The sequence below is a fragment of the Xenopus laevis genome, chromosome 1S (assembly GCF_017654675.1).
Source record: "Xenopus laevis strain J_2021 chromosome 1S, Xenopus_laevis_v10.1, whole genome shotgun sequence".
Taxonomy (NCBI): domain Eukaryota; kingdom Metazoa; phylum Chordata; class Amphibia; order Anura; family Pipidae; genus Xenopus; species Xenopus laevis.
The window spans coordinates 471,511-543,599 of NC_054372.1; the positions used below are offsets into that span (position 1 = coordinate 471,511).

The window sequence follows — 72,089 nt, forward strand, 5'->3', positions numbered from 1 at the left end:
CTCGATGGACATGTGTCTTTTTTCAACCTTACTTACTATGTTACTATGTTACTATGTTACTATGTTACTATGTTACTATGTTACTATGTTACTATGTTACTATGTTACTATGTTACTATGTTACTATGTATTAGACATTCCAAGATCACATGATGTTAAATAGCCTGGAGCTCACATGACACATTATAACGAGGTACATGGAGAGAACATAAGTGTAAGTGTCCCATTATTATTGTTACAGAAATATTACTGGTCCTTTTGATGCTACGTGAATATAGTTACAATTGATAATCATGGAAAGTAAATGGCCATTTATGTAAGTTGACGTGTTGGACATTATACGGACAGAGTTACATGAGATAAACACGGGTGGACATGTAACATGTAAATGGATATTTCTGTAACAATAATGGGACACTTACACATGTTCTTTCCATGTACTTTGTTATAATGTGAGTGGAGAGTCACAATGAGTGTTGTCTATTGGATGGAAATTGTATGAGGAGACCCTAGAGAACAGGCCACAAGACGTGCAGCCAATTACTAAAGTCGGCAGAAAAACGTAAGTGCGGCCTCATCTGTGTTATGTAATATGTCTGTGGGGGGACATTTCTCATTGCTCTCACTGTATCATGTCCTCTGTGGTTCAGTTTCCCATTGCTCTCACTGTATAATGTGCTGGATGTGCCATTTCTTATTGCTCTCACTTTATCATATCCTGGATGGTACAGTTTCCCATTGCTCTCACTGTATCATGTGAATGTGAGTTATTGCCCCTGGCTGAGTTTGGACGTTGGCCGTTGTTGTGTGGAAACGAGTGAAACTGCTGTGGTCGGGTCGGTGACACCCTGAATTAATGGGGCATTGGGCAGAGCTGCAAGCAGAGAGCAAGAGGAGAGGGGGCAGTAGGACCCAGGAGAGGAGGAGGGACTGACTGACAGTATAAGAGGAATGTGACAGTTGCAGTGAGTTCAGTGTTGACTCCTCTGCCTGCAGACATGGAACTGCTCCCACTACTCAACCACCCCGGCTGGTTCTGTTGCTGCCTCGGTCTGGCCCTTATCCTGCGTCTGCAGAGGAGGAAATCCTGGGACCCTCGCAACTGCCACGTCTCCCTGGCCGGGAAAACTGCCATAGTGACCGGAGCCAACACAGGTAAGTGTCACCCACATAGAGTGTCAGCTCCTGGGACCACACGGCTGGTACTTGGGAGGAGCTGATTTTTCCTTTCACTTTTCCTTTCTATGGTTCTGAGCTGCTATTGGCCAGTGCTCCTGGTTAACCCTCTCCTTGCCTCTGTCACACACATTCCTGCTGCTTTAACCCTAATGCTGCTCCAGTCGGGGGCAATTTTTGCTGCAGGATTAAAGGGGAAGTATCCCCAGTGGGAGGGGAGGGGATTCAGGTAGCAGCAAAGGAAGTGGATCTTTCCATTCAGAACTGATGGGGAGTTTCAGCAATTTGGCTCTTGTGGATCAGTAGAATTGAGTGGAATTTGTCCCAGTTCAGCCCCCGTAGTGGGTAAAGAGAGAACTGGTGCCCCAATAAATCAGATGTGGGTGGGATGCGTATATGCACTGCAGGTTACCCCCGTAGCACCCAACAGCCCAACTAATCTCTAGCTGCAACTCCCAGCACCTCCCTCACCAGTGCAAAGGTCGGGGGTTATTGAGGACTTGGTTCAGGCACATTCCCAAAAGTTTAGTGGCCCCAAGGCCGGGCCCCAAGGTCACACACAACTGATATACAGGGTTAACCCCTGAGTGTAGATAACAGACTCTTATCTGAGCCAATCATTTACTTGCCCTACTGCCCCCAGCCCAATGATCCTCCCACTCTACTAATGTTACATTCTTATTTTATATCATCTCCTGTACTATATGCCACCTGGGGGTTACACGTAATCCCATAGAATCATCTCCTGTACTATATGGTGACTGGGGGTTACAGGTGATGCACTCAGTATAATCTCCTGTACTATATGGTGACTGGGGGTTACAGGTGATGCACTCAGTATAATCTCCTGTACTATATGGTGACTGGGGGTTACAGGTGATGCACTCAGTATAATCTCCTGTACTATATGGTGACTGGGGGTTACAGGTGATGCACTCAGTATAATCTCCTGTACTATATGGTGACTGGGGGTTACAGGTGATGCACTCAGTATAATCTCCTGTACTATATGGTGACTGGGGGTTACAGGTGATGCACTCAGTATAATCTACTGTACTATATGGTGACTGGGGGTTACAGGTGATGCACTCAGTATAATCTCCTGTACTATATGGTGACTGGGGGTTGACTGCAGTGTAAGTCTGTGCCCAATACATGTTGGCCCTGTTTGTTACAGGCATTGGGAAATGCGTTGCTATGGATCTTGCCAGGAGGAAAGCCCGGGTGATCTTGGCATGTCGGAGCCGTGGGCGTGGCCAGAAGGCATTGGAGGAGATCCGGAGTCAGACGGGGAACAAAGAGGTGCTACTGGAGTTGCTGGACACAAGCAGTATGGCATCTGTACGGGCCTTTGCTGAGCGCATCCTTCAGCAGGAGAAACACTTGGATATCCTTATCAACAACGCTGGGGCCTCAGGTACCAACAAAGTGTCCTTTAATTCCCAGACTTTCCCACCATAAGATCTATAGGAGAGAGAAGCAATTTAGTTCTATTCTCCCTCCCAGTGCAAGGAGCTTTGCATTGTAATCCCACCCCTGTGCTGCCTGCACCCACATAGCAAATTGGATGCCCTGTTCTCATTGGCTGCCACAAGCACCCTGTGTCCCCTGGATATTCTGAGTTATGCCCAAACAAGGGGTGTTTCAGGGGATCCCCAAAACACATAACTTTGCACCCTATTGCACTTTGCTAGGGTGGGTGGGGTTAGAAATAAAGTGACAGAATAATCCTCAGATATAATTGGACCACATATTAGGCCAAACTGAGTGGTTCCGCAGGGGTGTGGCCATTATAAATGTGTCAGTAAATATTGGTTCTGCAGGGGTGTGGCCCCTAGGAAAGTGACAGTAAATAGTAGTAGTGATTCTGCAGGGGTGTGGCCCCCTAGAAAAGTGACAGTAAAAAGTAGTAGTGGTTCTGCAGAGGTGCAGCTCCTAGGAAAGTGACAGTAAATAGTAGTAGTGGTTCTGCAGGGGTGTGACCCCTAGGAAAGTGACAGTAAATAGTAGTAGTGGTTCTGCAAGGGTGTGGCCCCTAGGAAAGTGACAGTAAATAGTAGTAGTGATTCTGCAGGGGTGTGGCCCCTAGGAAATTGACAGTAAATAGTAGTAGTGGTTCTGCAGGGGTGCAGCTCCTAGCAAAGTGACAGTAAATAGTAGTAGTGGTTCTGCAGGGGTGTGGCCCCTAGGAAAGTTCTAGGAAATAACAACAGTAGTTCTATGGGGGTGGCTCCTAGGAAAGTGATCGTTTAGAAAATTCTATCTCTTTAAATAATGAGAATTTGTGTAAGTTCTATGGTCAACAAACTCCACTCATCAAGGTGACAGTTAATGTGTAAAAACGAGTTACAGAAGATAAATACAAACTGTCATATAATTAGTCAGTCAAAACTGTATTGACAGAATACCAAAATAATACAAACATGTTGTATATACTAATATGTGTGTAAACTGTGTGTATGTCTGTATTGTGTGAGAGTCCGTGTGTGTGTGTGTCCTGTGTGATACAGACCTAACTGCTCTATTGTCCGGATATATACAAACAATTGTGGGATACACCTCCCCCAGTCTACCCATAATACATTGTTTCCTGCAGGAAAGTCACATTCCAGACTTAAGGAACAATGGGGAATGTGAGCGGATGTGTGACGGCAAGTCATAGGGCCCAAATGAAACATATTTCAACTTAGTCAATACTGAAATATAACCAATTTGCCAATACCCAATATTTAACAGACAGTAAATAGTAGTAGTGGTTCAGCAGGGGTGTGGCCCCCTAGGAAAGTGACAGTAAATAGTAGTAGTGGTTCTGCAGGGGTGTGGCCTCTAGGAAAGTGACAGTAAATAGTAGTAGTGGTTCTGCAGGGGTGTGGCCCCTAGGAAAGTGACAGTAAATAGTAGTAGAGGTTCTGCAGGGGCGTGGCCTCTAGGAAAGTGACAGTAAATAGTAGTAGTGGTTCTGCAGGGGTGTGGCCCCTAGGAAAGTGACAGTAAATAGTAGTAGTGGTTCTGCAGGGGTGTGGACCCTAGGAAAGTGACAGTAAATAGTAGTAGTGGTTCTGCAGGGGTGTGGCCCCTAGGAAAGTGACAGTAAATAGTAGTAGAGGTTCTGCAGGGGCGTGGCCTCTAGGAAAGTGACAGTAAATAGTAGTAGTGGTTCTGCAGGGGTGTGGCCCCTAGGAAAGTGACAGTAAATAGTAGTAGAGGTTCTGCAGGGGTGTGGCCCCTAGGAAAGTGACAGTAAATAGTAGTAGAGGTTCTGCAGGGGCGTGGCCTCTAGGAAAGTGACAGTAAATAGTAGTAGTGGTTCTGCAGGGGTGTGGCCCCTAGGAAAGTGACAGTAAATAGTAGTAGAGGTTCTGCAGGGGTGTGGCCCCTAGGAAAGTGACAGTAAATAGTAGTAGAGGTTCTGCAGGGGTGTGGCTTCCCTCACATGATGACTATTCTTCTGACAGACAGTTCTTTGCAGGATTGCCCTATTCCATGACAGCTGAGGGTCTGGAGAACACATTTGCTACCAATCACCTGGGTCCCTTCCTGCTCAGCAACCTGCTCACAGGTAAGTCCTCCCCCAGCCTGGGTACCTCGTGGGCCGGCTTTACTGACCCCGCACTTATAATGTGTCTCTGTAGGTCTCATGAGCAAATCTGCCCCGAGTCGCATTGTCTTTGTTTCCTCTTTTAACCACAAGAAGGGGGAGATCCACCTGGGGCACCTGAGGGGGCAGAATATCCAGGGGGTGCGCCCAGACTACCCCTATAACTGCTCAAAGCTCATGAACATCATGTGTGCCAATGAGATGGCCCGGAGACTGCACGGAAGTGGTGAGTATCACTGGCCACACCCCCATATCTGTCAGACCCTCCCCTCAAATTCCTTCCTCTGTGTGTGTGTCGCCATCTTGTGTGTCATGTGACAGGAAGTCCCACCCACCATGAGTACAGAGAGAATTCTGATGCGTGTTAGTGTTGGGGGAGGGAATATTGGTGACACACACTGACCCTCACACACTTGGGTGTTTCCTGTAGGGGTGACAGTGACCAGTGTGGACCCCGGGATTGTGGTGACGGAAGCCATAAGGAACTACGGCATCTTCATCCGACTCATCTTCAACCTCATTGGCTTCTTCTTCTTCCGGGTAAGTGGCCCCGCCCTCACAGCCACTGACTGTCACATGAGCACTAATGGGTGGGTGAGGGGCACACATGGGGTTCCTGAGGGCAGAAGGGTAACACAGGATTCACCCTGTTATTCTGTGGGGCAACTGTAGCTCATGTGCAGGTAAGTGCCCAGCGTGTGGCTACACTTCCCCCACCATGGCCCAACAGCAGGGGGCAGTCACTCATGAAGTGGGAGGGACTAGGAGACTGTCAGGCAGTGGGTGGAGTTTGAACACTGATGGGAGGGGTGTAAGGAGGAAGGGTGGCAGGAGTGATGTGTTGGGTTTTTCCTGACTGACACCCGCCTGCCACCCTCCCTCCCTCCACCCACGGCGCCCGAGCCCTTCTTCCAGGTTCCTTTTATAGACCTGCCCCACCGATGACATCACAAAAGTGGCGGGTGCTTGTCTATAAAAGTTCAACCCAGAAGTTGAAAGCCGGCATTTGGGGGTGCGAGGTGGGCCCGCATATGACAGGGTATATATAGTGTATCGGGTGCAGTGTATGGGGTGGAATATATGGGGTGCAGTGTATGGGGTGGAATGTATGGGGTGCAGTGTATGGGGTGCAGTGTATGGGGTGGAATATATGGGGTGCAGTGTATGGGGTGCAGTGCATGGGGTGGAATATATGGGGTGCAGTGCATGGGGTGGAATGTATGGGGTGCAGTGCATGGGGTGGAATGTATGGGGTGCAGTGTATGGGGTGGAATATATCGGGTGCAGTGTATGGGGTGCAGTGTATGGGGTGCAGTGTATGGGGTGCAGTGTATGGGGTGGAATATATGGGGTGCAGTGCATGGGGTGGAATATATGGGGTGGAATGTATGGGGTGGAATGTATGGGGTGCAGTGTATGGGGTGGAATATATCGGGTGCAGTGTATGGGGTGCAGTGTATGGGGTGCAGTGTATGGGGTGGAATATATGGGGTGCAGTGCATGGGGTGGAATGTATGGGGTGGAATGTATGGGGTGCAGTGTATGGGGTGGAATATATCGGGTGCAGTGCATGGGGTGCAGTGCATGGGGTGCAGTGTATGGGGTGCAGTGCATTGGGTGGAATGTATGGGGTGCAGTGTATGGGGTGGAATATATCGGGTGCAGTGCATGGGGTGCAGTGCATGGGGTGCAGTGTATGGGGTGCAGTGCATTGGGTGCAGTGCATTGGGTGCAGTACATTGGGTGCAGTGAGTGACGGCGCATCTCTTGCAGACCCCACAGCAGGGGGCAGTGAGCAGTTTATTCTGTGCAGTGTCGGAGGAGGCCGAGGGTCTGACAGGGAAATACATCGACTGTGACTGTCAGTTGGTTTTGCCCAGCGCGGGGGCACAGGACCGGCCAGTGAGCAGGAAACTGTGGGAGGCGAGTGAGGAAGCCGTGGGACTGGCCACTTACTCCCCCAAATAAGAGGGTCCCACATGTGGAGAAGAGATGATGGAGCCGCCTGTACTTGCCCTTATCCCTCGTCATGTGACTTTCTGGTGGGGGCAGTTACACTGATGTACCCCACCCCCCAGGAAGCTGATGCTGCTATTGGGGAGCAGGATTGAACCCCCAAATGACTGACAGTGCGGTTCTCCCTTTCCTCTCATTCCAACCACTGGCTTGTTGCTATGCGCTGTCACCCTAGCAACCACATGTCCATTATTTCTTATGCCTCAAAAATTAAACTCAAGTTGCAAAATGGTCTCAGTGTTGTGATATGGGGGGGTATATAAGGGCCCCCCATGGCTCAAACCTCTTCCTCTGCCCCTGGGGGTCACATGGGAACTGTGGGGCAATTAATATGCTGGGGGCCCAGACTGATGCCCCCCAGTATAAACACGGGGTCGTCCTGTTCTATTTATAGGGTGTAACATTACTGACCCCCAATAATCATGTCATTTCCCATCATCCTTTGCCACTGGGGGGGTTTGTGATGATTTCAGTGGAAGTGTCAGACAGATTTATATAAAGTGCAGGAGACCCCCCCATGTACCCCAGGAACTCTCCTCCCATGTCTTGTGTCTCATCTGAAAGGGGGCTGTCTCTATAGGCCCCCCCATACTCAGGGCGGCAGCTAATGGAGAGGCGGAGCTTGTGGAAGTCCCTGAGGGTCACATGGGGGCGTCAGACAGGTCGAGGGAGGTCAGGTGATTGTGTGACCTCAGCAGCAGGGGGACCCCCCACTGGGTGACTTGACTCTGACACAGGGACACCCCCCGCAAGCTGCAGAGAGGCACTGGGGGCCCCAGAGAGAGAGGACCGTCTCAAACACCATGTCCAGCTCTACAGGGACCCCCCATAGCGATAGATTCTGAAGTTTGGGGCTCCCACAAAACAATGACACTAAGGTGCCCCCCAGCGTGTGTTGGAAACCAGTGGATACGAGGCCCCCCTTCCAGGAGCAGAGAGAAGCTGTGCAGGTGGGGGAGGGGTATGGGGCGCAGATTGTCAGCCCAGGGGGCAAGTTGAATATTTTACATGGGGGGGGGAATCCAGTGACTGCCCCTCCCCCCACACAACACTCTGAATAGAGAGGAAAAGTAGTTCCTTCCCCACCCCCCCAGCCTCCTCAGTACTGGCCCCCGGCAGTGTCAGGTGAGTGATGTGATTCCAGGGTACAATGTTCCCCCTGCCCCCAGTACAGAGTCACAGACAGACAGAGGACAGTACAGTCACAGACAGACAGAGGACAGTACAGAGTCACAGACAGACAGAGGACAGTACAGAGTCACAGACAGACAGAGGACAGTACAGAGTCACAGACAGACAGAGGACAGTACAGAGTCACAGACAGACAGAGGACAGTACAGAGTCACAGACAGAGGACAGTACAGAGTCACAGACAGACAGAGGAAAGTACAGAGTCACAGACAGACAGAGGACAGTACAGAGTCACAGACAGACAGAGGGCAGTACAGAGTCACAGACAGACAGAGGACAGTACAGAGTCACAGACAGACAGAGGACAGTACAGAGTCACAGACAGACAGAGGGCAGTACAGAGTCACAGACAGACAGAGGACAGTACAGAGTCACAGACAGACAGAGGACAGTACAGAGTCACAGACAGACAGAGGACAGTACAGAGTCACAGACAGACAGAGGACAGTACAGAGTCACAGACAGAGGACAGTACAGAGTCACAGACAGAGGACAGTACAGAGTCACAGACAGACAGAGGACAGTACAGAGTCACAGACAGACAGAGGACAGTACAGAGTCACAGACAGACAGAGGACAGTACAGAGTCACAGACAGACAGAGGACAGTACAGAGTCACAGACAGACAGAGGACAGTACAGAGTCACAGACAGACAGAGGACAGTACAGAGTCACAGACAGACAGAGGACAGTACAGAGTCACAGACAGACAGAGGACAGTACAGAGTCACAGACAGACAGAGGACAGTACAGAGTCACAGACAGACAAGAAGGACAGTACAGAGTCAACAGTACAGACAGAGGACAGTACAGAGTCACAGACAGACAGAGGACAGTACAGAGTCACAGACAGAGGACAGTACAGAGTCACAGACAGAAGAGGACAGTACAGAGTCACAGACAGAGGGACAGTACAGAGTCACAGACAGACAGAGGACAGTACAGAGTCACAGACAGAGGACAGTACAGAGTCACAGACAGACAGAGGACAGTACAGAGTCACAGACAGAGGACAGTACAGAGTCACAGACAGACAGAGGACAGTACAGAGTCACAGACAGAGGACAGTACAGAGTCACAGACAGACAGAGGACAGTACAGAGTCACAGACAGACAGAGGACAGTACAGAGTCACAGACAGACAGAGGACAGTACAGAGTCACAGACAGACAGAGGACAGTACAGAGTCACAGACAGACAGAGGGCAGTACAGAGTCACAGACAGAGGACAGTACAGAGTCACAGACAGACAGAGGGCAGTACAGAGTCACAGACAGACAGACAGACAGGACCAGACAGTACAGACAGACACAGAGTCACAGACAGACAGAGGACAGTACAGAGTCACAGACAGACAGAGGGCAGTACAGGAGTCACAGACAGAAGGACACGACAGAAGTCACAGACAGACAGAGGACAGTACAGAGTCACAGACAGACAGAGGACAGTACAGAGTCACAGACAGACAGAGGACAGTACAGAGTCACAGACAGACAGAGGACAGTACAGAGTCACAGACAGACAGAGGGCAGTACAGAGTGACAGACAGAAGACAGTACAGAGTCACAGACAGACAGAGGACAGTACAGAGTCACAGACAGACAGAGGACAGTACAGAGTCACAGACAGAGGACAGTACAGAGTCACAGACAGACAGAGGACAGTACAGAGTCACAGACAGACAGAGGGCAGTACAGAGTGACAGACAGAAGACAGTACAGAGTCACAGACAGACAGAGGACAGTACAGAGTCACAGACAGACAGAGGACAGTACAGAGTCACAGACAGACAGAGGACAGTACAGAGTCACAGACAGACAGAGGACAGTACAGAGTCACAGACAGACAGAGGGCAGTACAGAGTCACAGACAGACAGAGGACAGTACAGAGTCACAGACAGACAGAGGACAGTACAGGGTCACAGACAGACAGAGGACAGTACAGAGTCACAGACAGACAGAGGGCAGTACAGAGTGACAGACAGAAGACAGTACAGAGTCACAGACAGACAGAGGACAGTACAGAGTCACAGACAGACAGAGGACAGTACAGAGTCACAGACAGACAGAGGACAGTACAGAGTCACAGACAGACAGAGGACAGTACAGAGTCACAGACAGACAGAGGGCAGTACAGAGTGACAGACAGAAGACAGTACAGAGTCACAGACAGACAGAGGACAGTACAGAGTCACAGACAGACAGAGGACAGTACAGAGTCACAGACAGAGGACAGTACAGAGTCACAGACAGACAGAGGACAGTACAGAGTCACAGACAGACAGAGGACAGTACAGAGTCACAGACAGAGGACAGTACAGAGTCACAGACAGACAGAGGACAGTACAGAGTCACAGACAGACAGAGGGCAGTACAGAGTCAAAATGAAGTTTGGAAGGCGCACACCCATTAGCATGCTGAGGTGCTAATCCAAGGGGGTTGCCCAATCATAGCCTCCTAAAACTTGTCATAGAAAAGATATATCTATGGATTGCACACTCAGAGTTATATAAACGAATCAAAATTTATTATATCATATTATTAAAAACTTACAAATATCATAGAAAAACCGACGCGTTTCGACCACCATGGTGGTCTTCATCAGGGGCAAAAAACTCCTCAATATAAGAAAAATCAAAAAGGCAGGAAGATTGTTTGTGTCTGTGCAGTTTAAATACCTTGTGGCAGGTAAAGCAGGTTCCCAAACAGACGATGCTCAGCGTGTGATGTCATTTCCTCCCAATTACAGGTGAGAAAGGAAGTGCGCTCACTAAATCTCTATATGGAACACATATGCCTTCCTCCAATTTGCACATGCGCATTCACACCCAAGCAAAGGCGAAAACGCACATGCGTTCCATTCAATCATGCGCCTGCACAAAAACGCCCAATAGTAGCCAGAAATGGAAATATACACACAATGGAATTCATATGTTCCACTCTCTGTTGTGCATGTGAGTCTAATTATAAATCAAATAGCAGCACATTAAATCCCAAATATGCAGAAAATAACAATTTCTCACACTCTTTTCAATTCCTTGTTGTGACTCACAAAACATCATGTCTGTTTCATGGCCAAGAAACATCAAAAAGGTTACATCATAATTCATGTTATTATACACAATTATATCCCAAATAAGTCTGGGGTCCCATGAATGTCTTATACACTAGAAAAAAGAAAGAAAGAAAAGAATCAAATTATATCAATATACAAAGAACATTATACCAACAAAAAGGGTTTTTTACAATTATATAACAACCTTCAAGAGACATATTCTTTATTAAACCTTGGAATATGCAAATATCTGTATCTCAAGATAAAAGCAGAACATACCTATCCCGGTTCATCATCTAGTATGGATAGAAAAATTGGATAGAAAAATTGGATAGAAAAATTGGATAGAAAAATTGGATAGAAAAAATGGATAGAAAAATTGGATAGAAAAATTGGTACTGGATGAATCAAAGAAAATATCCATCACAGGAGCTGATTATCTAATCCTCCACTAGAACCTGTAATTTGGTAGATCCCCATAAATCGGGGAGATGATATAATTTGTGTCTTTCGAAGTATCATCTCCCCGATTTATGGGGATCGACCAAATTACAGGTTCTAGTGGAGGATTAGATAATCAGCTCCTGTGATGGATATTTTCTTTGATTCATCCAGTACCAATTTTTCTATCCAATTTTTCTATCCAATTTTTCTATCCAATTTTTCTATCCAATTTTTCTATCCAATTTTTCTATCCAATTTTTCTATCCAATTTTTCTATCCAATTTTTCTATCCAATTTTTCTATCCAATTTTTCTATCCAATTTTTCTATCCAATTTTTCTATCCATACTAGATGATGAACCGGGCTAGGTATGTTCTGCTCTTATCTTGAGATACAGATATTTGCATATTCCAAGGTTTAATAAAGAATATGTCTCTTGAAGGTTGTTATATAATTGTAAAAAACCCTTTTTGTTGGTATAATGTTCTTTGTATATTGATATAATTTGATTCTTTTCTTTCTTTCTTTTTTCTAGTGTATAAGACATTCATGGGACCCCAGACTTATTTGGGATATAATTGTGTATAATAACATGAATTATGATGTAACCTTTTTGATGTTTCTTGGCCATGAAACAGACATGATGTTTTGTGAGTCACAACAAGGAATTGAAAAGAGTGTGAGAAATTGTTATTTTCTCCATATTTGGGATTTAATGTGCTGCTATTTGATTTATAATTAGACTCACATGCACAACAGAGAGTGGAACATATGAATTCCATTGTGTGTATATTTCCATTTCTGGCTACTATTGGGCGTTTTTGTGCAGGCGCATGATTGAATGGAACGCATGTGCGTTTTCGCCTTTGCTTGGGTGTGAATGCGCATGTGCAAATTGGAGTGGAAGGCATACGTGTTCCATATAGAGATTTAGTGAGCGCACTTCCTTTCTCACCTGTAATTGGGAGGAAATGACATCACACGCTGAGCATCGTCTGTTTGGGAACCTGCTTTACCTGCCACAAGGTATTTAAACTGCACAGACACAAACAATCTTCCTGCCTTTTTGATTTTTCTTATATTGAGGAGTTTTTTGCCCCTGATGAAGACCACCATGGTGGTTGAAACGCGTCGGTTTTTCTATGATGTTTGTAAGTTTTTAATATAGTGAATAAAGTACCCCCTCTTGTAAAATATAAGGATATTATAAGTTACCCAGGAGTTTCATGACCATATAAAAGTACGAGGCCGAAGGCAGTACAGGAGCAGGTAAGTCTGTCAGACAAATGGTCGGTACTTTGCAGCGTCTGGTAATCAGGTGGGTTATGGTATTACTGACCAATCCTGTACAGGGGCGGAGACTGAGCTGAGTCAGGTGATGTTGCAGTAACAGGAGGAGGCTGGACTTATTCATCTTGTGAGATTGTCCCAGAATCCTCAGCAGCTCCTGCAGCATCACACCGGCTGTGGGAATAATGACAGACTGGCTGTATCTACTTATTATTATTATTATTACTAACATGTATTTATAGACTAGGAACAAGTGTAATTATCCTATATACTAATCGAAGGCCTATCTATGTCCCGAGTGGAGGGGAGGCAGATGCGCACGCAACTTCGGTTAGGATCTATGAGATGCGCGCGCAACTTCAGCCGAAAGACATAGATGCGGCCTTCGATTAGCAGATGTGCTGGAAGGTTAGGATCAGAACAGGTTAGGATTGGGGAGGCAGATGCGCTGGAAGGTTAGGATCTAGGGAGGCAGATGCGCTCACCGTCTCCTTCTGCCTCCCGCCGCCTCTTCTTTCCTGCTCACTCAGGCGGCGACCGCTGGAAGGTTAGGATCTAGGGAGGCAGATGCGCTCACCGTCACACTAGGGGAACCGGTTGCGTACCTGCACGAAAGTCTGTATAAGCGTCGGCCATCTTGCTACTCCTCTGCGACTTTGTCATCCGCCCACTGCCAAATCCGCCCACTAAAGTCTGTATAAGCGTCGGCCATCTTGCTACTCCTCTGCGAGTTTGTCATCCGCCCACTAAAGTCTGTATAAGCATCGGCCATCTTGCTACTCCTTTGCAAGTTTGTCTAATGGCGGCGCTAGCGTCACTCTAGGAGGGGAACCGGTTGCGTACCTGCACGAAAGTCTGTATAAGCGTCGGCCATCTTGCTACTCCTCTGCGACTTTGTCATCCGCCCACTGCCAAATCCGCCCACTAAAGTCTGTATAAGCGTCGGCCATCTTGCTACTCCTCTGCGAGTTTGTCATCCGCCCACTAAAGTCTGTATAAGCGTCGGCCATCTTGCTACTCCTTTGCAAGTTTGTCTAATGGCGGCGCTAGCGTCACTCTAGGAGGGGAACCGGTTGCGTACCTGCGTGGGTGGCCATTTTTAGCAAAACGGGCTATATTATCTCCAAAAAATATTGATGTTGACATGATAAACAACCAAGTGATTGCATTACTTCCTGGACAAAGCTGTGTCTTTCTGAGTACTGACTGTATTGATTCTGAAGACGAAAGTGAGAAACTTAACTTCCCATTAGAATATTTAAACACTATCAACAATGCTGGATTACCACAACACAATCTTATACTCAAAGTAGGAACAATAGTCATGCTGTTAAGAAACCTTAAGGGTAGGGGCACACGGCGCGATTTCGCCGCGATTCTGCGCTAAGCGAGTTGTCGCTGCGTTTTTTAAGCCGAAATAGCTTTGCTAACTTTGGCGCTGGCGTCAATGCAAATCGCGGCGAAATCGCTGCGCTAATTCACACGCGGCGATTCGTTTTCTATTGTCGTCCGAAGTTGCCTCGCTGAGCGTTTCCGGGCGACAGTAGAAAAAGAATCGCCGCGTGTGAATTAGCGCAGCGATTTCGCAGCGATTTGCATTGACGCCAGCGCCAAAGTTAGCAAAGCTATTTCGGCTTAAAAAACGCAGCGACAACTCGCCCAGCGCAGAATCGCGGCGAAATCGCGCCGTGTGCCCCTACCCTAACACTAAGCAAGGTTTATGTAACGGTACACGGTTGGTTGTGAAGAGCATGAGACAAAATGTTATCAAGGCAGAAGTGCTTACAGGATCCCATAGCGGTGATACTGTTTTGATTCCCAGAATTGACCTTACCAGTTCTGACCAGGAATTACCTTTTAAACTTAAACGACGACAATTCCCCATTAAGGCTGCATTTGCCATGACAATCAACAAATCACAAGGACAAACATTGGATAAAGTCGGCATTTACCTATCTGAGCCTGTGTTTGGTCATGGTCAACTTTATGTTGCATTTTCAAGAGTGCAGCGTTCATCTGATGTTAAAGTCAAGATTTTAAGTACAGCTCACCAGGGAGAACTCATTCAAGGACAGGAGAACATTTTCACAAAAAATGTTGTTTATAAAGAAATTTTTCAGTAACACTTTACTACCAATAAACTCAAAATTTAAGAATTCTAATAGCAGATAGGTAATAACAAGCAATAGGCACAGATTCACTCTACATCCCCACAAATTAGCGTCGCCAGTTGCTGCCTGGGGATGCCGAGTGAATCAGCACCCATCGCATTTTGCTGCCTCACTGTTGTTACCATTCTTTCATTAACGATTCTTTAGAGAATCGGGGGTTTACTGGTATAAGATAATCAGGTCTGTTGAGGAAAGTGATTTGTAGATTAAAGGGCAATTGAAGTTCATGAGTAAAAGTGTAAATAAAAGCTAAAAAGGAGAGAAATAAGAGATAATGAGTTGAGTTAGTTGTAAAACAGACAGTGTGGGGTCTGTAGTGACTAAACATTTGACTCAATGAGTCTCACACACAGATTTAAGGTGACCATAGATGCAAAGATCCGCATCCGCCAAACAAGCAGATCTTTCCCCGATATGCCATTAACAAGCATGGCTATATCGGGGGTAATCTGATTATTCGGCCGTATGGCTGAACGATCAGATTACGATGTGCCATGGGCTCCGGCGGGATCAGTCGAGTCAAAATTAAACCTGACTGATCGACCAAACGACTGATCTCCGCCGGACGAAAGATGTCGGCACACGCCACACACGATTCAAAAATCGTACGAATCCTCGATTCGTACGATAGAATCTGTGTGTCTATGGCCACCTTTACAGTTCAATAATAACATTTCTATTCAATCATCTTCACACGTGCCTATCAATCAGTCACACGGTGTATGAGCTCAACAGTGGCGGAACTACCGGGGGTGCAAAGGGTGCAACTGCGCCAGGGTCCGAGCCCCGGCACCGCTGATGGGGCCCGCTGCCGCCCGCAACCAAGTTCAAGAGCAGCAGAGACATAGAAAAATTCCAGTAGCACACTGAATGCTGAAAACACATGTGTGCCACTGGAATATATCTATGTCCCTGTATGACCCGTATGGCAGGAGTGGGTCCTCTGCTGTAGCACCTGGTACCACAAAGGGTACATGATCAGGGGGGGAAGCACTCTACCATTGTGGTTGTGCAAGAGCAGCAGAGAGTCAGATTCAAATTAGATCGGAGGAGAGCGTAATCGCAATCTCCACGGCGCGCTCCATGTGACATCACCGCCGGGCGCTTCCAAGTTCCCGCAGCTGCCAGTAAGTGTCAATCATAGTGTAACTGGATCAGGGCGACCTCCCCCAAAATGTCAACATTATACACTGTACTGTGTCTCTGACCCCTGTGAGAGAAAGGCACAAATACTTTCCCAAATATTTCCACCCCTGGCTTCATTCCTAATGTGTTTGGGGGGTGTCTGTGTGGATCGGAGCTGCCATACTGCTACCAGGAAAAGTTTTATTGGGATGTGCATTAGGCAGATGGTCCTGATCAATATCTTTGTAACACTGATAACAGGGCCCCAATGGGAAAGATGTGTCCAGATCGTCCACATGGGAAATTCTAACCAACTTTTCAATTGGTCTTCATTTTTTTTCTTTTAAAATGTATTTATTTATCTCCTTCTGAGTCTTTCCAGCTTTCACATGGGGATCACTGACCCCATCTAAACAACAATGACTTGTAAGGCTCCACATTTATTGTTATTGGTCCTTTTTGTTTTTATTCAGGTTCTCCCTAATTCATGTTCCAATATTTCATTCAAATCAATTCATAGTTGCTAGGGGAATTTGGTCCCTAGCAACCAGACGGCTGAAATTACAAACTGGAGAGCTGCTGAATAAAAAGCTAAATAACACAAACCGCAAATAAAATAAAAAACCCATTGCAAAGTTTCTAAGAAAATCCCTCTGTGCAGCGTATATTTAAGTTAATGTAAAGGTAAATCACCATTTACTGCTGCACTGATTAACCCTTGTCACAGTAAAATATGTATTTCAGGCTCCTGTGCAGAAGTGACTGTATATTCCATTATGGATAAGGGAACAGTAAGAACCCACGTGTCACACAACATGGCGGCACAACTGTCTGTAACCACGTGCCAAGCCCTCACGGTCCTCCAACTTTACCATAGAGCCTGAAAACCGACACCACGAGGAAAGCGGAAGCTATTTATTTTTTTGTCGGTTTCTTTACGCTGCGATTGGCTGCGGCTGGGGGCGTGGCTTCCTAACCCCGTAGCATTTGACAAGGCTAAAAGGAAGCCGGAAGCCTATCTTGCAGTGCAGAATCTCTCGCGCTCTTATTGGTTCCGCTGGTGGGAGGAGCTCGAGGCTGGAGGTGGGGCTGAAGGGAAGAGAATTGCCGCTCATTCTATTTGGCGGCGCTGGAGAGGTCGGACGTTGAGTGAAGTTCTAGTGAGTGTGGGACTGAGACACGGGGAGTATTTGTGCTTCTCACCCCCGGGAATAGGGAAGAGACTCGCGGGCATCTCGGCTCTGACATTTGCGTCTCTTACACCTTCTGCTCCAACACGCGGCCTAATACGCGCTCTTTACTCTACACCTGCTGGAGAAGATCCGACTGATCATTCACCCTCCTGCACTCCGACCCTCCCCGACCCCTCTCCTTCACCCCCGACCCCTCTCCTGCTCCCCCGACCCCTCTCCTGCTCCCCCGACCCCTCTCCTGCTCCCCCGACCCTCCTGTGTTGGTGTGAGTAGGTGGAGGAGAGGCCTTTAATGTCACCCCGGGTGTCTCCTGCAGGGCTGGAGCTGATCATTGAGAGTCATTTCCCTGTGGGAATACCACAAGGAGCTGCAGGAATATCTGAGATCCAAGATGAGTCACGTGGCCCCCAGTCTCTCTGCTCTGATTGGAGAAGTGGTGAGTGTGGGGGGAGGAGGGGTTATAAGTGGGATGGGCGGGGCACAGATATGATGTCTAAGTGAAATCTGTCAATCCCCTGATCCCTGTGCTGAAAGCCTTACACTGCTGATCTGTGTCCCGCCAGTCCCTCCCTCCCTGTATGTGGCACGTCTCTCATTGGCTCTCTCTCTCCACAGGTGGGGTCTCATCTCCCACCAACCTGGCCAAGTAGCCCGCCTCCACGGTGCAGATCCTGGGAGCGGAGAAGGTTCTGGTACCGCTGCAGGGTGGCTGTGCTGATGGCAGGACTTGACGCTGGCACCAATGGGCATTATGCCCCCACATCTCATAGTCCAACCCACAGTCTGAACAACCACCATCTTTTCCTCCATTTCCCATGAACAGCCCAACTGGCCAGGTGTGTGTTTTACCTGTTGTATCGCTGCCATTGGCTGTAGCTTAGTCTGTGTCTAGCACTGACCAATAGGAGAAGCCACGTTTGACTCCATGCTTTGCACTGGTATCTGGTAAAACATGACCAATTGCATTACAGGGCGCTGAAGACCCGAGAGAACACGTCCAAATACGGGCTGATCATTGGCTGAGCCGCCATGAAGAACAAGGGCCGCATGTCCCGCTAGTTGGCCAATAAGTGCAGCATCGCGTCTCACATAGACTACTTCTCAGGTGAGCCAGGACCTTCCAACTGCCCATGGGGTGGGGGGGGATGGGTAGTGTTTGGCTCCCCTCTTTCCAGAGATAATGGACTGGACTTTGCAATGATGGAACTATTTTTCGTCAACAGTATATTCATGCGCTGCGTGTATGTTGAGATGTTGTGTCTGAGCAAAGCCCCCCGTAGACCTGATCCCACTCTCCCCTGTCTGAGCAGAAGCACCAGAGTTAATCCCTCGTCCCATTTCCCAGAAATTCCCACCAGTGTATTTGGGGGACAAGCTGAGGAGCAGGTAGAGGAGCGTCTGTTTTTCTATGAGACTGTGTTGGTGCCAGCAGTTGTGAGGAGACCCCAGTAGATGATGAGGGGATCATTAGACTTGTGTTGGTGCCAGTGGGTGGAGGAGACCCCAGTAGATGGGCAGGAGATCATTAGACTTGTGTTGGTGCCAGTGGGTGGAGGAGACTGGTTGGCAGGGAGAGGGGGCATCTTCCATATCGGCAGCAGGTTGTTGTCACTGATGAGGACCTCCTGCTCTGGGCCGCTAAGCTTGACTATTGCCCTTTGCCCAACAGGAGTTCTACACGAGGACCTGAAGCTGCTCCTGGAGACCCACATGCCAGCCAAGAAGAATATGGCTCTGCTGGGAGTAGCGGATGTCAAGATTGGTGCTGCCATCCAGGAAGAGCTGAAGATCACCTGCCAGACTGGGGGTGTGGTGGCAGAGATACTGAGAGGTGAGTCCTGCGGTGGAGATTGGGCAGCAGGATGGGCGGGGCTAACTCCCAGAGCAATATTAACTCCTTGTGTCCCTCAGGAATCCGCCTGCATTTCCACTCGCTAGTGAAGGGGCTCACAGCTCAGTCGGCCTCCAAAGCTCAGTTGGGATTGGGCCACAGTTACTCCTGCGCCAAGGTCAAGATCAACATCAACAGAGTGGACAACATGATCATCCAGTCCATCAGTTTGTTGGACCAACTGGATAAAGATATCAACACGTTCTCCATGCGGGTCAGGTGAGTGCCACTTGGGTGTTGGGCAGTGCCAGTCTCCACCCTCCCAATGCTTACCACAGGCAGTGCTAGTGCCACCCGCTGTCTGTATAGAAAGAGGAGGAACAGCAACCTCTCCGACTACACCACAGCCGCTCTTACTGTTCTTCGGTTGTTTTGTTACCGGGGAGACACTGGTGCCGGGCAATGCCCCGGTTACTATAGGGGTACTCTGATGACTTCATGCCACCCTGTGTGGGTAAATGTGGGGTATCTCTGGTTCTCTCCGTTGCCTCTCCTGGGATTCCCCTTTATCTGGTGAAGAGAAGCCTCAGGCTGTAAGTTGTAGGGCAGTTTGTCTGCTCTCCATGTGTCCTACCCCATTTTCTTCTGCTGACTCCATGTTGCCTGGTTGTTCTCCTCCCCATGGTGCAGGGAGTGGTACCGCTGTCACTTACCGGAGCTGATCAAGATCGTGTCGGACAACTACACGTACTGTCACATGGCCATGTTCATTGGCAACAGGAAGGAGCTGAGTGAGGAGAAGCTGGAGGAGATGGTGGAGATTGTGATGGACAGCGCCAAGGCTCAGGCTGTGTTGGACGCATCTCATTCGTCCATGGGTGAATGACTGGGCAAGATAAGCTGCTCTGCTACTGGTCCTGCCCCTGTATGGGTGCCCCCCCCTGCTTTATGTACATAAATCTCACCCTCGGGTGTCTCCTGCAGGGATGGACATCTCCCCCATTGACTTGATCATCGAGAGTTTCTCCAGCAGAGTCATTTCCCTGTGGGAATACCACAAGGAGTTGCAGGAATATCTGAGATCCAAGATGAGTCACGTGGCCCCCAGTCTCTCTGCTCTGATTGGAGAAGTGGTGAGTGTGGGGGGAGGAGGGGTTATAAGTGGGATGGGCGGGGCACAGATATGATGTCTAAGTGAAATCTGTCAATCCCCTGATCCCTGTGCTGAAAGCCTTACACTGCTGATCTGTGTCCCGCCAGTCCCTCCCTCCCTGTATGTGGCACGTCTCTCATTGGCTCTCTCTCTCTCCACAGGTGGGTGCCCGTCTCATCTCCCACCAACCTGGCCAAGTAGCCCGCCTCCACGGTGCAGATCCTGGGAGCGGAGAAGGTTCTGGTACCGCTGCAGGGTGGTTGTGCTGATGGCAGGACTTGACGCTGGCACCAATGGGCATTATGCCCCCAGATCTCATAGTCCAACCCACAGTCTGAACAACCACCATCTTTTCCTCCATTTCCCATGAACAGCCCAACTGGCCAGGTGTGTGTTTTACCTGTTGTATCGCTGCCATTGGCTGTAGCTTAGTCTGTGTCTAGCACTGACCAATAGGAGAAGCCACGTTTGACTCCATGCTTTGCACAGGTATCTGGTAAAACAGGACCAATTGCATTACAGGGCGCTGAAGACCCGAGGGAACACGCCCAAATACGGGCTGATCTTTCACTCCACCTTCATTGGCCGAGCCGACGTGAAGAACAAGGGCCGCATGTCCCGCTAGTTGGCCAATAAGTGCAGCATCGCGTCTCACATAGACTACTTCTTAGGTGAGCCAGGACCTTCCAACTGCCCATGGGGTGGGGGGATGGGCAGTGTTTGGCTCCCCTCTTTCCAGAGATGATGGACTGGACTTTGCAATGATGGAACTATTTTTCGTCAACAGTATATTCATGCGCTGCGTGTATGTTGAGATGTTGTGTCTGAGCAAAGCCCCCCGTAGACCTGATCCCCTCTCCCCTGTCTGAGCAGAAGCACCAGAGTTAATCCCTCGTCTCATTTCCCAGAAATCCCCACCAGTGTATTTGGGGGACAAGCTGAGGGAGCAGGTAGAGGAGCGTCTGTTTTTCTATGAGACTGGGGAGGCACCCCGCAAAAACCTGGATGTGATGAAGGAGACAGCAGGAGGTGAGTGTGGGGTACACTGCTAGTAGTTTTGGGGTTTCCTATGATTGGCTCCTGATTCAGAATGTGCACCAGTAACATGTCAACAACTGAGTGGTCCCACTCTCCCTGTAACTGGGGGCTTGGGCTGTACCATGCTCAGAATAGGGTACTCGCTAAGCATCATGGGAGCACGAGCTGTCGGAAATGATGTCAAATTTATGCCCTGACCCCAATGCATGGAGGCAAAAACTGATTTAATGAGCCTGATCCGACGCTGCCTGTTACAATGCAGGTCTTGTCTCTCCCAGGGATTGAGGGTTTGTGGCTGCAGCTGAACTATAACACACAGACTGTCCCTAAATGTTCATGTAGCGGGTGGTTACCCTAGTGGTTTTGGGGCAATTGGGTGCTGGAGATGCAAAGGCTGCTCAGTTGACTCACCGATACTCTGCACTTTCTGACCCGCAGGCCACAGAAGTTGTTTCTGAGAACAAGCGGAAGAGGAGGAGGAAGAAGAGGAGGAGCCATCGCAGAAGAAAAGCAGAGAGAATGGAGAGGTGAGTGAAGTCCTACTGACCCATGGGTTTCTGATTATGGCTGGGAGCTTGGGGCCCTGCTAGTCTAATGGGCTGACCCCTGTTGTATCTGCTAAATACTCTTCTGTCTCTTCCCAGGAGGAGGAGGAAGAGCCAAAGAAGAAGAAACGCCATTCTGAGGCTCAGGTCTCTGAGAACGGGATGGAAGAGGAAACTCAGTCCAAGAAGAAAAAGCAAAACATGGAGCCAGAAGAGGCGCCTCAGAAACCCAAAAAGAAAGTCCAAAGTGGAGACAGAGCTAAAATTGGGGGTGATAAGGTCCTGATAAGAGACTACCCCCGAGTGCACAAACACTCATATATTTTTATTTATGTTGATTTGGGCCCTACTGCCCCAAAGCCTGCGGGTGATTGGATAATGTATTTGGGCCAATTAAACTTTGTATATAATGTACCGCCCCTTGTTCTCATTGGCTCACTCTCTTACCGGGTTAAGTATTCACAATAGCACTTGGGCTCTCATCCATGCAGTAGTGGGAGGAGTTGTGCTGCCTGGGCTGTCATTGGTTAAGGCAAAGTAGGGGCGCAGGAAGCACCATAATGCCCCAGTCCAATACAAATGACAGTTAATACTGCGGTATAGTAGTATAATGTGTCCTTTATACCTGGTACTAGGACTAACCCTGAGCCAAATTTCAGCTCCAATAGGAAAAGGACAAATGTTCATATTCTCTGCTGTACAATGTAGGGTTGGATGTAAGACATGAGGCGGCATTTAGAAGTGGCACTGAGGTTGTTAATAAATTCTCAATGACTTGGATAGAATACGGATAAAACAACTTCTCAATGTAAAATTCAGATAAACTTGAGGCAATCTCATAAGGGTCGCGACTAGTCCGGCACGTGGAATGGGAGAAACGACTTCTGAATGGAGAGAAGCCGAGTGTGAAGTGACTGTCCATAAACATCACACCGACGACTCAGCAAATATATATATATATATAATCTCTCTCAGGGGCGTCTAATACTGACAAACTTGTAATATTGAAAGTATAAAGGTGACAGTTTATTTCTAATATTTGAGCAGTTGTCCTGTCACTAGAATAGACTGAGTATAAACTGCCACTTGTCTGCAACTGTCATTATTAAAGGGGAATGTGCAGACTGAGCTTTGTATTTGTTTAGTGAAGGCCTGAGGAAGAGCAGCAGAAAGCTGATTGGAGGCTGTAAATTCATATAAATCTGAGCTGTTCCCAGACTTTAAGCAGATGCTGTGAGGAACAACAACTCCATGTACAATGTTGGGCTTTTACATCTTCTTCTTAGTCAATCAGGTAGTAAATATGGGCAGGTGGGGCTAGAACCACTTTTCTCTGCTGAAACCCAACTGTCAATACTGTCACTTTAAGCAGCTTCCTGTTCATGATAGTTCCCCTTTAAAGTCCCATTGATGGACCTTTAGACTTTATCCTTGTTTTTATCTTTCAAATAATTGACACTTGGGCTGTTCATCTTCCAAACACATTCAATTCAGTTGGTTTCAGATTGTTCCCCATAAACAATTACTTTTTTTTTTTTTATTGCTTCCAATCTTTTATTTTTTACTGTTTTCCCAAAATTAAAGGTTGTCTCTAGTGTTTCAGTCTGGCAGCTCCGTGATCCAGGAGCCTCTGACCTGTTACAATTTGTTACATTTAGTTGATGACACAATTAGTTGATATACATATTTAGTTACAATAAGTTGACAGATTTAGTGATACAATTAGCTGATTCATTTAGTTGACACAATTAGCGGATACATTTAGTTGTTCCATTGAGTTGATCCATTTCTCAGCAGCATCTCTGGAGTATTAGCTGTTAGACTGGATACAATAGTTACTGTCTGTAATGAAACCCAGAGATTCTGCTCAGCAGGGACAAAGATAAGCAATGTATCAATTTTGAAAAGTTTACAGGGTCGGCGACCCCCCCTCCCCTCCCAGAGCTGCTTTAGAAGGTGAAAAATGAAACTTTACACTTCAATATTAGAAAAACAGTCACAAATTGGAAAAAGTCTTTATTTCTGGTGAAAAATCGCACCGTGTTTTCCTCCCTTCCAATCAGCTGAAATACAGGCGGGACTGGGACTGGCAAACTGTGACTTCTGGCAAATGCGTGAGGGTTAAGGGGCCACAGACAGTCACTGTAGTGTGGGCCATTGGGGGCTGGTTGGGCCTCTGTGGACTTGAAATGTCAGGGCCTTTTATGACTCCCAGTCCTGCTGCAATGGCTCCACATCGGGACCCCCCTAAGCATCTGACTGGAACCCCCTAGCGAGTGTGTAATGAAATTCATTTCTGAAGGTTCTGAATCTTCTGCGGTTGTTAATCTTTGTAAAGTGTCTCTGTGCCACTGACTCCAAATAAGTGACAGGTGAGAACTAGCCCACATGGAGCACCCAGAATTAAGAACTAGCTCACATGGAGCACCCAGAATGGAGAATTAGCCCACATGGAGCACCCAGAATGGAGAACTAGCCCACATGGAGCACCCAGAATGGAGATCTAGCACAGATGGAGCACCCACAGTGGAGAACTAGCCCACATGGAGCACCCAGAATGGAGAACTAGCCCACATGGAGCACCCAGAATTGAGAACTAGCCCACATGGAGCACCCAGAATGGAGATCTAGCACAAATGGAGCACCCAAAGTGGAAACCTATCCCACATGGAGCACCCATACGGCTATTCATTGAGTTTCACATGGAATTCCTCAGACTTGATGTTTTTGGGACTTTGAGAAAGGGGGTGCAATATCCTTTGGAAATATCAGATCAGGGAGGGTTCCGAAGGTCTCAAGGTAGAAGGGTTGATCATAAACTCAAGTTAATTCAGGTCTTCAAAGACTGATAAAAAGGCAGAGGGGATCCTAATTGGTTTATGACACAGTGGCCCTATCCAAGGTTCCTATTCCTTTCACTGGGGCCGGTATATCAGGAGTGTGTGTTTGGAGTGTGGCTGGAAACTCGAGGTGACCCAACACTTCCACTCAGGTCCAGACTGAGAATTAAAATAGGCCCTGGCATTTCAGGTACATAGAGGCCCAATCAGCCCACAGAGAGGCCCAAACAGCCCCCGCCAGCCCACTAAATACTGACTTTCTATGGGACCTTATAGCAGCCCCTCTGGCATTTGTCAGGACCCACAGATTACCAGTCTGAACCTAGAACCCCATTGGTGCAATGTACAAGTGCTGCCCATGAGCCTTGATTCCCTGGCCACATTCACTCACATTCCTGCCACTGATAGGACTGAGTTATTAATTAAAGCAATTAGCCTAATGCACCTTTCTATAGGCCCACCCCTTCCCCACAAGAGTGGGGCTTTTCTGTCCAATGAAGCTGAAGCTTGTGTGTCAGGATACAATTTTTCTTTTAGGCTTAACTGGTCCCAGTTGATGGGTCCCCTCACCTTCCAGTCACTTTGTCTGAAGAGCCGTGGGAGTAAATAGAGATTAATGGAGATTAATGTGGGGCTGAGAGATTGGTGTAGGGAGGAGGTTTTTGGAAAACTGGGCTGATTTTTCAGTTGGCTACAGGCTCTTTGCTAGGGATGGGGGCACCTCAATGATGATGGGGCAGCTGTTTTGGGAGAGAAGATGGCTAGAGGGTTGGAGGAGATTTTAAACTAGGTGTGGGGGGAGGGTTCAGTAAAAGATTCAATGGAAAACAATATGATGTGATTGGCCGAAACATGGCTGAATGAGTCACATGACTGGGCAGTTAATATCAGTGGCTATACTGTTTTGGTTGGACAGACTCAATAGAAAAGGAGGAGGGGTATGTCTGTATGTTAGGCAGGATTTAAATCTAATTTCTCTAGTGCAGACGTGTGGGTTATGTCTATCTCATCTCTGGAGGCGGGACACAATGATCAGGCTCCTCCCCCAGTATATCTAGTCTGACTCTGCCTCCCATCCCCAGATCTTTGTCCTGCCTCAGAGGAACATTTTACTTAACTAGTTTTTATTCCTTAATTGTTATTCTCCTTCCTAAGGTTCAGAATTGGAAGGAGAATTTTTGGGTGCAGTAAAAGAACTAAGCAAGGGGGGCTTAAAACATTTCTAGAGGTGCAAAATAGCCTCAGGACAGGCCCGGACTGACAATCTGTCATTTCAGGCAAATGCCCGAGGGGCCGCTGTATATTTTGTAAACGTGGGCCGCTCGTCCTTTCAATGAATCCGGAGGGCTCTAGGACCACTCCTCGATCCAATCTTCCACTGTGGCTTCTCCCCTCTAACTCCTCTCTGTTCTTGAGCTGCCGTGTGTGACACACAGGGCCGCCATTAGAAATCACGGGGCCCCGTACAAAAATTTTTTTTGGGGCCCCCTGGGCCCCGCCCACACTGACGACCAAGCTCCACCCCATATCCCGCCCACTCCACATCGTAGTTAAAAGACCACACAGACATCAGCGCTAAAAAAGTAACCCCCCCCCACAAGTTATAAAAAGCTATTGATGGTCAGGGCCCCTTATAAAAAATTGGGGCCCCAAAAAAAAAAAAATTAAAAGAAAAGTTTTTTTTTAAAAAAAACAAAAAACATTGGTGGCAGGGTCCCCCTTATAATTTAAAAACAAATTGGGGCCCCAGAAAAAAAATTGAAAAAAAAAAAAAAATTTCTTTGAAAAAAACCCATTGGTGGCAGGGGCCCCCTTATAAGTTAAAAACAAATTGGGGCCCCAAAAATGTTTTTTTTGAAAAAAAAAATAATTTTTGAAAAAAAAAAAAACTGGTGGCAGGATCCCCCTTACAAGTTAAAAAAAATTGGGGCCCCAAAAAAAATTAAAAATAAATCATTGGTGGCAAGGGGCCCCTTACAAGTTAAAAAAAAAATTGGGGCCCCAAAAAAAAAATGTTTTAAAAAAAAGATTGGTGGCAGGGGCCTATAGAATATTAAAATAATACATTGGTGGCGAGGGGATTAAAATAAAAAAAACCACACAACTGGTGTGGGAGGGGGAGAGCGCACTCCCCTGACTCGCTGCTGGGAATGATAATACTGCAGATCAGGCCCCTCCTCCCCGGCCCGTGTAATATCCTCATACTACTCTACAACTCGCAGCTTCCTGCTCCTGGGCCTCGGGCACCTGTTTCCATGACAACACCGGACACTATCCGGGAGCCGGTGCAGCGTAAACAGTCCCCCCGGCGGCCGTGTCTCATAGTTCCACCTTCCCCACAATTCCCCGCTCCTGCCAGAGGATGGGATGCGGGAAAGCGCCGCAGCCTGTGTGTGTTTGTGAGACAGAGAGCGTGCTGCAAGCTCTAGTTCCACTCTCAGTGCAGATCCTGGGAGACAGGGTGCAGGGAGTTGTAGTTTAACATGACTTGTCTGCAGCAAGAGGAGCCCAGGACACGGAGAGATCTCTCATCCCTCAACTGCAGACAAATGTTACATTAAAGGGAAATGCACCTTTGCAATTGGTCATTCATTGGGACATTGGCAGCACAAGGGCCTCAGAAGCAGAGCCTCATGATGAGCTGATGTAGTTGTAACCATAGCAACCAACAGGTGGGCACTGATATTCATGTCATCATTTGCTGCTGCCTGAATCTGAAGTGTAAGCTCAGAGGGTTACTAGACAGTTGGAATATTTGCCCTTGGGGAAAGATGATGGGGCAGTTTATGTGCAGCCTTTGTACAGGCACAAACAAAAGTGGATCATGGACAGAATTTTGGGTGGAGGAGGCTGGGTGCCCACTTAGATAGTGACAGGGGTCAGTTTGGATTCCCAGCAACAGTAGAGGTGGTTGGGTGCCCGCGTGAGAGTTTTCACGAGACAGTGGGTGGGCTGAATGCAGAGGGGAGGGTGCAGGGAGTTGCTTTACTGTAATATAGGGATATTAGACGTCAGAGGGGTTCTGTGACCATATAAGGGCACAAGGCTGCAGAATCTTTAACATATTTTACATGAATTACACTCAAAAGAGAAAGGCAGCTCTTTATGTACATAACGTTTTGCAGTTTTACCCCAATACAGTATATGAGTGGATGAGTACAAGACCATTGCATGTTTACATGTGGGCTGCTTTGATTATTTTTGCCCGGGCTGCATTTTACCCCCAGTTCATAGTAAACAGCGCGAGCCACAGCTCAAGTAAATCACTAAAGAGAGAAGCTCATCATGGACAGGTCACATTCCTGAATTGTGACAATCAAGTTGCAAAGTCGACTACAAAACCCACAAAAGGGGTTGAGAAAATAAATAAATGCAAAAATGCTCTGAGAAAGTCTGAAGACACTTATTGTGGTGACTGTGACCTACAGAGGCCCCTACCTTGTCACCACAGGACCCCACCACTTCAGAGTAATTCTTTCCTCAGAGAGAAAACCCACAATGATGAGGCACAACCCTAAAGTAACACCAACTCCCCCTGGTGGTAAAGGACTGCTCGGCTCCGATATTACAGGAGCAACATCTCAGTTTCCCCCACAATTGGGGGACTTTCTGGAATGGATAAAATCCCCAATTGCCGAATCAGCCTGGCGTGTGCCGTCCTCCTTTTTGCGTCTTTTTTCTCAAGCAGGGGTTTTTATGCGCATGCGCGCGATTGTGGGGCCCTCAGACTGGCCAGGCTACATAGGACTCCTGCTCTGGCTGGCCCGGCACTGCTACATTCTACTCTATCATTCCTAGCGGATTCAGCCGCGGCAAGATCAACGGCTAGTACAGTGGTTGCCAGATGGCCATTATGGCTACGTCATTGGTCAGGTGAAAAAACAAACTGCTCAACCTCAAATACTTGGGAGATTCCTTGTTTGGGCCAGAATTAAAACAGATATTTATGGATGTGACAGGGGGTAAGAGCACCTTCCTTTCAATGGGTAAAAAAGTGCGACTGGACCAGGCTAATAGGTTTCCCAACAAGAGACTGTAGTCAACCAGAAATAGGAGTTATGGCTCCTTCCCATCCTTCTCCTTCTGAAATACTAACTCAGACCAGGGGCCACAGCAGAGCAGACCACAATGGCAGCATCAAGCTAGACAGTCTAGGAAACCTGCCTCCCAAAAGCCCATATAATTATGACTGCACTCAGCAGGACCCACAGACTCAGGAAGGAGGCCATTTAAATCACTTTCAATGGGTCCTACAAATAAAATTCCCTTCTCAACCATGCCTCAGAAAAGATTTGATCCATCAGTGGTCCTTTCAGCCAGACGGGAGGCCTTAGATCAAGCAATTTCCACTTTCTTGTAGGTAGGAGTCATTGTTCCGGACCCCCAAAAAATCCAAGGCTTTTATTCCAACCTCTTTTTGGTAACAAAGAAAGAGGCTCCTTTAGACCAGTCCTACATTTAAAGATGCTAAACGAATACATTTACAACCACAAGGCTCCACCATATTGCCCAATGGCTAGTGGAGAAAAATAATAAGGCTTTCAAACTGAAACATGAACCAAAACCGTTCCAAGTCAAGGCCCACTCTTCTAGAGCACAGAGTACTTATTGGGCCATTCAGAACTTGGCTACATCCGAGCAAATATGTAGTGGAGCCACTTGGGCATCCCCCAACACTTTCATTAAGTTGTATAAACTACATATCTTTGCCTCTAATTTGGCCGTGTTTGGCCGCAAAGTTTTACAGCTGTGGCACAGTAAATTAATGATCTGCACAAAAATCTTCACTGTCTAATGATATAAGATTAATAATTACACCGTAAATGTTTTTATTGTTTTAATGATTCCATAGTAAAGATTCCAAGGTTACACTGAGTTTTTGTCTTACCCACCCTGATAATTATGGGACAGTCTTTGGATGTCTCCACTGACAGGAGGGCCGACTAGAGAAAAAGGGCCAAACTGTCAGTACAGTAAGTCCCACCCAGGCTGATTTTAGTGTGGGTCTGTGGACCCTAGGTCCCTTCAATCTATGGTTACTAACTTGTCTCTTGACCGGGGTTCCTCACTTTTTTCTGAAATGCTCCACCTCATTAAGCTTTATAAGTGAACTGGGGATGGGAGGTGGAGCCAGAACTTATATACTAGGGGAGGGGTCTAGAGTCTGATCATTGAGTCCTGCTTCCAGATATGAGATAGACACAACCCACACGTCTGCACTGACAGTTGGGGCCTACTAGAAAAGGATTTTCCGGTAAGTTTAAAATTCCCATTATAAAGGAGGAGGTTATGTTAGAAAATGAGGGGGCAGAAGTCGTATGGGTGGAGTTCTTCACTAATTGTAAAGAGTCCAGCAAATTAATCATAGGAGTCGCTATAGACCCCCTAATGTAAGTGACGAGGATAAGCTCCTGATGCAAATAGAAAAGGCTGCTAGTTTAGGTAAAGTAATGAAAATGGGGGATTTTAATTACCAGATATTGACTGGAGCAACAGTACTGCCAGATCAGTTAATGGGAACAAGTTTATAAACTGTTACATGACAATTTTATGGGACAGGTTGTTGAGGAACTTATAGCAAATGTGCAAGTCATTGAACCCCTGGGTAATAGTGACCATAATGTGATATCATTTAATGTCTGGTGCAAAAAACAAATATATACTGGGGCAACAAAAACCAGGAATTTCGGAAAAGCTCATTTTAGTGCTGCACTTCAGAGCATTGATTGCCTGTTACCATTGTACCAAAAGTGCTTGTATCGTATCACATCTACTGCTTTTGCTAAAAGTGATATAAAAACTTTTAATTGAAGGAGAATATTTGTCTCTTAATGACAAGTTTATTGTCGCACTCGACTGATGTAATGACACAAGGCTGCTTTTCCAAATCACGTCAGTGTTACTGTCTGCTGTGGTAACATTACTATGCTGTGGTTGTACCGGGGTCAGTATCTTGATATTGTAGTATTACTGGGTAACATTGCTATGCTGTGGCTGTGCCGGGGTCAGTATAGTGATATTGTAGTATTACTGGGTAACATTACTATGCTGTGGTTGTGCTGGGGTCAGTATAGTGATATTGTAGTATTACCGGGTAACATTACTATGCTGTGGTTGTGCCGGGGTCAGTATATTGATATTGTAGTATTACCAGGTAACATTACTATGCTGTGGTTGTACCGGGGTCAGTATATTGATATTGTAGTATTACTGGGTAACATTACTATGCTGTGGTTGTGCTGGGGTCAGTATAGTGATATTGTAGTATTACCAGGTAACATTACTATGCTGTGGTTGTGCTGGGGTCAGTATATTGATGTAGTATTACCGGGTAACATTACTATGCTGTGCCGGGTCAGTATAGTGATTTTGTAGTATTGGTGTGTAACATTGCTATGCTGTGATTGTGTGGGGGTCAGTATAGTAAACTGGGTAACATAGGGCAGCCTTGGGCAGGTAACATAAGGCCTCTTATTTAATGCTGAGGTTTGGCTTCTGCAGACAATGGCCAGGACTTGCCAGATGACATGAGGCTTCTTATAGATAATGAAAGAGCTGCTCGTGACTTCCATTCCAAGCTCCAATTAGAAACATTTGCCCTCCCACCTGACTGACAGGGTATTAAGCCACGAGTGAATGCCGACATGGAGAGCCAGGGACAATTCAACACCAACATACTGGAATTTTCCATTTTCCTGGCTATCAATGTTGGCATTTCCACCCCATGTAGAATTTTACTTCTATAGGTGCGTTAGGCTAATGGCTGAAGTATTCTATTAATTCTGTCCTATCAGTGGCGGGAATATGAATGAGTGAGCGAATACTCACATGGATGGCCAGGGAAGAAAAACTCGGGTAAGTTGAATTTTCCCTTTTCTAGTAGCAGTGGCTTTGGGTGGAAGAGTATCTGAGCTCCAAGCCCTGATGGCTAATGCTCCTCACGCAGTTTTCAGTGCTCAAGGTGTGACCCTCAAACCAAGTGTGGGTTTCCAGGTTTCATCTGGACGAGCCAATATTTCTTCCAGCCATTGATGTGGAGAAGTCAGGTCTGGAGAAGAACATCCCAGTGTCTTTGGATGCCAAGAAGTGCCCAGAGCTGTATCTGAACGCTACAAAGTACTTTTGAAAGTCTGAAAGACTCTTCATTGTCCTTTTTGGTGCAAAGAAAGGGCCACAATTCCCATGTGGATCCTAACTGTGATTAAGAAAGAGCCTACTCATTGCAGGGGCAAGAAACACCCGAGGAGGTTAGACCTCATTCCACTAGAGGTGTGGCAACATCATGGGCAGCAGAAGCAGGAGTGTCCCTGGATGCAGCTACTTGGGCCAATCCAAACACTTGTTAAGCACTATTGTTTAGATGTTAGGTTGGCCAAAAGAACAAATCTTGGTCATAACGTTACTGTTACGTTCTTGTGTGTTGTTTTCCCCTGAGAGTAAAGACTGACCAGGAGGAATTATATCAGACTCGCCATGTTTCTCCTTTTTAATGGCGTGAGGAATACCCAATAGTTCATGTTGACCGGGGGTGTGGGTGGCCAGGAAAGCAGAATCACAGCAAGTATGGTTAGAATTCCTCCTTTCTAGAGGTTCCTTTTCCTGGGAAGAGCTTGGTCCAGGACAACTTCAGTCATCATAGTGACACCAGTGTAGTCACCACTAACACCTACTGATATACAGAACCTACTGAAACACAGAGTATTGCTGGGCTACAGGCAGTTGTAGAGTCCTCGTTAGTCCTCCTGCTCATGATACCAGCAACATCCCATATCAATATTGGTCCTACACACAATAGAAAATATACAGAGACCAGTGGCTTCACATACAAGTTTATTGCATGCAGAGGGGAGGTGGGAAAGTGCTAGAAGGGGGAGACGGCTCCTGTAGATTCCGATGGAGCTCGTTGGCCAATCACACGCTGGGATCCAGTCATTATTCTTCAGATAATAAATAAGAAGTGCAAGCAGACGCACGGGCTACGGGCAGAGCAGGGATTGTGCTGGGACACACAGGAGAACACACGGCACACACTGGCACACCCTCAGGAAGCCGTTGTGGGCACAGATGCCCAGATCAGTTGAGGTTGGATATGACGGCCTGTGTGTAATCCAGAGAAGTAGCATAACCTCCCATGTCAGTTGTACGCACCTGGGGGCACACAGCAAACACAAAGTTACATTCGGTACAACTAGTACTGACCTAGTACAAAAACACAGGTACTATGGAAATGATCCTTCCAGAAGTGTCCAGAGTTGCCATGTCTAGCACCCAGTGTAACACTCCATTTAATATGGGGGGTCTCAGCCCCACTGATCTGTACCAGAAATATCACAGGCTCATCCCTATGTCCCGTCTGAGGGGAAAAGGGGCAGAGAAACAGGAGACAACTGGGAATTTTTCATGTGAACAAGAGAAGTCATTAAGCACTGATTCTACTGGGAATCTATAGGACTGAGTGGAGCGAGTCTCCTGAGTAGAACTCCGTCACTGCCCAATGCAAGGAGATGGACAATCCCATGGGAGATATCATACACTATTGCTCATGAAATGCCCCCCAAGCGGTGCTGTGTAAGTCTCAGGGGCAATCAGTTCTCTATGGACAGCCACGCTTAGGCCATGGAGAAAAGAAAACCCGAACACCACTTCAGATATCTTCACTTCATGTAGAGGAGAATTCGGCTCTAACCAATGCGGTCCCCACATTAACAGCCTCCCCTTTTCCAGAATCAGAAAATTAACAACTGCACCTTATTATTGGACAATGTAGCTCATTATTGGCAGAGGTGCAACTTTACCTTCCTGTAGTAACCCATAGCAACCAAGCTGTTAGTATTCATGGGCATAGAACAATTACTATAATAAGGGCAAAAGGTCTTACCCAGGTCATGGGGGGCCCTTCTCTATGGTCCCCAAATTCCCCCTGTATGAATCACAAGTTATTTTCTTTCCTTGTTCATCACTTTTTCTAACCATTCCACCTTTATCATCATTTCTATTGTTCCTACCCTTTACTCCTCCGCAATCATTTTCACTCTTCCTTTCCTTCCCTCTTCCTCCATCATGTCCACTCTTTCTACCCTTTCCTCCTCCATCATTTCCACTCCTCACACCCATCCCTCTTTCTCCATGCCCACTATTTTTATCCTTTCCTCCTCCATCATGTCCACTCTTCATACCCTTCCTTCTTCCTCCATCATGTCCACTCTTCATACCCTTCCTTCTTCCTCCATCATGTCCATGCTTTCTACCCATTCCTGCTCCATAATTTCCACAGTTCACACCCTTCCCTTTTCCTCCATCATTTTCACTCCTCGTACCCTTCCCTCTTCCTCCATCATGTCCACTCTTTCTACCCTTTCCTTCTCCATCATTTCCACTCTTCATACCCTTCCCTCCATCATGTCCACTCTTTCTATCCTTTCCTCCTCCATCATTTCCACTCTTCATACCCTTCCCTCTTCGACAATCATTTTCACTCTTCCTACCCTTCCCTCTTCCTTCATCATGTCCTTCTATTCTTTCCTTCTCCATCTTTTCCACCCCTCCCCCATCACTTTAATTCTTCCTACCCTTTCCTCCTCCATCTCAACATTTTTCTCCTACATTTCAACTCTTCCTACCCTTTCCGCCTCCTCCATGATTCCTGCCTCTACCATCATTTTCACTCTTTCTACATTTTTCTTTTCTATCATCTCAACTTTTTGTTCCCTTTTTCCTGAAAAATTTCCACTCTTTCTACCCTTCCCCCCCATCAGCTCCACTTTCTACCTTATTCACCTCTTTCGTCATTTCCACTATTGCTTCCCTTTTCTCCTCCATCTTTTCCTTCCTTTCCTTCACTATCCATATTCTTTCTGCCCTTTCCACATTCATCATTTCTACTCTTTCCTCATCATTTCAACTTTTTCTAACATTTCTTCTTCAGCCATTACTTCCACTCTTCCTTTTCCCCCATTTTCACTCTTCCTACCCTTTTTCTCCTCCATCATTTCTATTCATCCACTTTCTTCATTATATTCACTCTTCCCTCCTGCTTGATCTTTTCTACTCTTTCCTCCATCACTTCCATTGTTTCTACCATTTTCACTCTTCCTATCCTCACCTTCTGCATAATTTTCAAACATACAAAGGAGAAAAAGTTGATCAATGAAATTTCCTGGTCCCTGATTTCACTAGTAATTTAGTATCTATGCAAGTGCATGTATATTAAAAAAACAAGGGTTTTTAGTTACAAAATTATGATCCTAAATTTTATTAGCCACTAATACCACATCAAGGTAAAGGCCATTTGGTGGTCCTACTTAATCTCTGGACAAATTCTTTCATAAATTATCACCTCTTGGGATTCATATCTCCTGACCCAGGTACTGGTCTAACCCGGGCTTGATCGTCCTCTATGCAATTCGCATTTATTCTCCTATTTTCATTGTTTCCACCATTTCCACTCTTGCTATCACTTTTCTTCTCCTCCATTCCACTCTTCTTTCCCTTTTCTCCTCCTTCTTCATCATTTTCACTCTTCTTACCCTTTCCTCCTTCTCCTCCAACAGTTTCCATTCATCCATTTCATCCTTATCCATCATTTTCACTCTGCCTACACTTTTTTCTCCTCCAATGCTTTCCCTTCCCCCTCTCTTTCCTCTTCTACCCTTTTCTCCTCTATTGTTTCCACTCATGCTACACTTTCCTCATTGCGCTGGGAAATCTCAAGATAGTGAGTTTGATAAGTCAAAGCATAACACGAAGCAAAACTAGTCATTATGAATGAGTAGCACATGACACAGGTACTACTACACGGAGTGGGCCAGTTGCCATTGCTATAACTGCAGGGGATGAACTGCAGTCAGAGATGCACATGATCCCAATGCTGCACTGGTGCTTAGCTGTACTCCAGGTGCTGCATTATTACTTATCAGACATCATATATATTTTATATGGGTTTTGATTTAAGGGGGTGTTACCCCAGCAAGAAATCCAACCTTTTTACAAACAAGTCCCCATGGGAAATAGAAACAAATACTGTTCCTACTTATCTGCTTTAGGGCATTTCAACTGGAGTCATGTGGTTGTGGACCTTGCCCACTGTCTGACTAAAAGCTGCACAGATCGCTATGTATGACATCAGCTGCTGATGTAACCCGTGAATATGTATTACATAAACTAATTGGCCCACGACATGAACAGAACAGAGGCCAACTTCCACCCATTGAAAGTAACTAAGAGAGGAACAGGGGAGCTAAAGGAATTACTTGGACTAGAGGAGGTTGTTGGTAGCAGACAGATGAGATTTAGCTGCACTCTATTAAAGACAAACAACTATGTGATGGCTACTGATGTGTAGAAGAGGCCATAGAGGAACGTCACAGAGTTCTTTCTCAAATGGAATAGGCTGGCAGTATAGAGACTGGTAATGACATCTCACTGATATATCTCCAGCCAGAGACTCGCTGTTCAATGGTACCAGCTCCCACAGATCTCTCACTATCCCAACATACAAAGGACCCTTGGCTGTGGTTTAAGAGGGGAGTCCATGAATTGAGGTGATAGATGGAAGGTAGCAGAAGTAGAAAGAGGGGAATTACTCTAGGGTGATGGGATTATAGTTTAGGGTTTAACAGAAGAATCTACCCCCACAAAGCATGATGGCGGGTTAAGGGGGCAGCACTTCCAAAATGCAAAACTCAACAAAAACAAACAATAAAACTGTAATGAAAAAAAATAAGTCTTTATTTGTGTGACACTGAGTTGGGCAGTGTGAGTATGTGTGAGTGCTCTAACATTGGGCTTCAGCCTGCTGTAATACTGTGCCTAGACTAGAGCTCAAACCACTTGTACCCAGTATGGACCAACTATGTGCCCACTTTAGTGCCAAGAGCTCAGTAACAGGCAGGGAATAATGGCGGCTACTAAACAGAGTTGGACTCTCTCTCCCCCATTTGTGTATAAGAGAGTAGAACTCACTCAAGCCCTGGCACATACACAGTTTATGGGTTACACTGGACACAGACTGAGAGCAGGAGTGGCACAAGGACGGCCAGTAACCACTAACCCTTATAATGTCTGGCAGATATTGCTAAGCAACTGTCAGATGGAACATGAGACAAGGGACTGTGCCAGGAAAGACCCCACAAGGGACACAAAGCATAGTGCACAACAGTCACAAAGGGTGCTAGTAGGGATAGCGAGAGTGTAAGCCGTCAATCACAGCCTTGATGAAGTCCGTTGTCGTGGAATAACCTCCCATATCTCGGGTCCGCACCTGAGAGGCCGACGCACAGGAGAGAACACAAAAAGCCAAATGAACCAAAATAAAAGTGAGATGGGACAAAGCAAAAGAACAATGGGAAGCAATGCGTGGGGCTGGGGGAAGGAACACTGAATGATATATATACTGTATATATACACACGTGTAAATGGAGACCTTGACAGATCCCCTAGAGGAGGGAAAACCTGGGTATAAGCAGACTATACATATCTAGACTGATTTCTTGTAATGAACACCACTCTAGCACTGGCTAAATCAGAGACACTCAGGCTCAGGCTGGAATGAATCATCACACTCAGGCTGGAGTGAATAAGAGACATACACACACACTCAGGCTGGAGTGAATCACTCACACTCAGGCTGGAGTGAATAAGACACACAAACTCAGGCTGGAGTGAATCACTCACTCACACTCAGGCTGGAGTGAAGCATAGATTGGAGGCACTCACTGAGGCTCATGGTCTGACAGACTGAGTGAAGAGGAAGGGGCACTTACCTTTCCCTGTTTAATGACTTTTTTCACAGCATCGGAGATGAGATTTGAGTGATACTCGAGGCTGAAAGATAAAGCAGGACTAGGAGTTTGGCCGGCACATTTGCGATTGTTGCTGCTCTTAAAGGGAGAGGGGCAGCGCAGGCCACTGATACAGATGGGCAGGGCAGCCATATATACAATTCATGAACAGGCCACACACACAGCACAACTACAACAAGCCATAGAGACAAGTCATAAGCACAAGGACAGTCAGACAGCACATGGACTTACAGCCCACTAAGAACTCACTTCAGATGTCGCAGCATGTTGGTGGCAGTAAGTAACATTGCAGTTGGGTTCGCAATATTCCTGCCCACGGCTTGTGCGAATGGGTGGCGCGCGCCCTGCAGGGGTGATACAGAAATACTGGTTATAATAGTGATCCCACCCCATACCCTCTACCGCCAATAAATGCAGCCCCTCCCCTGTAACTGTACCGCCACTAAATACAGCCCCTCCCCTGTAACTGTATCACCACTAAATACAGCCCCTCCCCTGTAACTGTACCGCCACTAAATACAACCTCCCCTGTAACTGTACCGCCACTAAATACAGCCCCTCCCCTGTAACTGTACCGCCACTAAATACAGCCCCTCCCCTGTAACTGTATCGCCACTAAATGCAGCCCCTCCCCTGTAACTGTACCGCCACTAAATACAGCCCCTCCCCTGTAACTGTACCGCCACTAAATACAACCCCCCTGTAACTGTACCACCACTAAATACAACCTCCCCTGTAACTGTACCGCCACTAAATACAGCCCCTCCCCTGTAACTGTACCACCACTAAATAGCCACTGTCCCCCTGCAACCATACTCTCTATACTAGATACACATCCTCTCCTACAACTGTACCCCCATAGTACCAGCACCCCTGTATGTCACTGCTCTCCCCCCACCTATGCCCAATACCACACAGGTGAGATCTTTATTCACAGGAAACTTCATGTCATACTCACCGTCTCAAACACGGCGTATTCTGAACTGTAACTCTCTCCTGGCACCACTCCTGCGCCCCCCACCAGCCCAGCTGCCAGGTTATCAATGATATTGCCATACAGGTTGGGCATGACCAGCACATCAAACTGGTACGGATTCTGCACCAACTGCCAAGAGACCAACATAAAAGAGGTTACCCACAGGAAACTTACACCCACAGGTAGCATGCAGCTTGCTCCTCCCACTGTAGGGTCATACAGAGAGAAGGAGACAAGGGACATGCAATAGGTAGGTGGGTGCCAGTAGACAGTGGGGGGAATGTACTTACCTGCATGCAGCAGTTGTCAATAATCATTGTATCAAACTGGATCTTGGGGTACAACTCTGCCACCTCCTTACAGCACTGCAGGAACAGCCCGTCTCCCAGCTTCCTGTGGGAACAACCATTATACCAGTGGGGTAACTATATCAACTACAAGCCCCACCCCTGCACAAGTGTAATCAGCCCAGGAGCACCCAATGTCCCACTATACCCACAACATGTCCCCCAATTAACTCTCCCAGAAACATCAGTCCAACCAAATGAACAGAGGGGGTTAATCTGTACCAGGATGCATTGCAGTCTCTGCTAATAGGAGCAAACACAGGGAGGGCAATGGGGCAAACAAGGGGGATCTTTCTCTTGTGCTTTATTTGTATCACTCAGGCCCCAGTAACAATTCTCCTGGATTCTCCTATGTACCCAGTAACAAATACAAGAGATGAATATATATATATATATATATATATATATATATATATATATATATATATATATATATATATATATATATATATATATATATATATATATAGTGGCTAAAGTACCCCTATTGTAAGATATAAGGAGTTTCATGACCATATAAAAGTATGAGGCCGAACGCCATGGAACTTCAAGGTAACTTCTAATATCCTCATATTTTGCAACAGGGGGAACTTTATTTATTATAATTCACAAGTTTTAGTGAGTCATGTGACAGAAATGACATCACTATTCACTGTTTATAACCGATGACATCACTAGTCACCATTTATAACATCACGGTTTATTAGGATATAATTTACAAGATATTCATGGCTTTTGTGATTTGTAGAACACTATATAACAATATATAATAATACATTACAGTATATAACAATAAAGAACACTAACACTATATAATAATACAGAACACTATATAACAGTATATAACTCTATATAATAATATATAACAATACAGAACACTATATAACACTATATAACAGTATATAACACTATATAACACTATATAACAATACAGAACACTATATAACAGTATATAACACTATATAACAATACAGAACACTATATAACAGTATATAACACTATATAACAATACAGAACACTATATAACAGTATATAACACTATATAATAATACAGAACACTATATAACAGTATATAACACTATATAACAATACAGAACACTATATAACACTATATAACAGTATATAACAATATATAGACACTCACATGATATTGGCTTTGTGCACAGCCGTGACCTTGGCTCGGCCCTTCTTGGTGGCATAATCAAAGGCAAACTTGGCAATGCGGTTGGACTTCTCTCTGGTTATGATCTTCAGGCACGCGATCACTCCGCTGACGCTCTACCACAAACATGTAGACTGTAAGCTCCATGGGACAGGGACCTCATTGTGAATTTATAACTGCACCTGTCAGTGTTTATGGCCAGTATTAAAGGCATAAGAGACTAATAAAGGGATAGTAGAGGATGCAGGAAGGTTAGGCCGTTGCACTGCTCCAGTACTGTATAACACTGGGGGTGCAGGTCACATATGTGGCGGTGCTGGTGTAGGACAATACACACAATAGGGAGGCACAGGCTACAGAAGGAGCCTCAGAGAAGGGGGTGGGACTCTCTCTCATGGGGGTACAGAATGACAGTCACATATGGGCAGCTCAGGGGGGGATGTAGGTACAATTAAGCTGTGAGTTCCATATAAGAAGCACCTCATGCTCCAGAGAGCTGTACTCTCCCTCCGTCTGCTCCCGAATGATCACCAGGTCCAGATTGTTGTGTCGGGTCTTGTATCCGGGGAGGCTCTTCACATGCACCACGTTAGCAAACAGGTCAAGCTTGCGCCTACATGAGAGAGAGGGAGATGTGAGTGCCCCTCCCACAGGAACACGAACCAATCAGAATAAACACATGGACATGTACAGACAACATCCTGCTCTCTCTGACTGGAACACTGGAAATGGCACCAATAACAAACACACGTGTGTCACACGCAGAACATAGAGAAGGCAGCAACGGTGTAAGGGCAGCCAATGAGAAGGCAGCAAGGGTAAGGGCAGCCAATGAGAAGGCAGCAAGGGTAAGGGCAGCCAATGAGAAGGCAGCAAGGGTGTAAGGGCAGCCAATGAGAAGGCAGCAAGGGTTAGGGCAGCCAATGAGAAGGCAGCAAGGGTAAGGGCAGCCAATGAGAAGGCAGCAAGGGTAAGGGCAGCCAGTGAGCAGGCTGCAAGGGTGTAAGGGCAACCAATGAGAAGGCAGCAAGAGTGTAAAGGCAGCCAATGAGCAAACAGCAAGGGCAGCCAATGAGCAAACAGCAAGGGTGTAAGGGCAGCCAATTAGAAGGCAGTAAAAGCAAGGGCAGCCAATAAGAAGGCAGCAAGGGTAAGGGCAGCCAGTGAGCAGGCAGCAAGGGTGTAAGGGCAGCCAATGAGAAGGCAGCAAGTGTGTAAGGGCAGCAAGTGTGTAAGGGCAGCCAATTAGAAGGCAGTAAAAGTAAGGGCAGCCAATTAGAAGGCAGTAAAAGTAAGGGCAGCCAATGAGAAGGCAGTAAGGGTAAGAGAAGCCAATGAGAAGGCAGTAAAGGTGTTGGACAGCAGACAATACAGATACATGATAAGGCTGAAGTGTCAGTTCTCTGGTACCTGAGTCTCATCTCATACGACGCCAGTTCCCCTTTATACTCCATGGGGGTGTGGATCTTCCCTAGAGAGAGAGAGAGTCAGTGACTATACACTTACCCCTCATACCCACCCCTGTGCCCCCCTGTACAGACACCCATAACCCCGTACCTTTAATTGCCACCTTATTTGCCTGCATGGAGCCCAGGACCTGCTCCAGCTTCTCCTTGGACGCCATGTTCTGCACCTCACTCAGATGATGCTCCTCAAACTCCACCGGCACATCCGCTGCCTGCGGGAACCAAGAAACCTGTGCAATGTGGGAATTGCACCCCACAATCTCTACTTGTGCCCCACCCCTGCTGCACCCCTACCTCTGTACTTCCTCTCCCATCAGGGCCACCATCTCACTTGTGTCTGTCACTTTAAGGCAGGGCTCGGGCCCTATAGGAGCTCCAGTGAGTAGTGTCTGATGTGCAGAATCAATGCATGTGATACAGGGGGTGATGCCGGTGTTGCTATGGAAACCATGGTGCGGACACTGCAGTCTGTGCGACGGCTTGTACCCCATGAGCCCACATATGGAATACAAGGGGGGACACAGAGGCAAAGGGGGTTTATGTAGTGGCAGCTAATGGTTCCTCACTGTGCTACTGGGCCCCTATCAGTGTCAGGGGCCACACACCTGCCCTAAGAGGTAGGAAACACATAAGAGGTAATGAAAACAAAGCTCTGCTCTAGAGATGCCTCTGCTGTCTCACTGGGGAAGGACATTTAGTTGCACTAACCCCCTAATGAGGTATCAGCACCCACTTACACCACACATAATGTCTCCCCAGCGCAACACAAATACCCTCCCCATTGTCACTCACCTTGAACACCTCTTTCACCGAGTGCATGAGCTCCGGTCCCACTCCATCCCCCGGGATCATAGTGACATGAAAAGCCCCATCTAATTTGCCCACTTCAACCTGTGGGGGAAGAAACAGCAGCAGCTCATCAGTGGCTCACAGTTACATGGACTAGGCTCCACCCACAAGGACACGGTTCCACCCACAAGGACACGGCTCCACCCACAAGGACACAGCTCCACCCACAGAGACAAAGCTCCACCCCACAAGGACAAAGCCCTATAGAAGTAGAGCAGAGCGCAGGAATGACTAGTATCGGCCCGTTACCTGCTGTACCGCGGGGGAGGAGCATACGGGGCGCCATGTGTGACTGATGTGAGGCCACAGAGGTTTCTGTAAAGAGACAAATGTTACATGAGAGGAATGAGGAGGCGGTGGGGCAGGAGGGATCTGGTAAATAACACAGAGAGAGGCGTTAGTCTGTCCCACCTGAGTAGAACGTAGGAAATGTCTGAGCGCCGCCATCTTTGCCTTTGGAAGGAGACAGGAAGTGACGTTGAAGGCGACGTTAAGGTCGCGCAGAGAAGCTACCGCGATAGTGACGTTACCCCGCCCACCTGAGGCCTATGGGACAGCGCTCGTCAGGCGCCTGATCAGTGACGTGCTGGGGGAGGTTCCACGCTCAGTACCTATAGGCCGCGCCTTATGGATTTGATTGACTGGTCTGAGTGTCCCGGGGAATCCTGCTGCGAAATACATCTCCTTCATGCGATGTCCTATGTCTTTGGAATGGTGCATCTGTTGCTTTTACCGTCAGTCATCGTCCAAATCTGCAATCGCACCTGCGTCCTCTACCCTTCATTCTCAGCCGTCATACGAACTGCGCCCTTAGTCTTCCCCCTCAGCCCTCCACCCTCGCTCACCACTTCACAAAGTTATGAAAAAGACTGTCGGCTGAAAAGAGAGATCTGCGGGGGAGTACTGAGCAGGGAGGGACGAGGACTAAGAAGAAGAGGACTGAGGGTGCAGGATGGAGGGCTGATGGCGGAGTTGGTAAGACTGAAGGCTGAGAATGAAGGGTAGAGGACGCAGGTGCGATTGCAGATTTCAACGATGACTGACGGTAAAAGCAACCGATGCGCCATTCCAAAGACATAGGACATCGCATGAAGGAGAAGTATTTCGCTGCAGGATGTCCTAAAATGCGTTCCGTAAAGCCGGCGGGGTTTTTGCTTGTGCTGTAAATCCCTCGTGTCACGTGTGTGTGAGACCGTCATGACCGTGAGTAGCCCGGGCCTCAAGCCTCTCCCTCACAACTCTCCTCACTCACAACTCTCCTCCCTCACAACTCTCTTCACTCACAACTCTCCTCCCTCACAACTCTCTTCACTCACAACTCTCCCCCCTCACAACTCTCCTCCCTCACAACTCTCCCCCCTCACAACTCTCTTCACTCACAACTCTCCTCACTCACAACTCTCTTCACTCACAACTCTCCTCCCTCACAACTCTCCCCCCTCACAGGTCTGGCCAACTACAGACAGCACGTTGGATTCACGAGCTTGTGCGAGTGGAGTCTGATAAACTGTGTGTTTGTGGCATATTGGTAAGTTGTGGAGGCAACAGGGAGGCTTCAAGGTGGGTGGATCTGGGGGTAGGGCTGTCTAATAACATATCTGCTTGTGATAACATTAAAGGGATCCTGTCATGGGAAAACATGTTTTTTTCAAAACACATCAGTTAATAGTGCTGCTCCAGCAGAATTCTGCACTGAAATCCATTTTTCAAAAGAGCAAACAGATTTTTTTATATTCAGTTTTGAAATCTGACATGGGGCTAGACATATTGTCAATTTCCCAGCTGCACCCAGTCATGTGACTTGTGCCTGCACTTTAGGAGAGAAATGCTTTCTGACAGGCTGCTGTTTTTCCTTCTCAATGTAACTGAATGTGTCTCAGTGGGACCTAGATTTTACTATTGAGTGCTGTTCTTAGATCTACCAGGCAGCTGTTATCTTGTGTTAGGGAGCTGCTATCTGGTTACCTTCCCATTGTTCTGTTGTTTGGCTGCTGGGGGGATATCAGTCCAACTTGCAGTACAGCAGTAAAGAGTGATTGAAGTTTATCAGAGCACAAGTCACATGACTGGGGGCAGCTGGGAAACTGACAATATGTCTAGCCCCATGTCAGATTTCAAAATTGAATATAAAAAAATGTTTGCTCTTTTGAGAAATGGATTTCAGAGCAGAATTCTGCTTCAGCAGCACTATTAACTGATTCATTTTGAAAAAAAATGTTTTTTGGCATGACAGTATCCCTTAAGAATCTGGCTATTCTTCACACAGATCCTTTACTTGATAACATTTTAGGGCCTCAGTGTCGTTTCAAGACGATCAAAAACCATTGGAGATCTCCTTTCTCCTAGTCTTCTAGAAAATGTAGAATATGTACAAAATACATGGCTAACCACGACTGCAATGTATAAATGTGGAGCCACTTGTAAATATGTTAATAGAACCACTACTTTCTCTTCTTCAGTTTCTGGAAAACACTACAAAATTAAACAATAGATGAATTGTAATTCCAAAAATTTGATATATTTGATACTTGCAAAAAATGCTCTAAACAATATGTAGGGCAAACTCGTCGCATGTTAAAGGAAAGAGTAAGGGAACATATACTTACCATTAAAAGTGAAAATAGTTCTACTGCTGTGGCTAAGCATTTTTCAATTTGCACAAATAGATGTAGAAAAAGTTGCTTTAAATATTAGAGGGGGCAACACTTTGGATCAATTACTTAAACAAGAAGCAAAATGGATTTTCTTTCTGGGGACCAGGCAACCAAGTGGAATGAACCTAGAATATAATGTATCCTGCTTTGTCTAAAAAAATATGTTTTTAAAAAAAATGTTTTGTCACCCTAACTTCTGTACTGTTAATTTAACTATTGAGGGAAAAAAATCTCTTACGTATATTTTTGAAATTTTAAACTTTTTTCATTGTTTTTACTTGTGTGTAAACTACGTATCTTAGGACAGCGTAATGTAATTTGTATTACTTACTCTGATTGGCTGCCCTAAGCACACTTTCTATTGGTTAATTTGTATTTAAATATCACTGATTGTACAGAACAACTGCAGCCTATGACTAAGTGCCCACAAGGCACCAAACGCGTAAGGCTACAGCTTGAGATGTTTCTTTTTTGTTAAATAAAACAACCTTTTTATTGCATAAAGTTTATGGAGTGAAGTCTGGTTTTGTGCCAGCCTACAACTAAACATATCATTGGCAAATTGCCTCCCCAAGCTGAAGGTCTGGGGCTTGAGCACCTGGACCCCCTGTTATTTTTGGTAAGTGTACCTTACTATCTACCCCAAGGAATATACTGGATATTTATCTTTCCTTCCTCTATCCATTTCTTCCCTACCCATGAACTGTTCATTAAGTGCGGGACTGCGCCTGGTAAGGAGTGTGCCAGGGTTGGACTGCCGCATGGGTTATTGATTTGTGATTGTATTTTACTCTGCACTTTTCCAGTTATATAACGTTCTATTTGTTTTGCTGCAAAAGTGTGGTTAATCATTTATTTATAGTGGAGCCACTTGTAGGTGTATCCCCAGATGGCACTGCCATGGAGAGAAATTCCCAGTGCCCTTTCAATTAGCAAAGGGGATTCAGGACATGTGGATGGTAAGAAATTAATGCTGTATATCCTATGGCACAGGGGGGTGGCCAAGATGGGGTTACACTGCTTTGAACTGATATTTGGAAGTCCAAAGACCCAGTTCATATAAGGAACAATGGTGTGCTCCATGTATGCCTGGTAGTCAGGGCCAGGCCGGCTGGGTGCCCTAGGCAACCTGGCCTGGCAAACCCCCTCCCCGCGCTCTTTCATGTCTAGGTGTGACTGAGAGAGTGAACAGAGAGCAGGGAGGGAGCAGACTGGCGTGACTCCGAGATAAGGGGAGGGAACTGAGAGCAGAGAGGGAGCCGGCCGGCGTGACTCAGAGGTGAGGGAACAGAGAGCAGGGAGGGAGGGAACAGAGAGGAGGGAGCCAGCCGGCGCGACTCAGAGGTGAGGGAACAGAGAGCAGGGAGGGAGGGAACGGAGAGCAGGGAGGGAGCCGGCCCCACTGAGAGAGAAGAGAGAGGAGGGTGAGCGAGGGAGGAACATCGATGGAGAGGAGGGTCACAGGAGGGAAGGAAGACTGAGGAATGCAGACTAGGGGTAGGCAAAGGACAATTTATAGAGGTAGCACCCCCCTATCACTGCACCCTAGGCAGCTGCCTCTTCTGCCTACCCCTAGTTCCGGCCCTGCTGGTAGTTGTGTATTTATTTGCCATAAACGTCCAAGTTTCGCCACCAGCGTAAAGATTCACAAAACTGCTTCACAAATTCATCTCGTGGCTCTTTTCGATTTGCAAAACTAAAAAATTTAATGAGCAAAAAAAACAAAAAGAACTGGGCCATCACATTGTTAATATAAGGACATACACGTAACTATATGGTTTATTCATTTTTATGTTGGATACAAAGCATCTGGGTATCTGTTGGTGTCTGTGTTAGTAAGCTAGGAGTAATATAGAATCTACAGATGATCATTTTTACCACAGTGGAATAGACGTAATGTAAAAAAAAATCAGACGTATTTAAGAAATTGGAGGTCCTCTAACATTGTAGCAGTCAAAAATGCCTGTGAGTTTGCACTCCCAAGTTTTTATTGGTAGCCCCAAAACAGAAACAAGGACTTGTAGGGATGTGTAAAATAGCCACCCCTATAATTATTGGCAGGCAGTCCCTCAGTGTTACAGACACCTAACTGGGTCCTAAAATACAGCTCTAAGCTATGCCCCTTGTTGTTTCTCACAGTGACCAGCAGATGGCATTGTGCTAGGATATGCTTTCAGTGTCCATTTTGTGCTGGCTCTGACCTGAACAGATACTATTCTCTCTAAGTACTTTGGGGTGTTATGTTCCGTTCAAGTAACCCTATTTTTGACAACTGTTTACATTTACCTAAATATAACTAGATTTACAACTTTATATATATATTGTCCGAGTCTACAAGAATATTATTATTATTATATTGTTCTATTTACACATATTTCTATATTTCTACATATCTTTATATGTTTGTAATTTGGGACTTATACAGACTGTGACTATTATGTTTTTTTATTAGATTGGTATTCATCATCTGGTGTTTTTACTCATTTAATCAATGAATATGTATAAATATGTTGTCAGCAGGGGGCTAATTTTGAATCTATCCTAAGAGGTTCACCGACGTGTGCGCCTTTATCATTGAGTCTGACCTGAACAGGCAGGTAGAGTCCTGTGGAACCTAGACAGGTCAGGTCTAGTATAAGATAGCCTACTCACCCCTTATAGGTCACTCTAGGAGTGACAGACAGACAGGTTATTTAGCTGAGCAGCTCTAGGCTCCGATGAGGAGAGTCAGAGGGATTAAGATCCCGGGTATTAATAGCCCAGAAGTAGGGACTAAGTGTATAGGAACAGGGTAGATAGATTCCCCTCAGGTTCCACTTAGGGAAAAGGCTGAAAGCTGGGTGTACCTTTATTACTGCTGAGCACGTCCTCTTGCCTGTGGGGACTAATACTGAACAAATGGTGCTGTGAGTATTGCCTATCTAATGTGATGCAAAATCCTGTTTCTCTATTGTATTCTCCACTGAGGATTGTGTATGATCACTAAATCAGTTCATGTTTAAGTTATAAGAACCACTGGTGCCCAATCATTATACCCTGTATCCAGTTACAGTTGCACTACACCCTGCCTCCACACCGTTGCGAGGGCTTACTCCCTAAGATTACAGGTCTCATCCGGAGCACATTTATTGGGAATGGAGCTCAATAGTAGTGTACAGAGCACACAATTTACTATAGCGCTACAGACTCTATTGCAGTTTGCTACAAAAATGATAAACAAAACAGTTTCACAAATTTTTTGCAAATTCACCTGCAGTTTCGGCAAAGCGAAATGGGGCAGATTCGCTGATTATTAATGCCTGGTGCATGACCAAGTGTTTCATATCTTACAATTAAATTTTTGCATATTAGTCCAATAATATTCTGATCTAAAACTATTTGTATATTTATTTAAAAAAAAGTTTTGAGACTTTTCACTACCATCAATTGTGCCTATTTATAAAGCAATAAAAATTTCCCAACTGATATCTGTTCAATTTTATTATTATTCTTCTTACATTATGTAGAACTGACATATTCTGCAGTCCTTCATGAAGTTTGTTCATCAGTTTCACTAAATTCTCAACTGGAGCTTATAATCTAATTCTGTACATTAACAAAACACATTATATTCGTTTCCTGAGGAGCTAATGTATGCAAGCAGCGTTGTATTTATTAGGGCTAAAATAGGTTTCTGTCCTCTGGAATGGAGTCAGAGATCTGCGACTCTTAATCAATGGAGGAAGACAGTGTGTAAAGTGCAAGAAAATGAAATACACCTGTTTTTTTGCACTTTGCACACTGCCTTGGAAGTCATAGATGGCCCCTGTGTTCTCTAAAGCCATGCAATATTGTTGGGACCCCAACCTCATTAATATATGTTGTCACAGTATCTAGAAGTAAATGTATGTTACCAACCAAAACTGTAACTCTATATGTAAATTATTAATATTTGCTTCCAAGCACATGGGATTTTGTGTTCCTCTCAGGCAAAAAGTAAATTATATAACATTTTGGGAGAAATATACAGGCTAAGAGTCCAGCACTTGAGGTGAGTATGGCAAATATCTCCACACACACAGTGTTTTTGCCTTTGGTGCTCAGATAGGCCGGGATCATTGTGATCCAAACACTGCAGAAGAGCAACATGCTGAAAGTGATGTACTTGGCCTCATTAAAACTGTCCGGTAATGTCCGAGCTAAAAATGCTAAAACAAAACTAACAGCTGCCAGAAGCCCCATATACCCAATAACTGAGTAAAAGCCAATAGCTGAGCCCTCATTGCACTGAATGATGATGGTTCCAGGGTAAGTGTGAAGGTCCAGTTCCTGAAAGGGAGGAGAAATGGCCAACCAAGTCATGCAGATTATTATTTGAATGGATGAGCAGAACAAGACTAGAGAATTGGACAATTTGACTCCCACCCATTTTCTCCATGAGCTCCCTGGCTTGGTGGCTTTGAAAGCAACACAAACCATGATAGTCTTGGCCATGAGAGAAGAGACCGCTATGGAGAAGGTGATTCCAAAAGTGATGATACGCAACATGCAGGTTATATCCACAGGGCGACCGAGGAACAGAAACACACTGAGGAAGCTCAGCTTGATGGAGACAAGGAGGAGGAAGCTGAGACTCCTGTGGTTGGCTCTCACTATGGGGGTATCCCAGTATGAGATATAAACTCTCAGTATCAGTAGGGTTATAAGGAAAAAGAGAAGTGAGATGGATGATAGAACCACAGAAATCACATAATTTGTGTAGGAAAGAAATTGTTCCATTTTGGGAACACACTGGTTCTTCTCCTCATTGGGCCACTCCATGTCTGGGCACTGGATACAGATTTCACTGTCTGTAGAGAGGAAAAACCTTTTTCTATGTGTTTATATACTGTATTTTTCATTTTCTGCTTCATAAATTATAACATCATGAAAAGCCTTGACGAAGAAATTCTCCAAAACACAAATTCTATATATCAGCCATTATATGATCAATCTTTTTTCTTTTACTACACATGAATAAGAACCAGCTGTAAGTAAAGGTTCCTATAACAGTGCTAGACTTGCCCAATATTTTGGCTGATGTGCCTTGAGCTGAGGTGATATTGGCACAAAACTACATTCTGAGGGAAGGAACTTGCCAGGCAAGGGCAATGTTGGCATTGGTTCATGCTGCACTATGTCATGCACATTGGAGGCAAAAACCCTTCACATCTCACAATTAGTTGTCAGTGAATATCAGTCTCATTCAATCTGTAAGAAAAGGAGTCTGGAGAAGTGATTTACTGTCTACGTGTTCATTGAAGGGTGTATTATGAATTTTAATTATTTTTAATGTCACCTCTACTCTTTCCCAGTCATAGTAATGGGTCATCTAATGTGACTTCCTGCAAAAAACAAAATCTAATCTGCAATGAAAATTGCATGGTTTCATTTACTTTTACAAATTGAAATGCTTAAAAATAAAAATAAACAATAGCTTGAATGTTAAAAATCTACCTCCCATTTACTTCCAATGAGAACTCTTCAGCTTTAGCTCAATTATTAATTGAGAAAATTCAAATTCGGAAAACTCAAATTTAAAAAATTGCCTGATCAATTATTTTGCTGTGGTTTTCATATTTTGTTCAATTGGGTCCTTAATGTGTAATGTACATGTTCCAGTGCTGATTAGCTTTCACAATTATGTTTCCATTGATTATTTTATACTTTAACCTCTTGCTTTGCTCCAGTCCAATGTAAAAAAACTGAAGCTTAATCGTATATATTAAATAGTAAGGAGTTTATTTGAAAACTATGAGATCATCAGTAAACTTATTGAATGGTCATAGTTTTCTATTCTACTCCAGATATTTGCATCTATAATTAGCAGATAATGAAGACATGCAATAATATGTACCAGTTCTATTGGAGATCTCCCTCTCTGAGCACCAGACACAGTGGTAACAACAGGACTTGGCTCCAGTTTTTGGCGCCTTCCTGAATCCGGGGAGACAATTGTCTGAACACTGAGCTCTAGGGATCTAGGAATAGATTTTGTAACAACGAGGGATAAAGGGAGACATAACATCATATTTAGTAGTTAAAAAGCATAACATTACTGAGCGTTCATAATGTGGTCATGACCAACAACCTGTCAACCTGTTTTATATAACCAGATCCTGAACAGAAACCCCTTTGTGGCTATGGACACTATTGCGCTGTTCTAAGACTAATCTGGGTGTATAGTTGTGCAACTGAGAATTCTCTGAGCAATAATGGAAACACAAATTGTACTAGCAGTGAGGTTAGTCATTTGGGGAGGATGTTTCTACTCCGGGAGGAAGCCATGTTTTCTTTTTTTTACTTTCAGATATCCTTAACCCATTGATCATGGACGCTGTAGATGTGGTGGTGACCCAGAAGCATATGGGGTTACTTGCAGGAAGGGCTTTCTTATCTTTGCAATGACAAATGCTCCCTCTAATTTGATTGGGGGTGTATCCCTAAAATACTGAGTCAGAAGGAATGTGTTTTCACACATTAGATCTATGTCCGGCATAGCGGGCACATTGACAAGGACTACATGAGATCTGAGTTATTTGTCATTTGGGGTTGAATCTGCCCTTAGTTGCACCACTTTATAATAAACCCAGTGACTATTCTGACAAGATTATTTGTGTTAAATCTGACAAATATTCCACTTACTTTGGTGTCTTTTGTCTTCCATATTATTAGATGTGAGCTGATATTGATCCGTTGATCTGGGGGATCCCAAGGTGTGAATGTGCCAACAAATTTATAACGCAAAACGAGTGCAGAATTTAAAATGTTATTAAAGATCCCATAGTTTGTACCATAATCTCCAAATTTATTGAAAGCACTGGCTTGGCCATCACGGGTATAATATATAATAGTCTTCAGATAATGGTGCAGCTAAGGAGAAAATAATTTGCACTTAGATCCCTACAGTCTGTTATTATAACACCATTATATCACACAATGAAATTCCAGTGACTGTGAAATGGGGAGATGATTTGTTCATTCCAATAGCAGGATAACTATATATATATCTTTCAGTAAAAGTAATTGAAAATATTTTTTCCAGAGAAGCATCATTAACTTTGGCAGTCTACCCTCTTAATTTTAAAGTAACCTTCTGTGTGGTACTTTATCACATGTTTACTCAACATCCCACCCACTGTCCCCCTAAGTCAGTAACCTTCTTTGTGATACTGTATCTTAAGTACATCATCACCTCACATTCATTGCCACCCAATGTCTACTCTTCAGCTTTCTCATATATGACAATTGCAACTGTCTTGTAAGATCTGTTTTGCATAAAACTATACTGGCACACTTAGAGTATTGTGATTTTCAATATATTGCAGTATTTTTTCCTTTATTACCTCTAACAAAAGCTTTCCTAGCACTGATGTCAGACTAACAGGCCTACAGTTTTCAGGCTGAGAATAGGATCCCTTTTTGAATAGTGTCACCACATTAGCTGTTGTCATTGTGCCAGACACTGAAGAATCCCATAGAATTTAGTAAAGATCCATGGAAATTACAGAGCTAATCTTGTATTGTTTCATGAAGCAAATACCATAACGTTATGGACCTTTTTTTACCTTAAGATAACCTAGCCTCTTTTAAAAATCCCAGTTACTTAGAATAAAGAATATTGAATTGTGACTATTACAATGCAAGACTTTATTGTTTGGTTTCTCAGTGATGCAAATAAAAAAGGAAAAACCTTTGTCTTCTTCCTGTTTCCATCGTCCCATTTAGCTGCCGCCAGAAACAGATTTACAGGTTACCTGGGGTCCTTTACTTTTGATGGCCTTGATCATGACCATGGTAGCTCTCAACTATGGAAATGTAGGTGAGTTGGACTCAATGTATTTATCTAGGTAGGATCTGCAGTCAAAGCAGCAGAATAAAATAGCCAATCAGTGTGCTTGTTGGAGAGCTCCATGATTTAGATTTAGATGTTTTTGTGACCTGATCTTTTACAGGTAAAAGTAGTGCCAGGTTTTGATTGCCTTTACCCATGAAACAGATAAAAGACTGCTTCACACTTGCTTCCTTTCATTGGCATATGTGTAACATACTTAATCACAGAGTCTTTCCCAACACTGCCCTTTTTTAAAGTTATTTTCAGAAAATGACTGGTTACAAGGGAACTGATGGTTCTGCATATACTAAAACTTAATCAATTTAATATCTACATTGCCCTAATTGTCAGTTGGGAAGAAATGAGGTTTTCAATGGAAATGACATTTAGGGGCACATTTACTAATGGTCGAATATCGAGGGTTAATTAACCCTCAATATTCAACCCTCGAAGTTAAATCCTTCGACTTCGAATATCGAAGTCAAAGGATTTAGCGCTGTTCGTTCGATCGAATGATCGAAGGAATAATCATTTGATCAAGCGATTAAATCCTTCAAATCAAAGTATTTTTTATTCTATTCCTTCACTCAAGCTAAGTAAATGTGGCCCTTGCTCTCCAGCCAGAAGATCATTTTTGATGAGGGCACCCTATTCCCTCATCACAGTTACTCACCATATATTGTACATTGGGATATTCTATGTGGAAAGTCAGGATTGAAATATATGGGTCAAGGGTTGTTGGCAGGGCTGTTTTACAGAAATGGTGTGTGGCTGGATTTCCAGTCCCATGCCTTGCCAGCTCCATGTCAGGACATAGAATAAAAGAACAAGTTATTAAGGCTCCCAGCACTCTGGGAACATATTCTGACCAAGCAAACATGGAACTGTACCATTGGTTTGAGGAAATCGGTAGTGGGATTAGAACAATTGTATCTGAAATTTAATCCTTTCACTTTATTCATTACATTTATCCAAGTTAAACAGGTGTATCAAGGGTCAAATTGAAAATTTTAATTTTCAAGTTTTTTATGGCCAAAACTGTCAAATTGTAATAGGGAATTGTTCAAAAAAGTTTTTTTTAAAAGATTTTAATTTGATTTTCGAGATCATCAAAGTTGTAGGCATGTAACAAAGAGAATCATTATGTAGTTGGGAGTCCATATGTCTACTAGCCCAGCCAAAGGGACATGCCCCGGTTCAAAAGGCAATCAACGCAAAATATTTATATCCAAAGAGAGACTATTATCGCTTGCCAGAAAGGAGGGATGGCCAGAGGAATATAAGGGCCTAGATTTGTCGCCAGCTACACTTTAAAAGAGAGAGGCTTTTGTGGAAACAACTAAGCTGCTACGTCAGCACAGCATTCCCTACAGATGGGGCTATCCAGTTAAACTTATAGTCCAAAGGAACGGAGTGCCCACCACACTGACTACTGCTGAAGAAGCGAAAAAAGCTCTCATTAGTTGGACAATTATCATCCACAGAGAGAGAGAAATCGTCTTCACCTCCACATAAACTTCCAACTTCACCACGCAGGCTGGGGAGGGAATGGCTCAAGGCATAGAGTTGATTAGAGACAAATAACATTTCACATCAGCCTTTAACCCCCTGAGGATACAGAAGTTACAGGACTTAAAGGTCATTTCTAAGCCCCCCTGACTAAAAAGAGATGGAAAATCTCCGGAGCCCGCACTGACTCTAGATTTGGTGAGAAGTAAACCTGTGGTAATTGCTGATAGTTACCACGTGTATAATGTGCAGTCGCTATGTTTACAAGTTATACAGTTGTATATGTTTCACTTTACTGCTTTTTATATCTATTTGGTACAAGGAATGTGCAAATATCAGTATTTTGGATACGTTATTTGAAGTACAGAAAAGAAATGTGCAAAGACAAGGAGAAATGTTATAGCTTGCTTTAAGGAATGAGAGTTGCTGCTGAGGGAAAAGCATTGGACTGTACAAGAGAAATGGTACAGTTTTACTAATTGAACTCTACATCTACTAGATTCTCCAATAGATATTATCCCCAAAACTTTCATTCCTATTCTCAAAATAAGACTAAAGGTGTCTCCATTTTAATATCCGCTAGGGTACTGTTTCAACTGTTGCAGTCCATTGTTGATCCTGCAGGTCGCTGTCTTATGCTAATTTGTATGGTAGATATATATGCCCCAAACGAAAACCACAGTAGGTTTCTTTCACAAACATTTGCTGCACTACTCAGTGAGAGACAAGGGAAATGTATAATAGCTGGGGACTTTAATGTGACTTTAAACCCACATATAGATATCCACAGAGGAATTAAGGGTGTGGCTACCAAAAACCAATTGTCATAGGCAAAAAAATGAGAACTCTTAATACATAATTTCACTTTGATTGATGTATGGAGAGCAAAATATCCCTCTGTAAAGGAATATACATATTTCTCACTAAGATTCCACACTCACGCTAGGATAGATATGTTCCTGACAGACATACAGACCACAACGCTAGTTAATAAACCATGGATAGGTCTTCGCACATGGGCTGACCATGCCCCAATTGGTCCAGAACTCTCCCCGGATATATGTGCAGAGAAACTTCCGTGGAGGCTTAACAGCATCTTGTTGCAAAAAGCAGAATGTAAACATCATATAGAACAAAAAAATAACACACTATTTCAGAGAAAATAATCCAGAGGATACTAATTGGCAAAATACTTGGTTGGCACACAAAGCAGTTATTAGGGGAGAACTAATATCCCAAGCTAAACAAATAAGAAAACAAAGGGAATTGGAGCAATCACAACTGGAGGCCCAGATATCAGAACTAGAAAAAAACTCATTCAAAATGATAATGTAATGATAATGTAATCATTGTTAAACAGATAAATGAAAAACGGGCTAGACTAAATGCAATACTCACAGCTAAAACAGCATGTAGATTGCAACGCCTGAGACACATATTTTATACCAAAGGGAATAAAGCTGACAGATTATTAGCAAACCTGTTCAGAAAGAAACAAATGCAAAATAGAATCCAATATTTAACAGAATCTCACACAAAGGTAATAGCAAGTAGCAAACAGCTTTGCACAATATTATAAAGCACTTTACAACATAGTTTCTAGCCCAGATAATCAGAATCCTCTTCTAGACAATATTAAAGAATATCTGAATAAGTTGAAGCTCCCGTCACCTTCAGCACAACAGTTGGAATTACTTCCAAGTCAACCGATCACCCTCGAGGAAATACAAAAAATAATTAAAGAACTAAAACTAGAAAAAGTACTGGACCCAGATGGTTTTACTAATCAATATTACAAAACATATGTAGCAATATTATCCCTCTAACTTCTTAAGTTATTCCAAAATATAATGGATACAGGCCAAATAAATTCAGAATATTTAAAAGCCCACGTGGTTACCATCCCCAAGCCAGGTAAAAGTCAAGACCAATATCAAAAATGCAGAGCCATCGCACTGCTCAACACCAATCTTAAAATATATTCAAACTCCTAGCTCAAAGACTTAAGCTAATCTTACCATCCCTTATCTACTGTATAATGACCAGGTGGGATTCATATTAAACAGACAGGGAGCAGATAGTACCAGAAGGTTTCAAAATATTTTACATACATTAAAAGAGACTAACATGCCGGCCCTGATGTTGTCTTTGGACACTGAGAAGGCGTTTGACAGGGTAAACTGGGACTATATGAAAGCCACACTAACGAAATTCCAACTGGGAGAATCATTTTTAAAAGCCATACAACCGCTTTACTCCAGTCCAACAGCTAAAGTCTTCACGGCAGGAGCCCTGTCAGGAGCCTTCAGGCTAACAAATGGGACTAGAAAGAGGTGCCCCCTGCCGCCCCTAATTTTCACTCTGATGGTGGAGTCTTTAGCCCAGAATATAAATGAAAACCAAGATATAAAGGGTGTAGCCACATCTGTAGGACAGCAAAAAATAGGATTATTTGCAGATGATATACTGTTGGTTATTACAGAGCCCATAATTTCCTTGCCTAATGTGTTAAAGGAATTAGAGAAGTTCCAGTCAATATCACGGTACAAGATAAATACCAAGAAAACACAAGCTCTTCCCATAAACATCTCAAAACAGGCTTTAGCAGGGGTCATTCAACATCATTCGTTTGAATAGAGAGATTCTTATTTAATATATCTGGGCATTAAATTACCCAACTATCCGGAGATAATTTATAAACTAAATTACATACCACTAATTAAACTGGTTAAATCAGAATTCAACAGATGGCAAAGAGAGACAATCTCCTGGTATGGGCGCATAACATCAATAAAGGTGAATCTGCTACCAAAGATACAATGGGGTAGATTTATCAAGAGTCGAATTTCGAAGTGAAAAAACGTCGAAATTCGACCATCAAATAAGTGTAGTACGATAGTCGAAGGCAAAGGTTTTTTATGCTAAATTGAAATCGTACGATCGTACGATGAAATCCTTCGAAATGTACAATTTAATCGTACGATCATACGATTTACAAAAAAAACCTTCGACTTCCCAAAATGTAGTCTACGGCTCATATAGGTTATAGGAGGTTCCCCCATAGGCTAAACAGCAATTCGGCAGGTTTAAGGTGGCGAAGTCAAAGTTTTTTAAAGAGATAATACTTTGATTTTCAAATGGTCGATTTTGTGAAGTATTTTCAATTCAAATTGAATTTTGGCCTATTCGATGGTCGAAGTACACAAAAATTACTTCGAACTTTGACGTTTTTGAATTAGAAAATCCACTTCGACCCTTAGTAAATGGGCCCCATTTAAAATGTTACAAATTGCTCTTTCCCCCCAATTCCTCACAAACCTACAAAAAGGTGTAAATAGATTCAAATGGCAACAAAAGCCTCTGAGAATGTCATTTTTCAATATCACAATATTCTAAATCTTCAGGAGGGCTAGGGATACCCAACATAAAATCATACTACATGGCTACAATACTTGAAACGGTGGTCTATCCATCAGGTCTCCATGTCCACCCACACTCCCTATGATACGGAGTACAAGGTACTGTTTCAATAACCTGGTTTTGCTTCCAATAAGGATTAATCAAATCTTATTTTGGATTAAGTACAAGCTACTGTTTCATTCGTTCAAAAGAATTGATTCATTTGGATAATTTGATTATAATGGAGTCTATGGGAGACGACCTTTCCATAATTCGTAGCTTTCTGGCTAATGGGTTTCCGGTTAATGGATCCCATACCTGTACCACACAAAAGGTTACTGGTTAAATTAAAGAATGTTGGCCTGGAACATAGTATTAGTACCTGGATAGAGAACTGGCTAAAAGATAGACTACAAAGAGTGGTGGTAAATGGAACATTTTCTAATTGGACCAGTGTTGTTAGTGGAGTACCGCAGGGCTCTGTACTAGGTCCCTTGCTTTTCAACTTGTTTATTAATGACCTGGAGGTGGCCATTGAAAGTACTGTTTCTATTTTTGCAGATGAGACTAAATTGTGCAGAACTATAGGTTCCATGCAGGATGCTGCCACTTTGCACAGTGATTTGTCTAAACTGGAAAACTGGGCAGCAAACTGGAAAATGAGGTTCAATGTTGATAAATGCAGGTTATGCACTTTGGCAAAAATAATATAAATGCAAGTTATACACTAAATGGCAGTGTGTTGGGAGTTTCCTTAAATGAGAAGGATCTTGGGGTTTTTGTAGATAACACGTTGTCTAATTCTGGGCAGTGTCATTCTGTGGCTACTAAAGCAAATAAAGTTCTTGTATAAAAAAGGGCATTAACTCAAGGGATGAAACATAATTGTGTCTCTTTATAGGTCCCTGGTGAGGCCTCATCTGGAGTATGGGGGCAGTTTTGGACTCCAGTCCTTAAGAGGGATATAAATGAGCTGGAGAGAGTGCAGAGACTAAGTGCAACTAAACTGGTTAGAGGGAGGGAAGACTTACATGGGCCAAGACTTGGTGCTTGGAATCATTCTGATTGGTCAGTTCTTTTGCATTTATAATGAAGTTTCTGATCAGTAGAATTCTCATTGGTGAATTTTCTTTCATGTAGAATTGTTTTTCTGCAACTTCTATAGAAAACTAGCGGGTGCCGTTGGGCGGCCGTATGGCTGGATGTACATCCCCTTTAATCAATTCAGACTTTTAGAGGTTTCTATATTTTTTTCACTAGATATTGTCCGAAAAGCTTGATTTTTTTAGAGGTTGTTGTATTTTTATTCGGATCGTTGCGTGTTTTTCATTTATGCTTTTAATATTAAATTTTATGATATTTGTGATATTTTTAAGAAAACCTTTATAACCACTAAAATGATAATGTTGATAAATGGACCTCCACCTGTATGTGACTGTAAATCAATCAGTTTCTTTTCACAAAACACTTTGATTCTCTGGATTTTATGTTTTCCCTTATCTTAGTACATTTTATTTCATTTATTTAATTTTATGTTTGAAAATATAAAGAATATTCTAGAATAAGTACCTGGTTCCTATAACTGTAGCCAAATCTTTGTTTCTTTGGGAGTTTCTCACTGAGTGAGGCTTCCATCTTATCAATCGCACAGGACATTATATGGACAGCGAGGTGAACACGGGGGGAGAAGGTAAAGTACTGGAAATAGCCAAGGTTTGTAAAACGTTCTGCCCCGGTGCAGTTATGTATATGCAAGACTCTGCTGTAATAGTCATTCTTGGCTTGGTTTTGTGTCAAACAACTAAAAAACATTAACCAAAGGTCTTCCAGCAAAGTGTCGTTTGGATATTTGAATTGGTTTAAATTGGCCAAATACGCCATATCCTCTCGACTAATGAGATTATATGGGTAATTTGAGCGAATTGACAAGCTGCCATTAAATGTTTCTTTAGTAAAAATTAAAACATAATGATTTATCCCCCACACAGAGGAAAGGATTAAAGTCTTATTAGTTAGCACAATTGTCAAATCCACAAGTTTTTTTACAAAAATCAGAGAAACGGTTCCGCCAATAATAATGACACCAGTAGTAGAATTCTGAATGATCTTGCTGTCCTGACTCAGATGGACCTGGTCTGATAGATCCCTATTGATCTTTACTGTGAACTCAACACAAATGTCTTCCCTGGAGAGATATTTCCTCAGGGTTTCATCTTCTCTCATTCCACTGATATCATCAGATGTAATAAGTCCAACCCAGGTCCAGCCAAAATATCTTAATAACTTACCCAAGGCAAAATAATTGTTTTCATCAGTTTGTACTGTCCGAAAAAAGTACGGGAAGGTCCTCCTGTCACCAAGCGATGGGTCTGTAGCGCCATAACTGATCTGAAAATAAGGAATTCAACTTTTGTACTATTTGTGATGGCATCCTTAGGAGTTATATATCCTCATATGTTCTGTGCTGAGATGTAGAGGGGATATAAGTCTGATGTTTTATTACCAGGGGTAGAAAGAGTACGGGAGCTTGTCAGTTTTCTTTGGTTTGTCTTCCCCCCAAATGTACATTGTGCCCTTGGCTGTGACCAGTAAACTCTAAATCCACAATATTACAGTTCCTCTCTGATGCACGTTGTTTCTAAGGAACTGTGCAATGTAATTCCTTGATTAAATTACATGTAGGTTTTTGTAGTTGTTGAAAGGTCAAAGGGTGGGGAGCAGTTTCTCTAGTAGTGGTGGGGAGGAAAGTAGAGTCAGGCCTAAGCAGATTGTAGTTGTAGGGGATTCAATTATTAGGACAGTGGATAGGGGAATCCGTCATGTGAATCGCTACAACCAAACAGTTTTTTGTCTTCCTGGTGCCAGGGTTCAGCATGTGGTTGATCGGGTAGACAAATTATTGGGTGGGGCTGGGCATGACCCAACTGGCTTTGTGCATATTGGTACTAATGACAAAATAAATGGTAGATGGAAGACCTTAAAGAGTGAGTTCAGGGATCTAGGCTCTAAGATTAAGGGCAATGTAATTTTTTCAGATATTTTGCCTGTGCCACATGCAAGTTTAGGAAAACAGCGGGAGTTTAGGGAGCTAAATGTGTGGCTAAAGTCTTGGTGCAGGAAGGAAGGGTTTGGGTTCCTAGAGCACTGGGCTGATTTTTCCTTGGGGTACAACCTATACAGTCGTGACAGTTTGCACCTCAATGGAAGGGGGTCCACGGTGCTAGGGGAAAGAATGGCTAAGAGGTTGGAGGAGTGTTTAAACTAGGCAAGGGGGGGGGAGATAAAGAATTATGGGGAAGCTAGTGTAGATGGGGCAGTGGGATTAATAAAGGGGTCATGGGGGAGGAGTGAGGGGGCATACAGTTTACCAGCTAAGGAGGTCCCTCTGTTACAAGGAAAACAGAATAATACTAATTTTACATATAATTCTCCACTAAGTAATTCAAATTTCAAAAGTAAAAGTAGTAACCTCCGCTGTATGCTGCAAATGCACGGAGTTTGTCAGGTAAAATGGGAGACCTGGAATTAATTGCTCTAAACATTCTGATATAATTGGTATCACTGAGACCTGCTGGGATAAAACATGTGACTGGATTGTGAATTTAAATGGTTACACCCTTTTTAGGAGGGACAGAGGGATTAAATAGCGGGTGGAGGAGTGTGTTTGTATGTAAAGCCTGAATTAAAGCCATGCGCTAAAGAAATAACAATAGCTGCCACTGGTGAGGGTGTAGAATCCCTCTGGGTAGAGAGAGTGGTGGTGAATGGAACATTTTCTAATTGGACCAGTGTTGTTAGTGGAGTACCGCAGGGCTCTGTACTAGGTCCCTTGCTTTTCAACTTGTTTATTAATGACCTGGAGGTGGCCATTGAAAGTACTGTCTCTATTTGTGCAGATGAGACTAAATTGTGCAGAACTATAGGTTCCATGCAGGATGCTGACACTTTGCACAGTGATTTGTCTAAACTGGAAAACTGGGCAGCAAACTGGAAAATGAGGTTCAATGTTGATAAATGCAGGTTATGCACTTTGGCAAAAATAATATAAATGCAAGTTCTACACTAAATGGCAGTGTGTTGGGAGTTTCCTTAAATGAGAAGGATCTAGGGGTCTTTGTAGATAACAAGTTGTCTAATTCTGGGCAGTGTCATTCTGTGGCTACTAAAGCAAATAAAGTTCTTGTATAAAAAAGGGCATTAACTCAAGGGATGAAACATAATTGTGTCTCTTTATAGGTCCCTGGTGAGGCCTCATCTGGAGTATGGGGGCAGTTTTGGACTCCAGTCCTTAAGAGGGATATAAATGAGCTGGAGAGAGTGCAGAGACTAAGTGCAACTAAACTGGTTAGAGGGAGGGAAGAGTTAAATTATGAGGGGAGACTGACAAGGTTGGGGTTGTTTTCTCTGGGGGAAAAAAGGCGCTTGTGAGGGGACATGATTAGACTTTACAAGTACATTAGAGGACATTATAGACAAATAGCAGGGGACCTTTTTACCCATAAAGAGAATCACGTACCAGAGGCCTCCCCTTCAGACTAGAGGAAAAGAAGTTTCATTTAAAGGAACAGAGTAGGGGGTTCATCACAGTGAGGACAGTGAGGTTGGGGAATGCACTGCCGGGTGATGATTCAGTTAATGACTATAAGAAGGACTTGGATGATTTCTTGGACAGACATAATACAAAGGCTATTGTGATACTAAACTCTATAGTTAGTATAGATATGGGGATATATCATTTATGTGACAGTAGGGAGGGGTGTGTGTATGGGGCTGGGTTTTCATTTGGAGGGGTTGAACTTGATGGACTTTTTTCAACCTGATTTAACTATATAACTAAATATGTAACTTAATTCCTCAAAAGGACATTTGTTATACACATGATTAGTTCAGCTGCAGCCACTACTGCTCTGAGCTCACTAAAATCCACCTATTTAGAGTATTTTAATGCAGATCACATCTTTAGAGCCATACCACACAAATGACTTGACTATATTAGTAGACGTTTTGGGTTCCTTGATTACTTGGTCGGCAGAGTGTAGCAAAAGTGCCACATAGAAACAACCTACACTGCTTTCTAGCCATGTGCAAATGCATCTGGTAAATTAGCAATGACTTTGTGAATCCCCAAACCACTTGTTTTCTATTTATTTCAGGTTAAGACTGCAGATATACCTGTGTGACTCAACTACTTGAATGAAAATCAGGTGTGTGCACTATACGTTTATTTATGGTAGAATGTATCACTTGGAACCTAAAATATAATTCATTTTAAATTGCATCCAACTTTGGAATGTTTTGATTTGTTCTCTGGATACCTGGGCCCCAACATACCAGTTTCAGAAGGTTTACTGGTGGCAGATATCCACACCCATTTACCATTCATGCCTCTCCAACCATCTCCCTCAGGGGCTGTTGACTGACATACCCTCCCTTTATCCAACAGAGAGAGACAGACCATTCCTTGTCCTCAGAGTTCCATTCAAGCTGGATGGATGGGAATGCATAGAAAGAGAAGGTGTACCTTAATAATAATGATAATAATATATATTCTCCTTTAATTAGGTCAATCTTCTTGAATGAATCTGTTGTCAAGTTTAGTATCATTATGTATCAAAACAAAATCACTGATGGAGGAAAAAAGGATTCTGGTGCTGTTTAGTTGCTGGTCCTTGTGTATGGATATAGGATTGACAGCTTTGCCTAATTTAATGGTCAAATTATAAGTGTAAATATGATTTTACTATAAAAGAGAAGAGAAGTTAGTGGGGAGTTTACAACAGTAAACATAATCAGTGGACCTCCATCTCCCTGGTACAGAGTTATTGATTTCATCAACCATTGTGTTCCTCACCTGGGAATATCCATACAGAGTGAGAATCTGAGCTATGGGTACAGTTGTCTCTGAGATGAGATCCCCAATAAATCCAGCAATGTTTCTCTTTCCCACACAGGAGTAATTGGGAACCGGCTCCCTGGTACCAGATAATATCTGTAATACACTCTTCACTGCCTTTTTGGCATCTAAACAGGAGTCGTATATATGGTACCCCAGAGTCAAGTTGGGTAACCGGGTTGGGTCCTTGTTGGTTTGGTCAATGGCATAGCGAAAATCCAGCAAATATTTGGAATGTTCTCGGCTGGGTCTGGGAGAATAAATAACAGATCTCAGAGACCAAGTTCAAAACAGATGATGCACAGTTACAGTAGGTCAATATCTGCCTTCAACTCATTGCAATCTGCAGTCCTAAATGGCAACAGGGAAGCAAATAAATGGAACTGGAGCATATGGACTGAAAGGTGATCAAGTCCTGGCTTCCAGTGCTCATGTTCCTGGTCCCATTCAGCACCAGAGAGCCAGGGAGCATAAGTCAAGTTGCTGCTGGATTAGTAGCTCTAGTACAGGGGAATGGGGTATTCTCACATGGCAGCCCTTTAATACAATTTGTCCCTTTAATGCTGTTAAAGTCACATCTGGGTTAGTATTAAAGTTCTCATTAATGAAGAAATAAAGGGCAGTTGAAGCCCACCATAGGTCTAGCCAAGGGATGCTTATACTGGAATGTGCATTTACAAGAATGAGATGATGATTGTGGCTGTAGAGATAAATAAATACAGAATATTAGTAACATGACAGAAATGTTTCTGCCAGACCTTTATAAATTAAACATAGACCTTTATTATTTTGGGTTATAGGTTTATTTCACTGATTTGCCCTCACTCTGTTGTAATTGATGGCCCCTCTTGTTATTTTTACACTTGGCATGGGCAGAGCTGCTGGGCACAGGGAGAGTGTTTTGTCGTTTATTGTGTTGTCCAATTTGAGACCATTTAGGAAATTAAATAAATAACCCACAATAATGGCACGCATCCAAGGTCCTTGACTACTGAATATGGCCACCCATTATATTTTGGGGATTCCTTTTAGGGCAGTGTTACAATTAGTAGATAAAAGGCCATATCTATGAGTGTGACATTGCCCTTATAGAAAGAAGCACAGCAACACATGGGTTACCTGGGCAGTATCTCATAGCAACCAATCAGAGATTAGTATTTAACCAGCTGCAGGTAGAACAATAAAATAAAAAAACGAATCAGCCCCAATGGCAATCATGTGAAAGTACAAACCAATGTCTTGCAAAAGTATTCACCCCCGTTGGCTTTTTACCTATTTTGTTACATTACAAACTGTCATTTTAATGTTTCTTAATCTTATTTTATGTGATTGATCTGCACTAAATAGTCTTAAATTGGAAATTAGGAATATATATATATATATATATATATATATATATATAAAAAAATAATTAAAAAAAATATAAACAGAAAGGCCCCAGAGGCTGCAACATCACTAAGCAAGAGGCATCACACCATGAAGACCAAGGAGCTCTCCAAACAAGTGAGGGACAAAGTTGTGAGAAGTACAAGTCAGGGTTGGGTTATGATCCCCGGAGCACCATCAAATCCATTATCTTCAAATGGAAAGAACATGGTACCACAACAAACCTGCCAAGAGAGGGCCGACCCACCAAAACTCACAGACCAAGCAAGGAGGGCATTAATCAGAGGCAGCACAGAGACCAAGGGTAACCCTGAAGGAGTTGCAGAGTTCCACAGCAGAGACTGGAGTATCTGTTCATAGGAACACAATAAGCCGTACACTCCATAGAGCTGGGCTTTATGGAAGAGTGGCTAGAAAAAAATCCATTACTTAAAGTTAAAAATAAGAAGGCACATTTTGAGTTTGCCAAAAGGCATGTGGGTGACTCCCCAAATGTATGTAGGAAGGTGCTCTGGTCAGATGAGACTAAAATGGAACTTTTCGGCCACCAAGGAAAATGTGTCTGTCGCAAACCCAACACATCCCATTACCCCAAGAACACCATGGCCACAGTGAAACATGGCGGTGGCAGCATCAGGCTGTGGAATGTTTTTCAGCAACAGGGAATGGGAAACTGGTCTAAGTCAAGGGAAAGATGGATGGTGCTAAATACAGGGATATTCTTGAGCAAAACCTGTGTCAGTCTGCCTGTGATTTGGACGGAGGTTCACCTTCCAGCAGGACAATGAGCCGAAGCACACTGCTAAACTGCAACATTCGAGTGGTTTAAGGGGAAACATTCAAATGTGTTGGAATGGCCTAGTCAAATCCAGACCTCAATCCAATTGAGAAACTGTGGTCAGACTTGAAGATTGCTGTTCACAAGCGAAAACCATCCAACATGAAGGAGCTGGAGCAATTTTGCCTTGAGGAATGGGCAAAAATTCCAGTGTCAACATGAGACAACTCATAGAGACTTATCCAAAATAAACTTGCAGCTGTAATTGCCACAAAAGGTGCCTCTACAAAGTACTGACTTTAGGGGGGTGAACAGTTATGCACGCTGAAGATTTCTGTTATTTTGTCCTATTTGTAGATTACTTCACAATTCCAAAAAAAAACATCTTCAAATTTGTGAGCATGTTGTGTAAATGAAATGGTGCAAACTCTCAAACAATCCATTTTCATTGCAGGTTGTGAGGCAACTAAACATGAAAAATGCCAAGTGGGTTGAAGACTTTTGAAGGCTCTATATCTCTGGGGGGCACTGGCAGTTACTGCACTCACACACAATGCCAGTCAATGTCAGCAGAGGGGGAAGAATTCATTTGAGTCATTTTGCTGAGTTAATTGAGTTAATGACAAAGGAAAGTTGTTTGGCCATGGAAATGTGTTTCAGACCCAGTCGTAATCCTGTAGGTAAATTTCCCAATAATCCCCCCCTTTCAACATAAAAAGACACCAGTCAAGTGCAATGGTCCTGCTCCTTAAGGGTGCCACTTGCCAGGCTTTAATTACCCCAAAATGTACCAAGTTGTGGGGCAAACGCCAGTGTATATGGAGAGCAGCACTGGGGCTGTAGTGTACAAGCCACCCCCCATTTAGATTTGCAGCAAATAATGACTTTATTATCCAGTGCAGATCAAGCACAGATACACAGAAACATATCAGGGCAGGAATAAGTCACAACTCAGCAGAGAAAAGGGAGCAGGGATGGAGCCCCAGAGTTTGGGGTTGTGTCTGAAGTGAGAGGGGGCTATGTTCTGCTCAGTCAGGGGATTTTATTGGGAAGATAAAGCAGTTAGAGAGATGCACAGAGTAGAGGGGGGGAGATGGAGATTGCTGGGGACACTGGGCAGTTGTCGATGGTACAGTAGGTGGTCACTGGGCTGCAGTTTCTTTAGGTCAGATTCATAGACCAGTCATGTGAATGCCTGTGATTGGTGGGACAGACTACACTCTGCATTTTTTACTGGATAAATGAAGTGCCAAGAAAGGAGAAGAAGATAAATCCTTTCATTTTGTGCTAGGGGTCAGGGACCCTTTCTTGCCTCTAGGAGATAGGACTTACCTTGAACACACAAACCCCTTCATTGTATCATTTGTGTCAGGATCATCTTGTGTGTATAAATGTGCAGCCATAACTCCTCCGATGATAATATCTCCTGCCTGGATATATTCATATTCAATGGGGGACTGAATTATCCCCAGGTGACAGGCACTATTGAGGGACTGGTTCCCAGAACTGCAGGGTCCCCCATACAGAATTAACACATAGATCAGCACTTTCAATGAAATAGATGGGGCACTGACTCCCAGCATTGCACCCCAGTATAACATATTATATATACATGTACCATAACATCAGTCAGTCACACAGGAATTCGGCTGCAGGTGTAGAACAGAGTAAGGAGCCCGGCTAATCCAACCCTCATTTTATAGAGAACAGACAGAGGATTTGTCCAGTAGACTGAATATAGACACAGGCACCTGGGGATCTTTTTCCTTTTCTGAAACTTGTAATTTAGAGTTCTCTGGTTGATAAAATGTATAAAGATAATAGCTGGTCTCACCATTTATATTTATCTGCCCCCATGTGATTAGGAACAGCAGTTACTGCTTAAATAACTCCTAGAGAAGTTTCTCCTTGGAACAAAAACATCACAGAAATACCACAACTTTTGTTTGTCAGACATTATTTCCAGTTTCTCTTTCTTTGGGAATTTGGGGAATCGAGGAAGAAAAATGGAACACGAGCACCCCATGAGCTCAGAGCACCCACGTTTTGGACAAATAGAGTCTCTCTTTAACCTATGTGGAACCCAAAATGGAATAGCACTTAAAGGATCCATTATCAGTAATAAAAAATAGCGCAGGTGAATATATATTAGTCAATGTATTATACAGAGTAGGAATTACCATACTTTAATATTATCCCATAAATACCAATATGGCAGGTTTCTTAAAATAGACACAACAAACCCACTCTGACTAACAAAATGATTACCATCCCATCAACGTTGGACTGGGACTGATTTTGACCTGGCCTGTGACCCTGACTACGATCTCGACTCCTGATTCTGTACTGCGCTGGCCGATTTGTATTGACTTGGCCTGTCCCTCGAACATGTTCCTTGTTTCCCACCCTTCTAGTATTTATTTGGTTCCCTTACCTGTCCAGAACTGTCCCCGTGGGCCTCCCCCAAGCAAAAGGAGGAGGTTATAAGTGTAAGCATGAGCTGTGACCAGGACCTTGTTGTTCATTTGGATTTTGGGACACCCTACGTTACACTATGTTGGGCCAGAACATGGACACTGTCTGAACAACTGCTTCTCCTGCTACAACTGAAGTGATCCTGGTGAGTTTCCTCCAGCAGCTTGTGGAACAAGAGGCAAAGCAGCATCAAATTGTCCAGTGCCTCCAGGGACTCTCGGCAAAGTTGTACTTTATTCAACAGTTGCTCCTGCTTCAGCCCCTATTCCAGCAAGCAGGCCACTATCCTTTCCCGCAGGTAGCTTCATAGTGGAGCCCAAGATCCTGTCTTTCCTCATAGCTGAGTGATGGAGACCAAAACTGTACGGCATATTCTAGATGGGGCATTACCAGTGCTCTATACAGTGGAAGAATGACCTCTCCTCCCGTAAATCTCTGCCCCTTTTAATACAACTCAAGACCTTATTTGCCCTTGATGCTGCTGACTGGCATTGCTTGCTACAGACAAGTTTATTATCTACAAGGACTCCAAGCTCAGTCTCCATTATGGATTTACCTAGTGCAGTCCCATTAAGGGTATAAGAGAAAATTAAATAATACCTACCGGAATTTTCTTTTCCTGGCCATCCTCCCCGTCAACATGGAAATTCTATACTTATGGGTATCTCCTGCTGCTTCCCAGCCTGGACAGAAGAAATGGTTAATTTCACCACCCCATAAAGCCCACCCCTTCCCATTCCTCCTCAGTCTGATTATAAAGTCACAATAGGGCGAGCATGTTGACGGGGAGGATGGCCAGGAAAAGAAAATTCCGGTAGGTATTATTTAATTTTCTCTTTTCCTGGCCATCCCCCGTCAACATGGAAATTCTATACTTATGGGATATACCCAAGCAATCAATACAAGGGCGGGATTAATGCTGATCAATTTATTATACAGAAGTAGCTGAAAGAAGGATAGATTGCCCAAACTGGGCCTGAGAAAAAGACATCACATCCAATCTGTAATGCCTAATGAATGTATTGGGCGTGACCCAGGTCGCTGCTCTACAAATGTCCTCAGAGGAGACTCCTGCTTCCGCTGCCCAAGAAGCTGCCACACCACGGGCCGAATGTGCTCTAACTCCCTTGGGAAGAGAGTTGCCCTGCTCTTTATATGATCTCGATATAGCCTTGACTATCCAGGAACTTAGAGTAGACTTAGCGGCTTGCTCCCCTTTTCTTTTCCCAGCGGGAATAACAAAGAGCATTCTTGATTTCCTGAAACTTTCTGTTCTTCTGATGTAGATTTCCAAACATCTCTTGACATCCAGCGACAGATCTTTCTCTTGGGAAGCTGTAAGATTCTCAAATGAAGGCAAAACAATCGGCTCATTAATATGAAATTTCGATACCACCTTAGGAAGAAAATTAAGAACTGGCCTAAGGTGCACCTTCTTCTCATGAAAGATTGTATAAGGTGGATCCACAGAAAGAGCTTGGAGCTCAGAGATTCTGCGAGCTGATGTGATAGCTACTAGAAAGAAAGTCTTCAAGGTTAGTAACCAAAGCGATATCTGTTCCAGAGGCTCAAAAGGTTCAGCCGATAAGGCCCTTAAGACAAGCGGAAGATCCCAGGAAGGAAAAAGAGGCCTAGTCGGAGGCCGGATTCTTTTCACTCCCTGAAAGAATCTCTCTATTAGGGGTTCCTTGGACCATCTCTTTCCCAGAACTGCTGACAAAGCTGAAATTTGACCCTTTAAAGTACTAAGGCTCAGCTCCTTTTGAAGACCTTCCTGGAGAAACTCCAATATAACTGCTACTGAAGGTGTCAAAGGATCCAGGAGTTTACTCATAGCCCAAGAACTAAAGGTCCTCCAAACCTTATGGTACTTAGAATTGGTGTTACTCTTCCTAGCCCTAACCAATGTCTCAATGACTGAGTCAGAACAACCATATTCTTTCAGGATCCTCCTCTCAATCTCCAAGCCGCTAGCTTGAAACTCACTGGATTGGGATGTTTCCGAGAACCCTGAAGTAGGAGGTCCCTGGAGTTTGGGATTGGCAATGGATCCGCAATTGATAGGCGTCTCAAGAGCGGATACCAAGGCCTCCTGGGCCAGTCGGGGAGAATTGCTATCACTTCCATTCTCGTATTCATAATCTTCTGTAATACTCTTAGTATTACCGGTATTGGAGGAAACACATAGGCAAATAGATCCTTCCAATTCTGGGAGAAGGCATCCAATGCTGCTGCTCCTGGACAAGGGGCTCTGGAAAAGAAGACCGGAAGCTTGGCATTCCGATCTGTTGCCATCAGATCTATCTGCGGGCAGCCCCAAATAGATGTTATCCAGAGAAAAACCTTCTGCTTCAGCTCCCATTCTCCCTTCGGTAAATGGTGACGGCTCAGGCAATCTGCCCATGAATTCTGAACACCCGGAATGTGTTGAGCAGTAAGGTCTTGAAGATGAGTTTGAGCCCACTGCATGATTGGTGTTATCTCTCTGAGAAGGGTCCTGCTCCTCGTTCCTCCCTGGCCCTTGACATATGCCACAGCTGAGACATTGTCTGTCCTGATCTTCACTGAGGAACCGAGGATGACTTTCTCGAATGCCCGAAGTGCTTGTGAGATCGCCCTGATCTCCAGGACATTGGATGGGGTCTCGGATAGATTCTCTTCCCAAGCTCCCTGAGCATAGTGATCTAGTAGGTGAGCTCCCCAACCTACACCAGAAGCGTCCGTAAATATCTCCATCCAAACTGGTTCTTTGAGAGGGAATCCCCTCCGAAGGTTGCTCGGAACCGTCCACCAAACAAGACATTGTCGGCATACTCTGGTGATCTGGATTAACCGAGACCAATCCTGGACAACTGGATTCCACTGCCTGAGAAACGAAAGTTGAACCGGTCTCATCCTCCATTTGGCCCATCTCACCAGACCTATCGTTGAAGTGAGGAGACCTAAAAGACTCATGAATGTCCTCGCTGAGGTGTAGGACCTCAGTTGTTTCTGATCGAATACTGAAATTTCATCACTAGGCAATTCCTCATCAGATGAAGAGCTGTCATCCGAAGAATCCTCCTGAATAGAAGGATCTCTATTAAATACAGACAAATCTGGGTTAGAGAGAACTGTCTCTTTAAGAGATTGAGATACTGCAGTTTTAATCCATGACATCAAAGACTGCTGATCAGGCAAAGTGGCAGATGTTGAAGGAATAGGCAAATCCTGAGGAGAATCCCTGGCCACAGAGTGGTTAATCTGCCTAGCCAGATAATCATCAAAGCAGTCCTGGCAAAATTTCTTATCTCTCATAGCCATATTAACACATGCTCGGCATCTCTTCTCAGCATCTTGCTTATCTCTCTTTTTAGTTGGCTCTTCAGCAGAGGCACTATAAAAAATAAGGGCATACATAAGCCACTATATAGGGGAGATTTCTTTTCGTAACATCAGTAGATTGGAGTACTCACACTATCACCTTGGAAGCAGTCCTCTTCGGAGCAGCTGGATCCATTTTGCACAGGCAGAATAAACGCCAACATCCAAGGCAGCGCTGCGACTTAGCGCCAAACTTTTAAATTTTCAGCCGTCACCGAGTGATGACGTCATCGCGCACACTGGAGCGCACCTTGAACCGCAAATGCGGCAACAACATCCAGCCCCGCCGAAATCCTCCTCCAGACAACGCAGTTGCCACACAGGATAGGGGCTTCGGGCAAAGAGAATCTCCCTAAGAACTGTGCCCGGTAATCTTTAAGTGTGAGTATAAATTTCACCTGAAGTACAGAGGGAACAATCTCCTACTGCATCCAGGCTGGGACAGAAGAAAAGACTGTGGAGGAATGGGAAGGGGTGGGCTTTATGGGGTGGTGAAATTAACCATTTCTTCTGT

At 44.4% G+C, this 72,089-nt stretch overlaps 2 protein-coding genes, 4 non-coding genes and 1 pseudogene across 7 annotated transcripts; 6 read left to right on the forward strand and 1 right to left on the reverse strand.

Annotated features, from left to right (window-relative positions):
• The first annotated feature begins 953 nt into the window (after positions 1-953).
• On the forward strand, positions 954-7,021 carry rdh11.S (retinol dehydrogenase 11 S homeolog). The gene is made up of 6 exons (XM_018242939.2): positions 954-1,155; positions 2,354-2,593; positions 4,646-4,735; positions 4,809-5,000; positions 5,205-5,314; positions 6,548-7,021. Exons 1-6 carry the CDS (start codon positions 999-1,001, stop codon positions 6,740-6,742), a joined length of 984 nt encoding a protein of 327 aa, XP_018098428.1. The 5' UTR covers positions 954-998; the 3' UTR covers positions 6,743-7,021.
• Positions 7,022-17,050: 10,029 nt separating this feature from the next.
• On the forward strand, positions 17,051-31,792 carry LOC108703869 (annotated as a pseudogene).
• Positions 18,452-18,527, forward strand: LOC121399576. Its single transcript, XR_005965148.1, has one exon. It is a non-coding gene; the product is annotated as a small nucleolar RNA SNORD56 (small nucleolar RNA).
• Positions 19,407-19,542, forward strand: LOC121399585. The gene has a single exon (XR_005965158.1). It is a non-coding gene; the product is annotated as a small nucleolar RNA SNORA51 (small nucleolar RNA).
• LOC121399577 lies at positions 21,000-21,075 on the forward strand. The gene has a single exon (XR_005965149.1). It is a non-coding gene; the product is annotated as a small nucleolar RNA SNORD56 (small nucleolar RNA).
• On the forward strand, positions 21,451-21,521 carry LOC121399575. Its single transcript, XR_005965147.1, has one exon. It is a non-coding gene; the product is annotated as a small nucleolar RNA SNORD57 (small nucleolar RNA).
• A 687-nt stretch (positions 31,793-32,479) lies between the features above and the next one.
• Positions 32,480-42,858, reverse strand: idh3b.S (isocitrate dehydrogenase (NAD(+)) 3 beta S homeolog). 2 transcript variants are annotated; one of them, NM_001091926.1, is given in 12 exon segments: positions 32,480-32,814; positions 37,428-37,488; positions 37,716-37,810; positions 38,425-38,571; positions 38,733-38,835; positions 39,934-40,067; positions 40,432-40,564; positions 41,362-41,422; positions 41,509-41,629; positions 42,210-42,308; positions 42,516-42,581; positions 42,678-42,723. In NM_001091926.1, coding segments are annotated over 12 exon segments (1,131 nt in total). In that variant the 5' UTR covers positions 42,714-42,723; the 3' UTR covers positions 32,480-32,739.
• Between the last annotated feature and the right edge of the window lie 29,231 nt (positions 42,859-72,089).

Excerpts from the sequence above, each read along its gene's own strand:
- rdh11.S (XM_018242939.2), top strand. The coding sequence starts at position 999 with ATGGAACTGCTCCCACTACTCAACCACCCCGGCTGGTTCTGTTGCTGC. Across the intron at positions 2,594-4,645 it reads CAACAACGCTGGGGCCTCAG|GATTGCCCTATTCCATGACA; the intron begins GTACCAACAAAG and ends AGTTCTTTGCAG. Across the intron at positions 4,736-4,808 it reads GCTCAGCAACCTGCTCACAG|GTCTCATGAGCAAATCTGCC; the intron begins GTAAGTCCTCCC and ends GTGTCTCTGTAG.
- idh3b.S (XM_018236655.2), bottom strand. The coding sequence starts at position 42,713 with ATGGCGGCGCTCAGACATTTCCTACGTTCTACTCAG. Across the intron at positions 42,582-42,677 it reads ATTTCCTACGTTCTACTCAG|AAACCTCTGTGGCCTCACAT; the intron begins GTGGGACAGACT and ends GTCTCTTTACAG. Across the intron at positions 38,836-39,933 it reads GTGCACAAAGCCAATATCAT|GAAGCTGGGAGACGGGCTGT; the intron begins GTGAGTGTCTAT and ends TTGTTCCCACAG.